At 36.8% G+C, this 60,948-nt stretch overlaps 1 protein-coding gene across 1 annotated transcript; it reads left to right on the top strand.

Annotated features, from left to right (window-relative positions):
* The first annotated feature begins 335 nt into the window (after positions 1-335).
* On the top strand, positions 336-19,820 carry VCAM1 (vascular cell adhesion molecule 1). Its single transcript, XM_003733502.5, has 9 exons — positions 336-513; positions 1,065-1,340; positions 3,059-3,379; positions 4,662-4,928; positions 9,939-10,214; positions 12,033-12,353; positions 13,229-13,495; positions 15,314-15,580; positions 18,905-19,820. Exons 1-9 carry the CDS (start codon positions 450-452, stop codon positions 19,063-19,065), a joined length of 2,220 nt encoding a protein of 739 aa, XP_003733550.1. The 5' UTR covers positions 336-449; the 3' UTR covers positions 19,066-19,820.
* The last annotated feature ends 41,128 nt before the right edge of the window (positions 19,821-60,948 follow it).

Below are 60,948 nucleotides of genomic sequence, written 5' to 3'. Positions count from 1 at the left end.
TTTTCTCTTTCCACTCCCGCTCCCCATGTCACATTGGATTTAGAAAGCTTCATTCTGCAATCAGCATTGTCCTTTACCTTTCCAGTAAACATAGCCTTTTGGAGTCGAAGATTAGGAAAAGCTTATGTTTTGTAGTCTTGGAAGTGTCTTCTTTTTCCGGGACAGAGAGAGGAGCTTCAGCACTGAGAGCAACTGAAGGGGTTAATACTGGAACTTGGCTGGGAGTCCAGTCAACTTTTTTCCCTGGCTCTGCCCTGGGTTTCCCCTTGAAGGGATTTCCCTCTGCCTGTCTCTGCAACAAGACCCTTTATAAAGGGCAGACTTTCTATTTCACTGCACATCGGGCCTCACTGGCTTTAGGAGCTGAACACCCTTCCCCAGGCACTTACAGGTGTGGCAAGAAAAGGGGTTTTGGAACCACTGCTTTCTCATCACGACAACAACTTAAAATGCCTGGGAAGATGATCGTGATCGTTGGAGCCTCAAATATACTTTGGATAATGTTTGCAGTTTGTAAGTTCTTATCCTTGATCTATTTCAAATGTTAGCATTCCATTTTATCTCTGGTTTCGGCTTCAGTCAGTTTTGTGATAGTAGTGAAGTAAAGGCACTAGGATTTTAAACAGTAGGAAAAGTTGATTTATCCTAACTTTTAATATGCAATTGAGTTTTGCTATGTACCATTGTACTGTCATAGTTAGAGCTAACAATTGATGTTTTTTGATGCCTTTTTTTCCAAAGGCAAGTGAGTAATCTGGATCCTGTCACTAGCAAGTCTGTCTCCTTAGTTTTCTGTACTTGATATTGAGGTCAAACTTAGCAAATAACAAAACAGCTTTGACAAATGGGAATTGAGGTTGGAACTGAGAATTCTCTTTAGTAAAGATGATTCCAAAAACCTTATTAGCAGTGACTTCGGTGCTCTTTGGCTATCTTGCAGTTAGTTTGAAGCAGCTTAGGAAAGAGACCCGTCTGATAATATTTTGAACATTATAAAGAGAAGAAGGAATAGAATACTAGAGAAACCAGTGCTAAGTTTGCTTCTCTCTTTTTTGCTTTTTCAGCTCTAGCTTTTAAAATCAAGACCACCCCTGAATCTAGATCTCTTGCTCAGATTGGTGACTCCGTCTCACTGACTTGCAGCACCACAGGCTGTGACTCTCCATCTTTCTCTTGGAGAACCCAGATAGATAGTCCATTGAATGGGAAGGTGAGGAATGAGGGGACCACGTCTACGCTGACCATGAATCCTGTTAGTTTCGGGAATGAACACTCTTACCTGTGCACAGCAATTTGCGGATCTAGCAAACTGGAAAAAGGAATCCAGGTGGAGATCTATTGTGAGTGCTTCAGAAAATCTTTGGTTTCCTCTTAATTTTACTTTAAAATATCTTTTTAAAAATGATATTTAAAAAAAAGTTTTGAAATAGATATTCACATATTCTTGGCTAAAGAAAATATAACATCAGGAAAATTAGGTATAGCTAAGGCTAGCATAGGAGAGAAATCCAAACGTTGGCTTCTATTTCCACCCCTGTCATAAACACAGTGACCATGTATAAGACCCAACCTCTCTGTGCTCTAATTTCTTTAGCTGTAAAATGATAATCTCCAAGGTTCTTTTTGTTTTATCAAAAAATATTTCCATTTGATTATATCCTTAAATGTTTACTTGCTTACGTGTCTGATTGATTTATGAATTCTATCCTTTAGGGATTTTTGTATTCATTTACTGTTATGCAATTTGATGCTTAAAATCAGCTTAGCAGTAAGTAGAAGATCTATAATTAGTAACAGGTATTAGTATAAAAGTTTTCTCCTTAGACATAATTGTTACTATCATCAAACTGTGTGGATTAGAGGAACATTTCTTACAGAATATAAGGGACAGAAATTATTGGTGGAAAAATTAAATATACCATGTTTTTTCACATAGCGAAGAATTTCCAGCTCCTTTGTCTTTTGCCCGTCAGTACCAAATAGTTGAAGATTTAAGAAAGAGAAATGACGCTTCTGGCTTTAATTATGTTGCCTGAGGTTTTTCTCCAGGAGCGTCTGTTTCTCATTACGTGTAAGAGTTCTGTCTTCATTCCAAATTTGATTGTAATAGTGGTTAGAGCTGAGACCTTTGTATTCTTTCTGCTACACAGAGTTTTGAATCCACCAATATGTTACTTCATGACAATATGTAATGAAAAGGGTAACTCTTGCAAAGGAGGCAATGGTCACATAAAATAGTTATTTCCTTGTACCAGAAGCTCCGCTGGAATACTGGTTGAGACACTGAGTTAGGCATTTCAGGAGGAAAATCTGTGTTCCAGAACATAAAGCTTGCACAAATGTATCTTTCTGGTGGATGAATTCCTGTCAGAGGCACCATTTTCAGAAGCTAATTGCTTAAAGTTAGTCTTTTCATTTCTTAGCATATCTTGACAATAACTATTCTTTGCAATGACATTTCAAGCCTTACAGTCATTATCTGCAAAATGGAAATATATCTGCCCTGACTATAAGAGAATGTGATGTAGCATAATGTAAAACTGTAGTAGCAAACCAAATAATAGAAATCCTGAGTTTAAATCCCAACTTTGCCATTTACTAGGTGTGTGACCTTAGGCAAGTTATGTCAATGTATTCACCTTAGACAAGTTATGTCAGTGTACTAAGTTCAAGTCTTCTTTCCTGTGAAATGTGATCTCTATCTTTTAGAATTACTGTGAGGATAAAATAAAATCATTCATTTTAAATCTGTAGCACAGTGACAGCCACAAGTAAGGTTCAATATAAACATTAGTTTTTCTTGCTTCTTTTACTATAATAACATGAAACCCTCAATATTTATAGGATCAGAATAGAGCAATCTTCTAAATAATGTTTGCTTCTAATTCTTGTGCCTTGAACCTACCCCAAATCACAAAAGGGTATTTAAGCAATTCTGCCTTATTAAGACTGTCTTAACAAAAACACTAGACTTGATTTGTATTGTGTTAAAACAGTAAGAGATCTTATATCACATGAAAAGAAAAAGCCCATCCATGCATTTGTTTGGCCTTTGCAGCTTTTCCTAAGGATCCAGAGATTTATTTGAGTGGCCCTCTGGAGGCTGGGAAGCCGATCACAGTCAAGTGTTTGGTCCCTGATGTATACCCATTTGACAGGCTGGAGATGAGCTTACTGAAAGGAGATCACCTCATGAAGAATCAGGAATTTCTGGAGGATCTAGACACGAAGTCCCTGGAAACAAAGAGTTTGGAAGTAACCTTTACTCCTGTCATTGAGGATATTGGAAAAGTTCTTGTGTGCCGAGCTAAATTACACATTGATGAAATGGATTCTGTGCCCACAGAAAGGAAGGCTATAAAAGAATTGCAAATCTACAGTAAGTACCTGTGCAATATGTTCTAGTCTTTGTGGGAATCCAACCTTGGTTGTGTATAGCAATAAACTTAGCAGTAAAGTCAAAAAGAAACTTGTATATAGTTTCTATTCCACTTGTATTCATTGAGAACATAATGTTTGCCAATAGTATAATTCAATGAAAAGAACACTGGATTTGGACTGAGAACCCTTGAGCTTAATTTCTGGCTCTATTAATTGTATGAGTTTGGGTTACGTAATTTCTCTATTCCCAGTGCATAAAAGGGGAATGGTAATGCCACCTGATTGGATCAGGTGGCTTTGCTATTGATAAAACATTTTAATATTGTTTTGTAAACTCTTATAGTATGCCTTGAAATATTCATTGCTCAGGTATAGAAACTTGACAAGGTGAGCACTTATTCTCTGTGTGTTTGTATATGTGTGTGTGCCCATGTGTGTATGCATATAGATATATATACACATGCGCATTGGGCAGGGGAAAAGTGATGGGGTTGATTGCCTCCTATCTCCCTGACACTGCCAGGGGATTTGTGGTAGTCTTGTAGTTACAGAGTTGTGTAGGAGTGGCCTCACTGTGCTCTGTTTAGACTAAAATGCTATGTTCTGCATTGGGCACCACATCCAAAAGGAGTATTGCCACCTATAGCATGTTTAGCTGAAAGAGAATGAGCTGGAAATGGTTTTAACAATATTTTGAGAAGAATAGTCAAGATAGAGGATATTTTTCCTAAGAGAATACAAAACCTGGAAAAGAGAGCTCTACTTAAGCATTTGAAACACAGTTATATGAAAAAGTGATTTACTTTATTCTGTAACAATAGAGGCCTGAAGTATGGCCAATATGTTTAAATTAGTTATAAAGAGGAAGATTTCAGCTCAACAGGGAGAAATGTGCTAATATGTAGAGCTGTCCAAAAATCTAATTGACTCCTGGAAAGTAGTGGGTTGATTCTCTCAGTAAATGTTGGAGCTGACTTGAATGGGCACTTGGCAAGAATGCTTAAATAGGACTCCTACCCTTAGGTGGGAGGTTAAGCCACATGGGTCTTCTTAATTTCTGAATATCTATAACCATCTGAAAAACATGAAACAAAAAAAAGTAACTTGATCAGTTTAGTCAGAAACTATTTTGAATGCTTCAGCAGTTCTTTATACTAATTTGGCAAAGTAATGTCATCGAATTGGTAGAAGTACATAAATACTGTCTCAGAGAAACACACTACCTCTGTTGCACTGGGATGCTGCTTAGCAATTGCTAATATTATTCCTTGCCTTTCCAGTATCACCCAAGAATACAGTCATTTCTGTGAATCCATCCACAAGGCTTCAAGAAGGTGGCTCTGTGACCATGACATGTTCCAGTGAGGGTCTACCACCTCCAGAGATTTTCTGGAGCAAGAAATTAGATAATGGGAATTTACAGCACCTTTCTGGGAATGCAACTCTCACCTTAATTGCTATGAGGAGGGAAGATTCTGGAATTTATGTGTGTGAAGGAGTTAATCTGATTGGGAAAGACAGAAAAGAGGTGGAATTAATTGTTCAAGGTGAGTAGAATGTGAAAAAGGGAATGATAAAAGTGTTGTCACTGGGATTCGGACAATAGTCACACAGTTTCAGTGATGAAATTGCTGCCCTTAGTTTCATTGATGACCTACCTCATTGCCATGTCCTTTAGCACAAACATATGTTTATACTACTTGTAATTCTTGGAAGTCTTTTCTTTCAGGGTTTCCATGACTCTGCTTTTCTTTTTTTATTTTATGTTATTTTTTATTGTACTTTAGGTTCTGGGGTACATGGGCAGATCTTGCAGGATTGTTGCATAGGTACATACGTGGCAAGGTGGTTTGCTGCCTCCATCCCCTCGTCACCTATATCTGGCATTTCTCCCCATGTTATCCCTCCCAACCTCCCACCTTGTGCTGTCCCTCCCCTAGCACCCCCAGCAGACCCCAGGGTGTGATGTTCCCCTCCCTGTGTCCATGTGTTCTCATTGTTCAACACCCACCTATGAGTGAGAACATGCGGTGTTTGATTTTTCTGTTCTTGTGTCAGTTTGCTGAGAATGATGGTTTCCAGGTTCATCCATGTCCCTACAAAGGACACGAACTCATCATTTTTTATGGCAGCATAGTATTCCATGGTGTATATGTGCCACATTTTCCCTGTTCAGTCTATCATTGATGGGCATTTGGATTGGTTCCAGGTCTTTGCTGTTGTAAAAAATGCCACAATGAACATGTGTGTACGTGTCTTTATAATAGAATGATTTATAATCCTTTGGGTATATACTCCATAATGGGATGGCTGGGTCAAATGGAATTTCTATTTCTAGATCCTTGAGGAATCCCCACACTGTCTTCCACAATGGTTGAACTAATTTACACTCGCACCAACAGTGTAAAAGTGTTCCTATTTCTCCACATCCTCTCCAGCATCTGTTGTCAACAGACTTTGCTTTTATGCTTCTTTTCCATTTCATACCACCTTTTCACTGCTTCATTCCCTCACTTTGTCTCTCCCTCCTGCCCCTTGGATATTGGTATTTTCAAGTTAACACCCCTGGGTTCTCTTCTCTTCTCACGCAAGACTCCCAAGAATTGGCCTACAGTATGTTCATTACTCCCGAATTCATGTTCCCATTCTATGCTGTTAAATCCTGTCAGTTCTGCCTCAAAATGCTCCCTGGAATATGACCTCTTCTTCACCCTTCTTGCCATCGCCTTAGTTTATCATCTCTCATTTGGGCTCTTGCAAGATATTCTTACATAACAGTATTCACTGAACACCAGATATGTTTCTGACATTTTACATATGCTATCTGTAATCTTCAAGAAATAACTAAAAAGTAAGTATTTTGTATTCATTTTACAGATGAGAGAGTGGAATCTCCCAGAGATTAATAATGATACCACCTATTGATTGAACACCTAATATTTCCCAGGAATTCTACCTTCTGCTTTATATATTTTATCTCATTAATCTTTACCAAAACACTATTAAAAACCAAGGCTCAGCATAGTTCATACTTTTCCTGGGGCTAAACAGCTCTTTAGTTGCATTTACCATGATTTTAATTCAGATTCGTTTTAATGAAAAACCCCTTCACCTTTACAATTTTATAGCTAATTGTTTTTATTATTTCTTTTTAAAAATATTATTTTTAGTTGCTAAATCATGATTGTGTACATTTATAGATTACAATGTGATGTTGGATTTAGGTGTACAATGTAGAATGATTAAGTCAAGTCAACATATCCATTGCCTCACTTATTTTTTTGTGGTGATACATTTGAAATTCACTTTCTTAGCTATTTTTAAATATATAATACATTATCATTAATTATAGTCATCATGATATGTAGTAGATCCCAACAACTTACGCTCCTGTCCAACTGAACCTCTGTACCCTTCGGCCAACATCTCATTCCCTTCCTCTCCTCCCCCAAGCCTCTGGTAACCACCATTCTACTCTCTGCTTCTATGACTTTAGAAGTAGAGCCCACATATAGGTGAGATCACGAGGTACTGGTCTCTGTGCCTGGCTTGTTAGACTTAGCATGATGTCCTCTGGGTTCATCCCTGGTGTTGCAAATGACAGAATTTCCTCTTTTGTTTTTTAAGGCTAAACAGTATTTCACATATTTTATGGCTAATTGTCTTTAAATAGTCTCCCTGCTAACGTTCTGTCCCCCGTATAATCAATCTTATGCACCATTCCCGGAGTTTATTACCTTAAACAAAAAGGTGCTCATTTTCTATAATTTCAATCACATTTCTTAAAACAGTCACAGAGAACTCTTTATGGTCTGGTCAGAGACTCCCTCTGCAGCTTTGTTGATAACTGAGTGTGTCTGCTTGTGCTGTTCCTTCTGCCTGAAATGGCCTCTCTCCTTCCTTCATCTGGCAAAGTCTTAGCCATTCTCGAAGACAAAGCTCACGTCAGCCTCCCAGTTCCAGACTGTGTCAGACCAAATGACTTACTCTTTCCTTTGTGTACACTCAACGGTCCTTATAATCATGTACGCACTTCTGTTCAGTTCAACGCATATTAAGAGCCCTTATCCAAGAATCCAAGATTTGTACTTGGTACTGGGGGTACATACATAAAAAAGATATGACAACTTCCCTAAGGGAGCATACAAACTAGGAAGGACAGTCATATAAATAGATAATTCCAATATTCTTTAGCAAGAGACAAAATATTATGTCTTTTTAAATGTATCTTTCCACTAAACTGTAAAATCCTGCTGTGGGCACAATGGTTCATGCCTATAATCCCAGCACTCTGGGAGGCTTAGGTGGAAAGATCGCTTGAGGCCAGAAGTTTAAGACCAGCCTGGGCAACATAACGAAACCCCCTGTTTCTATTTAATTAAAAAAAATCTGTAAACTCCTTAAAGTCAGGAATTCTGTGTATGTGTGTGTGTGTGAATGTTTGGATTCTTAGCACATTACCTAATACATAATAAATGTTTAGCAAATGCTTGTTGAATTAATGAGTAGATTATAAACTTGGAAAGCATAGTCTTTTGTTTGTTTTGGGAGATGAGGTCTTGCTATGTCACCCAGGCTGGACTCAAGTGATCCTCCCGCCTTAGCTGGGCTCACTCCTGGGCTCAAGTGATCCTCCCGCCATAGCTGTCTGAGTAGCTAGGATTATAGCCACTATACCCAGCTCAAATTTTTAAAATGTGAAAACACGGTATTTAAACTTGAACAATTAAAATGAAAATCAAACTCACCATAAGTAGATTACCTCAGTTGGATGTTATCTACTGAGCATTCTCCAGTGACCATGAAAGACGTTACGCTAATAAAACCGCATAAAGCCAATCATTCATCCTGGAATAGTGCCACCCCATAATAAACTGTATCCTATTTCAATGTACGAAGGGTATGTATTTTGGATTTGGGGAGAGTTGTTTTGTGCTTTTCATCACACGGGATACTACTGAGCTAAAGTACTGGAGATACTTTTAAAAAGGCTTTCAGCCACCTAAAGGGGTTACTCCTCCAGTGATTCCAAGTTCACATGACAATACACGTGGCCACTGTAAAGAATAATCTGATAAATGTTCACAGGCAGGAAGTGGATCTGTTTTTAAAGTTCCTCATTCTCACACTAGCATATAAGAAATGTGGAAGCTCTGGTTGTTTTTGTGAATGAGCTCTCTTTAAAATCTAATAGGATGTCAGTTTATTGAGGCGATTTGAGGAGAATCTACTTTACAAAATGCTAAGATGTCACAATTAGACAAACCTATTGAGAAAAATAACTTATGGCACAGATGAGAGACACGTAAGATGTAATATGTTTGGATTATTCATATTTTGAGATTCTTTCTTTTATCTCAAGCCTGTAATTTACAAGGAAGATTTCAGTGATTTTTATGTGGGGAGAGGCGGGTCTCATCTGTTGCTTTCAGAGTTGCCCAAACACTCCCAGTTTCTTCAGGGGAGTAGAGCCAGAATGTGGTGTTCCCTTTCTCCCTAAATAGCAGTCGTCCAAAAGAAGCCCCTGTACCCAGCAGGGATAGCACTGATGGCCAAAGAGCATTCCTAGATATTTGGGTCTTAGGAGTTTGCCCTCACATCTTAGCTTTCAGATGCTGAATTAATTGTAAAGTGTTTTCATATTGCATCAGGCAAATTTCGGAGGTGACTTATGTATCTCTTTAATGCTTAGATTTTGACTTTGATTTCGGGGTGAATCTATGTGACTTTCAATGGTATAACAGTATTATTGAAACAGAAGCTCTAAATACTTGCCCACTGTGGGTATTATATCTAATTAGAATACATTCTGTAGCTTTTTCCAGCACCTCTTTTAGATCGTTTTATCGCCATATGAGGATGACTTGATTTAGTTGTAGCAACTGAAAAACTGAGATCTTGAATCGGACCCACCTGGCATCAAGTCCTAATTTTGCTACTTACTTGCAAACTGGGCAAAGTTATTCAGTGCCTAATTCTGAGCCTAAATTTCCTCAAGAAGAAAAAGGAGGGGAAAAAGGAGGAAGAGAAAGAGTAGAAGCACAAAGAGAAAGAGAAGACAAAGAAGAAAATAGTACCAGTGTATGAAATTGTTGTGGGGATTAAATGAGATATATATACACACACACACATAGTATATATACACACTATATAGTATATATATGCTATATATGTATATGATGTATATATATAGTAATTTACATAGTGCTTGACACACAAGAACCACTTAAATTATTTGAACAATTGTTCACTCTTACAGTGATTTGATAAACTACATTTGAACAGAGACTTGATTATTGCTATGAAGAGATACCAACCTCTCTTGACAAAATTGTATCTATTCATTTTGTTAAATGAATGAATCAACAAGCTATTATAGTTTTATTCTTAAAGGATGTGATCTCTTTTGTTATGGTCCGAAGGTAAAAAAGAGCAATTTCTTCTTGGCATAGATGTTAGCTGAAAGGGGATCAGGAAAAATAAAGATCATATGTCAGAATGTGATAAAAGAAGAAAAGAGTACGTTCTTTTCATCTTGTTTTCCACCTCTGTTCCAGAGAAACCATTTACTGTTGAGATCTCCCCTGGACCCCGGATTGCTGCTCGGATTGGAGACTCGGTCGTGTTGACATGTGGTGTCATGGGCTGTGAGTCACCATCTTTCTCCTGGAGAACCCAGATAGATAGTCCTCTGAGTGGGAAGGTGAGGAGTGAGGGGACCAATTCCACACTGACCCTGAGCCCTGTGAGTTTTGAGAACGAGCACTCTTACCTGTGCACAGTGACTTGTGGACGTAAGAAAGTGGAAAAGGGAATCCAGGTGGAGCTCTACTGTAAGTGCTTTTCAGAATCGTTTACTTTTCATTTTCTTTTTAAGTTTCATTGGAAGAAAAAGAATGCAAAATCTGTGATGTGTAATGAGATCCATATGTTTAGAAAAGGAATTTAGCATTGTGAATTGCTCCCAAATCTGAATCAGAATGGTTTGATGCAACAGAATTCACCTAAATCTTAAGTATATATCACATATGTACACAGCACCCACAATCCTTGGTTTGTGCCTTGTCAGTACTCTCTCAGTGTGCCCTTGGACACACTCCATGCTGGAAGCAAGTGCAGTGGGGTCAGTGCCCATTCAGATGACTGTATGGAGGTGACTGCTGTTCAACTACTCCAATTGAGAATGAGTAGTTTTAAAGTGTTTTAAAGGCACATTTGAAGAGCTGTCTGCAGGATGGGGGAAAAAATAAGGGAATAGGAAGCAGAAGAAAGCCAAAATTAAAGATAAGAAGTTAGACTGGAGATGGGGATGGTCAGCGGCAGTGGCTCAGCTGAAAAGCAGAATCAGGAAGCAGTACTAGATCTTGACGTTGATTTATACCACATGCATATACTACACTTTCTCTTAGTCTCCTTGTCGTCTTAATAAACATTCTTTGCAACCTCAGTTCTCAGGACTTGACATTGATGGAGTTCCTCAGTCTATATTGAATGAGGAACAAAATATGCGAAGTGACCATAAAGTTATTTTTTTTGAGAGGGTCACTCTGCCTCATTTTATTCAGTAGAACTTAAGAGAACATAATGTAGAGATTTTCTACCAGAAACCCTGCCCAAACTTGTGTTTCCCTTCAGGATTTTGTTCAGAATGAGTTAGAGTATACCTGTAAAGGGATTGGGGCCTCTCAAAAGAAGGATAAATTTTATTTGCATTATCATATTATCCAGAGTCCATGATCTGCTGAGATAGGCACATTCCCAGCAGAAATGAGAACCAGCCATGGAGTCTTACTGCGACATAGAAATACATGAGCATGTGTTGCTTTAACAACATTTTGCTTAAGGAAAAAAAAGCTAACGCATTATTCTTGTCCTTGATAGCTATTTTAGTCTTATTTTTATTGATTTGTACTATATTATAAAGAATACAGTTAAGGCAGTTCTTTTCTTGATGACAAGTATTGTCTGAGAAATATTGAAAACTTGCTGTCTAAATTTGGTCGTTAAATTTTAAACTAATTTGAGAACTTCCCTGTTTGCCTTATTTGACACTGAGAGACCACACAGCTCTGTAAAACCAAAGCTGGGCTCCGAAGTCGGAGAAATATGGATTCGCAGCCCATCTCAGTGACTTACTAGGTATAATGCGTGATGAAAGTCTCTTAGCCTCTGTGTGTTTCGGTATTCCTTGCTATAAAATAAGTTAAGTACTACCGATTTTGCGTAGCTGCTTTGAAGACTGAGTTAATGAATGTTAAAGGACTAGTTTATACTAAGTATTCAACGTAACGTGGCAAATGTTTAAACATTTAAAATACATACTGACTAAATAAGATGGTAGAAGCTGATGTGTACTTAGAAAAGATCAAGCCATGGCACACAGCAAGATTGCTTATTACGAAGAAAAAAATGAGAAGTGAAAATTTATTACTCAATGACTCGATGTACTAAGTAGTTTTTGCTTCCAACATTAGTCACATACAGTATCATAAATATGTCATGTATAAATACTGTGATGACTTATATATTGACAGTCATTCTATCCCAGGTGAATTAAAGCTGTTGTTTTGAGGACTTTATATTTAATAAAGCTTAGTTCGATTTTTCCTTGAATGTCATGTATAAAAATCATTTTTGCTTGTGATTTGCAGCATTCCCTAGAGATCCAGAAATTGAGATGAGTGGTCTCCTCGTGAGTGGGAGCCCTGTCACTGTAAGCTGCAAGATTCCTGGTGTGTACCCCCTTGACCGGTTGGAGATTGAGTTATTTAAAGGGGAAACTATTCTGAAGAATAAGGAGTTTTTGGAGGATATGGATATGAAATCCTTAGAGACAAAAAGTTTGGAAATGACCTTCGTCCCTACCATTGAAGATAATGGAAAAGTTCTTGTTTGTCAAGCTAAGTTACATGTCGAAGAAATGGAATTTGAACCCAAACAAAGGCAAACTACACAGACACTTTATGTCAATGGTAAGTTTATGTATGTGATATCTACAGTTTAATATCTGTCTCTTTATCGTGTTTTCCGGGAAATAGGTAGCATAAGATTAATCGTTAAAACCTCTGTGAAGAAAAAACATAACTGAAAAGAAATTCCAAAATAATTATGATTGTAACAAATCACCCTCCCTAAACTTAAAATGGTACCTATTTACCAGCTTATGATACTTTGACTTGGCAATTTGGGAGGGGGCCAGCTAGGCAGTTATTCTGCTCAATATGGTATTCGCTGAGCTCACTCATGCATTTTCAGTAAGGTTAGCAGGGCTGACTGGTCTCAGATGACTTCTCCCACATGTCTGGAGTCATATCTGGGTGGAATGACTTGGCCTGTCTTTCTTTATGTGGTGTCACCCTCACAGTAGCCTAGATTTACTCGCCAGAGCTCAGTGTTTCAAGAAGGTATAAATGAAAGCAGCCTCTTCAAGGACTAGGTTTGGAAGTCCTACAGTGTTACTTCTTCTTCCGCATTCTATTAGTCAAAGTGAGTCATGAGGCCAGCCTGGAGATAAAAGGGTGGAAAAAATAGATCACAGTTTCTCACAGTCATGTTGACTCTACCATAAATGGCAGTACACACTATATTGACCATCACCATTCTTTGGTTGCGAGGGAGTGCCTACTGAACTTATTTCCATTAGAAAACACCATGACGTGTCCATGTTCTACTCTGTCATTTGGTGTCAGCTAAAGTAAATGAGAATCAAAACCTACTGTGGCAAATTATCAAGGTTTATAAACTGTATGAGTCTGCTGAACCCATAGCCCAATTCTGCAACATTATTAAAACTCTTTGGAACTCAGGGAATAAGGGGTCAAGCTAACAAGTCTCTCTGCCTTTTCAGTTGCCCCCAGAAACACAACTATCTCTGTCAGGCCTTCCTCCATCCTGGAGGAAGGCAGTTCTGTGAATATGACATGCTCCAGCCACGGGCTCCCTGCTCCGAAAATCCTGTGGAGCAGGCAGCTACATAACGGGGAGCTACAGCCTCTTTCTGAGAATGCAACTCTCATCTTAATTTCTACAAAAACGGAAGATTCTGGGGTTTATGTGTGTGAAGGAATTAACCAGGCTGGGAGAAGCAGAGAAGACGTAGAATTAATTATCCAAGGTGAGCAGAGTGTGAGTAATGAGTTATCCTTGCTAGTAAGTTTGTTTGGTTATGTTACTAATTATGAGTAAAGGCTTCTTTGAAAACAAAATTTTTTACTACAAAAGTGTTGCGGGTTTTGAAGAGTTTATAATGTTTCCAAACTGTGGAGAAATCTCCTGAAATTGTCCTTTCTTGTGAATCATTACAATTTTCTTATCCTGGGATTCTTTTAAACTCAAGTGAAAGGCAAGTCTTCAGGGCCTGTGTCAGAAGTTCCTCTTACACTTAGGAGGCAATGGCTATGCTGTTGAAATAAAAACAGGAAGAGGAATATCTGGATTTGGAATGATGTAGGATTAAAGCCACCATGTGTAGCTCAATTGAACTTTGAGTGGCAATCTCACAAGTAGTATTTGCTGGCACTTAAACCTTTTGCAAATTCTGAGATTATGAGTAGCAGTGACTCTGCCCTCTGGTTCATCAGCCTGACGTCATGGAACCACTAAAGTAGATTAAGTCAACAGACCTAGGCCCCATCTCTCCAGGATGCAGACCCAAGATTGAGAACAAGACAATTTCTAGTTCTCAGGTTTAAGCCATATGCAATTAGGAGCAAAATCATCAAGTGATCAATTTGGATTTCCTGCATCCCTTTCCTTTTGGGCATCAGGATTCTTTTCTTTGCCAGGGCTGTCATTTCCTCTCTTACCCGTTGGTATTATTCCCACTAAAGTATTAGTGACTTTCTCATTATCTCAATTCAATATGATTTGATTTGTATTTTAGAAGAAGAATCTTGGAAAGGCAATGCACAACCTTAAAACAAACAAAGAAACAAACAAAAAACACCTTTTAGATGGGTGTCATGACCTTGGATGAGGAAAGAATTTCAAATCAACTTATAAAATAGAAGACCTTAATAAGCATTAAAAATTGGTGATATGGTACCTCCCTCCACAGGTTGTTGCATTAATAGAGATGTTATATGTCAAGTACTTAGCCCAGTGCCTGGAACTTAATAAATGCCAGTAGTGTTGTTAAGGATAGTATAAAATGCCACATCTGTGCAGCTTAACTTCTTGATTAAAGGATCACACTCAAAACTCAGAAACCTGTAAAGGCCTTTGTACTTCAAGGAAATTTTTGCAAAACAGTATTACAAAAAATTAGTTTTCTGTTTCACATTTGAATTCTATAGCTCTTTATTAAACATTGTATTCATCTATTTTCACACTGCTATTAAGATGTTACTTGAGATTGGGTAATTTATAAATAAAAGAGGTTTAATTGACTCACAGTTCCACATAGCTAGGAAGATCTCACAAAATGTGCAATCAGAGCAGAGGTGAAAAGAAAGCAAGGCATGTCTTAACGTGGTGGCAGGCAAGAGAGAGTGAGGACTTGTCACATTTTAAAACCAAAAGTTCTCCTGAAAACTCATTCACCGTCACAAGAACAGCATGGGGAAAACAGCCCCCCTGATCCAGTCACCTCCCTCCAGGTTCCTCCCTCCACACCTGGGGATTACAATTCAAGTTGAGATCTGGATGGGGACACAGAGCCAAACCATATCAAACACCTATTCTTTGTGCTAGGCTGGGTAAATAATTATATCAAGGAAAATGAAAGAAGCATAAGCCATGTCACCTCTCAGTTAAAACATGATCATTTCCAGCAATTCAGCAATGCCTGACTTCTTTATTTGCCCTTCTTAACATTTAGTGCAAACACTAAGCACAATTAGCTCCGTGGTAGCTGTTGCTGATGCCATGAAATTAATAAGGAATTGGTTTATATTTCACTCAATCTGAGATGCCTTTTAAATTCTCTTTATAGGTTCTCCAAAAGACATACAACTTATAGCTTTTCCTTCTGAGAGTGTCAGAGAAGGAGACACTGTCATCATCTCTTGTACATGTGGAAATGTTCCAGAAACATGGATAATCTTGAAGAAAAAAGCAGAGACAGGAGACAGAGTACTAAAATCTATAGACGGTGCTTATACCATCCGAAAGGCCCAGTTGGAGGATGCAGGGGTGTACGAATGTGAATCTAAAAACAAGGTTGGCTCACAATTAAGAAGTTTAACACTTGATGTTCAAGGTGAGTTTGTTGTTTGTGTTTTTTGTTTTTGTTTTCTTGGTAATAGTTCAGAAGTTCCATGGATTACTAAGAGTTTCCAGTATTTGATGAATGAGTGAGCAAAATGGAGCTGTGGTTTATTTCTTAGTGGTTCTTGAAATAATCAAGCACAGCTGCTTTATCCTATAAAGTTTAGCCAGGAAGTTGACATTAATCACTGGTGAGTGAGGAATTCTTGCTTGCTTTTTTCAGTTTACAATTCATCATCTGTCTCTGAGGTCTTCCAGTTGCTAAATGTTCAACCATATATTCAAAGCTTTTCCCTGGAGGTTATAAGGAAACTGAAGAAGTAGGATTGGCACACTGAAAAAGAAGGGTCCTATCCAGACTGTATTCCTTCCTATCAGAAGGAAACACTATTTGCTGAACATGGTGTAACTGCAATTTTCTGGACTGACTCTTTCCAGGATAATAATTGGGAATAGTAAACTTGATCCTGAACAACATAAAAAAAACTCTAGACTATAGAAAAGCCCCATTAAAACTCCAGGCCCCTTGCCATCCTACCCTATTCTGATGGACAGAGAAAGAGAGGAGCAATATCCTCACTGGAGAAACTTCAGGGGCCCCTTAATCTCCTAAGCCCTCTTGTGAAGGCACAGTAGGTAGGATCTACTGATCTTATTGGTGTAAGCAGAATACGTCAGCCTTGGCTGATCCATCTCACAGCCCTTGCTCACCAATTAGCTGCTATTGTATAATGGAAGCCATATTTGGCGGTGGAGTGCAAACAGGACTGCAAACAAATGCCAAGTCTTAAGACGTCTGGCACTTGGCTATCAGAGTTAGCAACCACTTGTCAATGCAGAGAAAACTTGAATCTAGGTCAGAAACAGGGAAAATTTGTGTTCCTCTGACCAAATTTCTCAAAATGTCAAGCCTTACCATATATATGTCTTCCACATTCCCAGTACCTCCTTGAAACATGACAATATCTCTACATCCATCTAGAAATGTTAAAGAAGGGGAAAACATCTCGATTATATGTAAAACTTTTAGTCATCCACCTACAGTGATTATCCTGAAAAGAGTTGATCTAGCCATGAAGTTACTATGTGTTCAAAGAAGGGAACATTTGTTTTGTATCATGTCATTCAAAATGATACCGAGGTATAGGTAATCAGTGCTTCCAATGAGGTTGGAGATTATTCCAGACAGACTGCAATCTCAGTTATGAGTAGGCTGAAATTTATTCATCCCTATTTTCTTTAATCCTTAATGCCTCTAGGCCACCTTTAGTTAAGCCTAGCCCAGGAAATTGGTCCGCTAACGTTTCTCTAATTCTGTAATTAATTGTTATCTTTTAAAGACACGTCAAACGTGCTTCTCTATTCTTTAACTCTGTCTCACACACATTGCTTTATTGTCTAATTGCTTTATTAGCCACTTACATAGTTGCTACTTTTTACTCATTATTTAACTGAATAATTAACGAATATTAGCCACTTAGCTAGAAACTCATGCCCCTAAACTGAATATAGTTTAAAATAACTAAATTTTGATGAAGACTGAAAAATGGACATTTTTCTGGGTATTTTGAACTACTCTTCTTTTGGATTTGGCTGATTTTTTAATTTGTTTTATTTTGTCTTGGCTTGAATGTAGTCCATTAATAGAAATCACCAGGAGTTTTCAAAGATATTCAGTGTTTATACAATTAATAGAAAATTGTATTTGAAGGTTACCCTGGCAACTGCCTTGGCAGCTAGTTTGTGTTTTTCTGCAGATGTCTGCAGGGAAGACTGAAAGGCTTTAGATAATATATATTACATTGAAAAGAGAGCAATAGAAATAGAAATACTATTTCTCAGCATGTCATCAATATTGATGCCTAACCATAATCATGTCAATGGACATCCTATTAAAATATTACCCTTATACTTTGACTAACTCGGTTCTAGCAAAGGAAAGTCAAAAAGTGAGGCAATTATCATTACACTTAGGGTGAACTGTTTTTCTTCAATAATTTGAAAAAATGACTTCATATCATTTGATGCTAGTGATTCTTTTTTACTTGCTTGACCTCCAGTGATTAGAAAGCTCTGGAAAGAATGTAGTAATCCGCAAAGTCAGATTTCTAGTTTCTGCCAGGATGCAGACAAAGTATATGCCATTTGGTGAAATAATACTTGAGTGGTCACAGGATGCTGTGCAAACAAAGTATAAACAGAAGTCAGTCTTCGGTAAATGACACACTATCTTCTTCGGATGTTTTTATAAAGTTAAGATGCTAAATGTTATAGCAGCTGTCAGATGAGTTTTTTAGCAGATTAGAAAGGATACTAATTTTAAAGTTTTTGTATACTGTTACCAACTGTACTCCATTTACAGCTAAATGGCAAAATGTAGAGAGAAAAAAATGTTATTAGCGTTTAAAAAATATTTTTGGGGGACCAACTAGGCCAAGCAGTCAGTCAGGTGCTGGTTGTTGACTGATGGACCAAAAAGAAAATAGATATCCATGTCTTGACGTAATTTACAACCTAGGGGAGGAAACTAAACTTAATAGGTAATTATATGGATAAATGTTTAATTAAAAGCTGTGATGAGGGGTTTGAAGGGAAAATTAGTGTGTTTCGAGACTATGTTGAGGTTCTTAATTTAGAATGAGGGAGATGGAGATCAGAGAATGCCTTTGAGTAAGAAACATTTAAACTGTAACATAATACTGTCCGAAGAGCTCCAGTTTACCAAAAGCTGATGTAAATGCTGAAGAGGAAAAACATTAATATGCCCTATTTCTGACATACAAAACATAGAAACTTTTATATATCTCTGAAAAGGCCATTGGCAAAATTTTGTTTTTCTCTTACTATCTTATTTGTGGAATTTAGTTATAATAGTCACACTCTGAATGTTAGAAGGGTTTTCTTAGAGAACTGGTTAGTCATTTCAATTTATGGTCATCAGAGTCTCAGTTATTTAGCAGGTATTTTTATTTTTCAAAGGAAGCGCCTCTCTCCAATTCCTGTTCTTGTTAAAAGAGTCCTAAAAACTTTTGTACCCTCCCTTCCATTTTACAACTGAACTGAATCTATTCCAGTCCAAGTCTGTGGAAGCCAACAACTACAATCTTGAGATCCACCATGACCGAGGCAACCACCAGCTGGTTATCTGGACAATTCAGAGAAATATGCATCATGAGTCCTGATGGTCCTTGTCACTGCTTTGATTCCCTTCTCTTTGGAGAAACAGTTATATTGTTATAATCAACATGTAACTGTTACTCTTAAACACTATCTTTTTATACTAGAAATTAATTGCATCTATTTTGTTACTTTCCAGGAAAAGAAAACAACAAAGACTATTTTTCTCCTGAGCTTCTCATGCTCTATTGTGCATCCTCCTTAATAATACCTGTCATCGGAATGATCATTTACTTTGCAAGAAGAGCCAACATGAAAGGATCATATAGTCTTGTAGAAGCACAGAAATCAAAAGTGTAGCTAATGCTTGATATGTTCAACTGGAGACATCACTCATCTTGCACATCCTTGATACTACTCATCATTCCGTGAGAAAAGCAATGAGCTGAGTCAGACTTCCCTAATGTATTGTACTTGGAAAGAAATGCCCACCTATGCCCCTGGCTGTGAGCAAACAGTCAAAGAAAAACTTGCTGCCTGAAAAGTAGTAACTGCCATCGAAATGAGAGAGCTGGAAGAGTTCCTTGATCTGTATATACAATAACATAATTTGTACATATGTGAAATAAAATTATGCCATAGCAAGATTGCTTAAAATAGCAACATTCTATATTTAGATTGTTAAAATAGCTAGTGTTGCTTGGACTATTATAATTTAATGCATTTTTGGAAAATTTCACATTAATATTGACTGACAGCTGACCTTTGTTATCTTTCTTCTATTTTATTTCCTTTAACAAAATGTTATTCCTATAAAGTTCATTGAGAATAATTTCAGGTTTTGTAAAGATGCCAGGGTTTTATATTTTTTATAGACAAATAATAAGCAAAGAGAGCACTGGGTTGACTTTCAGGTACTAAATACCTCAATCTATGGTATAATGGTTGATTGGGTTTCTCTGTATGGTACTGGCATGGTACGGAGATGTTTCACAATGTTCGTTCGTCAGTCTCTTGTGCAACTTTCTCAATGTGCTCTAAATTGCAACTTCTTCTGATTTTCTTTTGTAAATGTTTAGATTTTTTGTATAGTAAAGTGATAATTTCTGGAATTAGAACGGTTGTATGTTCATTTATTATAAACTGCCTCCTTTAGTCACATTGTAGCTCTTTCTTAAATGCTGAGTTACAAGAGTAAAATATTCTAACTATGGAAATAATACAGATACTCAAAATGTGATCCTCAGGCTACTTTTATTAAAATTACTGTAGGAACTTGATAAAAAAGTTACATTTCTTTTTGCCATACTAAGATATTGAATAGAAATACCTGGTTTTAGGTCCTTGAAATCTGTAATTTTTAATTTAAAAAAAATACACAAGGTTTACTGCAGATGAACAAGCACATGCTAATAGGCAAAAAATGAACACCTATGAACAGAACAATAAGAGCAAGAGATATAACTATTTTTCAGGGCCTTTTATATGCCACATACTGATGGCAACGCTCTTCCCTCACTGAGCAGTAACCCATAAATATCCTGAATTATACACTGATCATTTCCATGCTTCCTCTGGATGTTTTATACCCGTCTATGTACCCCTAAGTAGTACATTACTTAGTTTTGCCAGATTTTGAATTTTATATAAATACAATCCAATTATATATTTGCCTGGTAACTTTATTCTTTCACTCAAAGTTATGTTTTCTAATAATACATTCATGTTGTCGCATAGATATAGGTCATTCATTTTTCTCCACTTGGAATGGATTTTTTTAAACTTTTAAGTTAAGGGTTACAAGTGCAGGTTTGTTACATGGGTAAACTCGTATCATGGGATTTGTTGTACAGATTATGTCATCACCCAAGTATTAAGCCTAGTACCCATTAGGTGATTTTCTTGATCCTCTCCCTCCTCCCACCTCCACCCTTGTAAAGGCTCCAGTGTGTATTTTCCCCTCCATGTGTCCATGTGTTCTCATCATTTAGCTTCCACTTATGAGTGACAACATGTGGTATTTGGTTTTCTGTTCCTGTGTTAGCTTGCCAAGGATAATGGCCTCCAGCTCCATCCACGTCTCTGCAAAGAAGATGATCTCATTCTTTTTTATAGTTGTATAGTTGGAATGGATTTTTTTATACAATGCAATGTGGGCATACAATTTCATCTTTTTTAGATGATGAAACAATTGTCCCTATATAATTTATTGAAAAACTCATTATATATATGAAGAATATATATATTTATATTCATAAATTCATATATACTCTTTTTTTACAAATGTGTCTTGACTATTCTAGTTTTTGTACTTCCATACAAATTTTAAAGTCATTTTGTTAAGATATAGAACAAAAAATTAGGATTTTAACTAAAATTATGTTGAATATATAGATCACTTTGAATAGAACTGGTATTTTTAAAGCATTGAGTCTTCTGATCCATATATATAAAGACACATAAAGATAGAAATTATTTATCAAATAGACATTTAGCAAATGTTTTTTTTTTTTCAGTAATTGCAGTGGCTTGCATTTTCATTTCTTTTAACAGTGGCTTTGCCTATCCCAAGGCAACAAAGATGTTCTCATTCATTTTTTTCTAGAAGCATCGTACTTTTAGTCTTAAATTTATGTCTATGACCCAATTCAAATTAATTTTGTTTATGGTATGAAGCCATGGTGAAAGCTCATTTTTGCATATGTATATTCCACCATTACAGCACAATTTGTCGAAAGGACTTTTTCTGTCATTGAATTACCTTGACATTTTTGCAAAGAGTCAACTGGCCATATTTGTGTCAGGCTATTTCTGAACTTTCTTTTGCGTTCCATAGATTTTTATATCTCTTCATACACAATATGACACTCTCATACTTACCATAGCATTATTATAAGCCTTGAAATCCAACAGTGTGAGATCTCCAATTTTAAACTTCTTCAAAAAGTTTTGGCTAGATTAGATCCTTTGCCTTTCCATATGAATTTTAGAATCTGCTTGTCAGTTTCTGTAAAAAACCCTGCAAGTATTTTGATTAGGATTCATTGAATCTATACATTAACTTGGGAAAAAATATCATCTTAAATATTGAGTCTTCCAACACGTGTATGTATAACTTCATCTTCTTAGGCATTCTTTAGTTTTTTTCACCAATGTTTTATTGTTTTCAGTGTGAAAGTCTTATACATTCTTAGCGAAATTTATCTTTGAGTATATCACGGTTTTTTGATGTGATTATAAATCATATTGGTTTTTAAGTTTCCATTTCCAGTTGTTTGTTCCTAACATATGAATATACAATCAATTTTGTATACTGACCGGGTATTCTTCAACCTTGCTAAAGTCCCCACTTCAATTCTAGCAGCTTTTTTTGTAGATTCTTTAAGATTTTCTACATAGCTAATCATATCTTCTGAGAATACAGATAGTTTTACTTCTTTCTTTTCAACTTAGGCTCTTTGTTACCTTTATTTATTGCACTGGATAGAACTTCCAGTAATATGCTGAATAAAAGCAGATAAAACAGATATTCGTGCTTTAGTCCTAATCTTAGGAAGAAAGGCATTAGGTCATTTACATGTATGATGTAAAATGTCTTTTAATTATGATGTTAACTATGAAATATCTTAGATGCTATATCAGGTTGCAAACTCCCTTCTATTCTTTGTTGTTGAGAGATTTTATCATAAATAAATATTGAATTTTGTCAAGTACTTTGTATACATCTATTGAGATGATCATGTGGTTTTTCTTGTTTCTTTTTGTGTCTGTTAATATAGAATATGGCATTAATTGTTAAATATTAAATGAACTTTTCTTCATTACTGAGGTTAGCTCATTTGGCCGTGGTGTATTATTCATTTTATACATTGCTGGATTGAATTTGATAAAATTTTGTTAAGAATTGTTGGGCCTGTGTTAATGAAGAAAGTCGATCTGCAGTTTTCTTGTAATATCTTTTGTCTAGTTTTGGTATCAGTAATGGTAGCCTCATAGAATGTGTTGGAAAATGTTTCCACCTATTTCACTTTTAGGGAGAGTTTCTATAAAATGGGTATTAATTGGTTCCTTAAACATTTAATGGAATTCACCAGTGAAACTATCTGGGACTGGAGTATTCTTCGTGGGAAAGATTTTAGCTATAAATTCCATTTTTTTTCAATTGATCATGGACTATTTCAGCTTCCTATTTTTGTTGAGCAAGCTGTGGTAGTTGGTGTCTTTCAGGAAATGTATCCATTTCATTTCAGCTGGATTTACTGGCATTAAGTTGTTTATGACATAAAACATTATTATGCCTTTAATAACTGATCAAACCATTTTGATCTAAATGAAAAGGGGAACACATCCCATCAAAAATCTGTGATATATAGCTAAAGTGATGCTTACAGGGTAATATATAGCATTAAATGTCTACATCATAAATAAGGTCTCAAATCAGTGATGTATAGCTCTACATAGAAAACTAGAGAAACGAGATAAAATAAAGCTCAAAGTCATCAGGGAAAAGGAAAATTTAAAAACAAGATTAAAAGTAAGAAACAAGCAAACAGTAGTGATTAAATAAAACCCAAAACTGGTTCTTTGAGAAAAATAGCAAAATTCATAAACCTCTAGCCAGACTGATATCGGGAATGAGAGAACACATATCACTTCAGATCCCATAGACATTTGAAGGAAAATAAGAAAATTATAAACAAGTGTATGCCAATAAATTAGACAACAATGGACAGATTCCTTGAAAGAAACAAATTACCAAAGCTCACTGAAATGAAATAGACAATGTGGATAACTCTATATCTATTAAATAAATTAAATGTGTGGTCTAAAAAGAAAACTTCAGTCCCAGATGACTTCATTGGTGAATTCTACCAAACATTTAAAGAAGAAATATTACCAATCTTACATAAATTCTTCCTGAAAGTGGAGGACAAGGGCCTTTTTTTTTAATATCAGGACTTCAACTGATTGAAATGAAGCTCACCTACAAACTAATGCAGAGTGACAAAAAGCAACAGAGCAGAATTAGGTATACTGTGGAGATATTCCCAAACACATTAAACTAGTGTTTTAAAAATTGTACCTTTTTGACAATAAGAGCTGGAAATGTTAACTTTTGTTCTTTATGTCTTTGACTATTCCAATCTGTCCTCTTTTTAGGACAAATATCTATATGACAGTGGGAGATTTCAGATTGGCATTAAAAATACAAATGGAACAGTTAATAAACTTATTTTAGACTTCAAAGGTAGTTTCTTGAACTATGACTACATACAATGAAATCGGTAAATCTCACAAAAAGAATATTAAGAAAAAGAAACCATGAGTAAAAGAGAACATACTATATCATTTCATTTACATATAGCTCAAAAGGAGGCAAAACCAATATGTGGTGTTAAAAGTCAGGTTATTAGTTACCCCTGTGGTGACAGTGACTAGAGGAGCAGAAGGGCTCCTTTTGGGTTCTGTTTTCGTTCCGTTACTTGGTCTGGGTGGTGGAATTTTTAACAAAAATTTACATTTCATAGAGCAAATTCTTGAAAATCAAGGGCCTAGAGGGATGAGGGGAGTAGAGTGTATGCACTGGAAAGGGAGCAAAGGGAGAAGCAAATTACCTTGCCCACCTCCCTCCCCACATTTTATCTTTCCTGGGTAATGAAAAGGAGAATGATGTGAAAAGACTTTTTAGGAAACACTATAACCTGTGTTGAAATGTATAACGTGAGGAGAGAAGGCAACAGAGAGACTGGCAAACAGCAGGAAGCCTTCTGGAAGCTGAGCCAAGGCATTCAGAGAGACCATACTTGCGTTTCACTAGAAACCATCATATATCTTTGTGGGGAAGCGAAGTCAGCTGTCCTCATCACTGCCTAGAGAGGGGTTTCCAGTAAATACCTGCTGTAAACCCTTCTCATTTTCGAGTAAGATGCCTGTACATGACCTGAAGCTTTGCTGAGCCCTAGCCCTTGTCAATAATCAGGGCACTATAAAGTCCCCTTAAGAACAGAGTTAGATTCTTTATTCTTGCCAATATTGGTTAGGAGGGCCTTCGGGCTGGGTGCAGTGGCTCACACCTGTAATCTCAGCATTTTAGGAGGCCAAGGCAGGCAGATCACTTGAGCCCAGGAGTTCAAGACCAGCCTGGGCAACATGATGAAAACCCATCTCTACAAGAAAGTACCAAAAAATAAGCAAGAAGTGGTGGCTCATGCCTGTAGTCCCAGCTACCCAAGAGACTGAGGTGGGAGAATCACATGAGCCCAGGAAGTTGAGGCTACAGTAAGCTGTGATGATGCCACTGCACTCCAGCCTGGGTGACAGAGTGAGTCTCTGTCTCAAAAAAGAAAGAAAAAAGGAAAGAAAGAGAGCCTTTAAAGAGATGTTAACAGAAATGAGATGGGTAAAGGAAGACCTGGATGGTAGCTGACAGCTTTGGGGAAGAAGAGAACTTTCTTCCCTGACTCTCCTGGTCTCTGAAGTGGGTGTAATTTCTGTTGGATGCTACTATCAACTTCTCTGGCTGACTGTCATTAGAGGGTAGCACAGAAGATACCTGCCAGGGCTTTCCGTCTGCAGCAGATATCCTTGATTTTGTCTACTACATCAGTAAACTTTCAGTTCCCTCATAGGTTTCATTGTCTGGTTTTCTTAAAAATGGACTCAAATCTCACTATAAACTTTTGGTAGTATCAGTTCTCAGCTGCAAGAACATTTTCTGATGTATGAGACTGGGAAACTTGCCACCTCTTACTCTGATTTTGTGTAGTCAAACCATGACTAATTAACAGGTTGAAAAAATTCATGGCAGTCTACCTCATGTTACCATCACCATCTCCTTTTCTGCTCTGGATAAATGATGTAGGAAAATTATGAGATAGAAATCAAGACTGATTACAAACAAAGAAAAACCTAGACAGGCTCACAAACACTTCTTGAGGAAATGCATGTTTAAATAATGGTCTAGCAAAGAAAGTTTTTAAAGTCTGATTCCATATAGAACCTCAGAAATGCCTCTTTTGTTCTGCTAATTGCAGATTTGGTGAAAATACTAATACCAATCAAAGTGATCACTAAAATTACTGGGGAAGGTAATAACCAGGGTCAATCATCTTATATATTAAGGAGCTTCAATTTTCTTGTGTGTAAAATTAAGAGTTTGGCCAGTTAAACTTTAAGATCCCTTCCAATGGGTAATTTTTTTCCTCCACTTTATTTTAGAGAATGTCTTCTGATATTTAGTCAAACAGAGACCTAGGGAATCTTTTTTGTATCCTTTGCTTAATTAACTTCAACAGAGTCTTGAGGAGAAAAATAAAATACTCAAACTAATCCCAACACTAACACATAGTTTCTGCTATGATTTCATAAAGACCAGTCTTCCCTGCAGAGAGAAAAAGGACATTTGCAATGCCTTTGGAAAAAGCTTTCGTTTTGGTCACAATGATAGTGAAAATTTGTCTTCTGAAAGAAAGAAACCAGTGCACCAGGGCTTTTTAGACTTGGCTGCTATGGAAGAGCATGTTTTCTCTTAAAAGGGGTCAATCCGTAAGGCTTGCTTAAGGAGAGTGTAACAAATTGAATGGAATGAAATGTCTGGATTTTTAGTGAAGAACAATGCTATTGAGAGGTAGCATTTTATTGTTTTTAATTTCTCCTTTTCATTGTAAGGGACTTGCAGACATTATGGAGCAATAAAATATTGCAAAGGCAGTGTTTCAGTCTTGAAAAGAAGAAGAAGGAGACGACATTGATTTTGAGGGTAAGGTGGCATGGTGAGTCACCACTAAATTGAACTGTATTGTGATGAATTTCAACTTACCTTCTCAAATGAAAGTTTTAGTCTATGTAAAAAGATTTTTAAAGTCAGAATTTGTAATTAAGGCTGTTATGACTACTTTTCTTTAATCCAGCTTGCATGCAATTACAATTCATTCAATTACTGGGACATTGAATATTATTATGCTAAGTCTAACAAGAAGGACTATTAAATACAGAACCCTGAATGCATGATAAAAATGAACATTATTATTTTGGCTTGAGGTCATATTTGGTACTTAGAAATTTAGAAATATTCACATGAATCCCACTTAAAAAAACAGACTCAAGGAGCTACTTTTCACTGGGACTTCTGCTGTTGTCTTGCCAAGTTTTATGGATGCTCTACATTTTCGTGGAAATAACTTCATGCTCCCAGGCAGAAAACTGAAAAAGCCAGTTATTTTGCCTTGTGACAATCTCATAAGGCCTTGCTTCTTATTTGCTTGAGTTCCTCTTATTTAAATGGTCTAGTCATTTTTTAGTTAACCCTTAATGTTACAAACTTGCATATTCTATGGCCCATTTATTAGTATCCTGGCAGTATTTCCCAAAGTCTCCTCAACATGAGAATTTCATGGGGCACTCATTAAAAAGAGAGTCTTGTGCACTATTCCAAACCTACTGTCATTGACTCTCTTAGGTGCGGCCTGGAAATTAAATTTTTAAAAATATCCAGGGCCGGGCGCGGTGGCTCAAGCCTGTAATCCCAGCACTTTGGGAGGCCGAGACGGGTGGATCATGAGGTTAAGAGATCGAGACCATTCTGGTCAACATGGTGAAACCCCGTCTCTACTAAAAATACAAAAAAAAGTAGCTGGGCATGGTGGCACGTGCCTGTAATCCCAGCTACTCGGGAGGCTGAGGCAGGAGAATTGCCTGAACCTAGGAGGCGGAGGTTGCGGTGAGCCGAGATCGCGCCATTGCACTCCAGCCTGGGTAACAAGAGCGAAACTCCATCTCAAAATAAATAAATAAATAAATAAAAATATCCACAGTGATTTTTATTTCTGTATTTGGGGAACACTGTTCTAATAAAAGTAAGTATTTACTCTAGCTAAGGCATTACTTGAACCTTGAGTTTTGAAAAGACGTTTCTTGTCTAAGGCTAAAATTTTTTTTTTTTTTGAGATGGAGTCTCACACTGTTGCCCAGGCTGGAGTGCAGTGGTGCAATCTTGGCTCATTGCAATCTCCACCTTCCTGGTTTAAGTAATTCTCCTGCCTCAGCCTCCTGGGTAGCTGGGACTACAGGTGTCGGCCAGCATGACCCGCTACTTTTTGTACTCTTTGTAGAGACAGGTTTTTATTGTGTTGGCCAGGCTGGTCTCAAACTCCTGACCTCAGGTAATCCACCCATTTCAGCCTCCCAAAGTGCTGGGATTACAGGCTTGAGCAAAAACATCTGGACTCCAAACTTTCTTTCAAATCTACAGCTGCCTCTTTTTTTTTATTATTATACTTTAAGTTCTGGGGTACATGTGCAGATCATGCAGGACTGTTACATAGGTATATACATGCCATGGTGGTTTGCTGCTTCCATCCCTCATCAACTACATTAAGTATTTATCCTAATGTTGTCCTACCCCAATTCCCCAACCCCCTGCTATCCCTCCCCTAGTCCCCTCACCTCTCAACAGGCCCCAGTGTGTGATGTTCCCCTCCCTGTGTCCCTACATTAAGTATTTATCCTAATGTTGTCCTACCCCAATTCCCCAACCCCCTGCTATCCCTCCCTTAGTTCCCCCACCTCTCAACAGGCCCCAGTGTGTGATGTTACCCTCCCTGTGTCCATGTGTTCTCATTGTTCAACTCCCACTTATGAATGAGAACATTCAGTGTTTGGTTGTTTTCTCTGCTTCTGTCAATTTGCTGAGAATGATGGTTTACAGCTTCATCCATGTCCCTGCAAAGGACATGAACTCATCCTTTTTTATGGCTGCATAGTACACCATGGTGTATATGCGCTGCATTTTCCTTGTCCAGTCCATCGTCGGTGGGCATTTGGGTTGGTTCCAAGTCTTTGCTATTGTAAACAGTGCTGCAATGAACATATGTTTGCATGCGTTTTTATAATAGCATGATTTATAGTCCTTTGGGTATATACCCAGTAATGGGATTGCTGGTTCAAATGGAATTTCTCTTTGTAGATCCTTGAGGAATCGCCACACTGTCTTCCACAATGGCTGAACTAATTTACACTCCACCAACAGTGTAAAAGCGTTCCTATTTCTCCACATCCTCTCCAGCATCTGTTGTCTCCAGGGTTTTTAATGATTGCCATTCTAACTGTCATGAGATGGCATCTCAATGTGATTTTGATTTCTCTACTTACCAGTGATGATGAGCTTTTTTTCATATGTTTATTGGCTGCATAAATGTCTTCTTATGAAAAGTGTGTGTTCGTATCTTTCACCCACTTTTTCATGGGGTTGTTTGTTTTTTCTTGCAAATTTGTTTAAGTTCTTTGTAGATTCTTTGGAGACAACTTTGCCAGATGGGTAGGTTGCCAAAACTTTTTCCTATTCTGTTGATTGCCAGTTCACTCTAATGATAGTTTCTTTCGCTGTGCAAAAGCTCTTAAGGTTAGTTAGCTCCCATTTGTCTCTTTTGGCCTTTCTTGTCATTGCTTTCGGTGTATTAGTCATGAAGTCCTTCTTGCTGGGCAGTGCATCTCTGAACAAAGGCAGCAGCCCATCAGGAACTTATAAATAAAGGCCCACCTTCCCAGACAGAGCACTTGGGAAAAGGGGTGACTGTGAGTTCCACTTCAGCAAAATTAAACGTCCCTGCTCAGCAGCTCTGAAGGGAGCAACAGAGGTCGCAGGATAGCACTTGAGCTCTGGTAAGGGACAGACTGCCTCCTCAAGTGGCTCCCTGACCCCCATATATTCTAAGAGACATCTCATACAGGAGAGCTCTGGCTGACATCTGGTGGGTACCCTTCTGGGACAAAGCTACCAGAGGAACAAACAGGCAACAATCCTTGCTGTTCTGCAGCCCCCACGGGTGATTCCCAGGCAAACAGAGTCTGGAGTGGACCTCCAGCAGCCCTGCCGTAGAGGGAAAGGAAAAATAAAAAACAGAAAGAAATAGCTTCAACATCAACAGAAAGGATGTCCACTCAGAGACCCCACCCAAAAGTTGCCAACTTCAAAGACCAAAAGTAGATAAATCCATGAAGACGGGAAAAAGCCAGCGCAAAAAGACTGAAATCACCAAAAACCAGAAGGCCTCTTCTCCTCCAAGGTGTCACAACTCCCCACTGGCAAGGGAACAAAACCGCCTCTTTTTACGTTTTCTGGAAATGGTCTCTCATTCAAACTTTTCCTGTATTCAATCCCCTATCTCTAGCAGCCCTTATAAGACTTTAATCTCTTCCATCTTAAAAAAAAAAATCAAACAGAAAATTTTCTCAGTCCTGTTATGACTCTATTTTACCTTTCTTTTCACATGGTCATAATTTAATACATTCCAAAACTCAGCCTTTCTGCTTCCTGAGATCTATTGGTCACCTCTATAGATATCTCATAAGCATCTCCATTTCCATGTGCCTCAAACTATTCCCCTAGTTGTTCACAGAATGAGCTGGAAAGTCTTCTTTCCTGTTCAATTTTCTGTGATATTTTATGGATAATTAGTAATATTTCTTCTTAAATGATTTGTAGAATTTATCAGTAAACAAGCTTGGTCCAAAGTTTTTTGGTAGAACATTATTAACTAAAAAGTGAACTTTAAAAACATATATAGGGCTATTTAGGGTATCAATTTCTTTTTCAGTGAGCTTTAGTCGTTGTGACTTGGAGGCAATTTTCTATCCCATCTAAGTTTTAAAATTTATTGGCATTAAGTTGTTCCCAGTGTTCCCTTATTACCATTTTAATGTTTGTAATGTCTATAGCGATGCTTCTTCTTTTTTCCTGATCAGATTGGCTAGAGATGTATAAATATTATTAATGTCCAAAGAATTGTCTTTGATTTCATTGATTTCTCTTTTATTTATATGTTGCCAAATTTATTGATTTCTGCTTAATTTTTATTACTTTTCTGTTTCCTTTGGATTTGCTGTTTTAAAAAGTTTCTTTAATTTAAAGTGGAGGCCATTTGTTTGAGACCTTTCTTTTCTTATGTAGGCTGTTAGTACTAAACAGTTCTCCCTGAGCACACTTTAGTTCTATTCCAGACATAATAGGATATTTCATTCAATTCAATGTACTTTCTAATTTCCATTTGAATTACTTTTTTATTCATGGATTATTTGGAAGTGTTACTTAGTAATCATACATTTTGTGTTTTTTATATATCTTTTTATTAATAATATCCAATGTAATTCAATTTTTGTCAGAGAACATATAATATATGAATTTAATCATTTTACATTTATTGAGACTCATTCTATGGCCAGAATATGATATATCTTAATAAATGTTCCATGCACATAAAAAGAATGCATAGTCTTCTACTGTTGGGTGAATTGTTCCATAAATGTGCATTAAATTGGTTGATAATATTGTTCAGGTCTTTATAGTTCTGTCCAACTTTTATATCAATTAATCAGAGAGGGATCTTAAAATCTCCAACTATATTTTTAGACTGATTTATTTCTCCTCTCTGTTCTATCAATTTTGCTTCATGTACTTTTAAGTTTTCTTACTAGGTAAATAGTTGTTCGGGATTTTTATATTCCCTTGATGAAAATGAAAATTGATGCAAATATTTTCTCCAATTCTCCAATTTCATAGGTGCCTTTTCATTTTGTTTGTGTCCTTCACTGTGTGGAAATCTTTTAATGTGAGATAGTCCCACTGTCGATATTTTATATTTCTGCTTGCGTTTTTGGTGTTAGAATTATAAATTCATTGCCAGGACCAATGCCATGAATTTTCCCCAATCTTTTCTTCTAGGAATTTTATACTTTTCAAGTATTACATTTAAGTCTTCATTCTGAATTGATTTTTGTCTATGGTGTAGGATGAATCCCATTTGTTCTTTACTCCATATTTCCTCTTCTTTCTACCTTCTTTTGGATAGATCGTGTGTATTTCTTATAATTCTATTTTATCTTCTTTTTTCCCTAATAGTTACTATTTTATGTTTTGGTAAATTTTAGTAATTGCTTTAGGGACTATCATTCATGCCTTTAACTTATCACAGTTTATTTTCAAATGATATTATGTCACTTCACATAGAAGAATTTTACGACAGAATTTTTTTTTTTGAGACGGAGTTTTGCTGTTGCCACCCAGGCTGGAGTGCAATGGCGCGATCTCGGCTCACCACAACTTCTGCCTCCTGATTTCAGGCAATTCTCCTGCCTCAGCCTCCTGAGTAGCTGGGATTACAGGCACGCACCACCATGCCCAGCTAATTTTTTGTATCTTTAGTAGAGACAGGGTTTCACCATGTTGACCAGGATGGTCTCAATCTCTTGACCTCGTGATCCACCCGCCTCCGCCTATAGGCGTGAGCCACCGCGACCGGCCTACGACAGAACTTTTTTACACTTCTGGTTCCTTTTAGCCTTTGTGCTGTAAGACATTTTTATTCTAGAGATGTATTAAACCCAACAACATATTGTTTTTCTTTTTACTTTAGGCAATCGATTGGTAAAGATATTTGAAAATTATGAAAAAATTGATAGTTAACCACATATTTACCATTTTCAGTACTCATTACTCTTTTCTGTAGATTTAAATTTTCCACTGCTATCTCTTTCTGTTTGAAGACCTTCCATTGTCATTTGTCTTGGTATATATATATATGCTCACTTATCATTAATTCTTTCAGCGTTTTATGTGTGAGCAAGTCTGTGTGTGTGTGTTTCATTTTGAATGCTACTTTTATTGGTATCAAAATATATTCTAGGTTGACAATTTATTTTTCCTTTCAGTCCTGTGAAAATGGTCCAGTTTTCTGAATTACATTGATCACCAAAATACTGTTAGTCAAACTTAGAACTTAATTATAGCATCTGTGTACTATTATATGGCCTATTTTGTTTGTTTACTATTTCTCCCTTGTTTACATTTGTATACAAGTTTGACTTTGCATTTTTTGTCTCAATGCGATTTTTCTTTACATGTATAATTTATTTTTAGTTTTATTTTTTAAAATATATATTTTATTGCTTTTTAGGTTTTGGGGTACATGTGAAGAACATGCAAGAGAGTTGCACAGGTATATACATGGCAATGTGGTTTGCTGCCTTCCTCCCCATCACCTATATCTGGCATTTCTCCCCATGTTATCCCTCCCCAACTCCCCACCCTCCACTGTCCCTCCCCTAGTTCCCCCCACAGACCCCAGTGTGTGATGCTCCCCTCCCTGTGTCCATGTGTTCTCATTGCTCAACACCCGCCTATGAGTAAGAACATGCAGTGTTTGATTTTCTGTTCTTTTGTCAGTTTGCTGAGAATGATGGTTTCCAGGATCATCCATGTCCCTACAAAGGACATGAACTCATCATATTTTTATGGTTGTATAGTATTCCATGATGCATATGTGCCACATTTGGCCTGTCCAGTCTATCATCAGTGGGCATTTGGGTTGGTTCCAGGTCTTTGCTATTGTAAATACTGCTGCAATGAACATTCCTGTGCATGTGTCCTTATAGTAGAATGATTTATAGTCCTTTGGATATATACCCAGTAATGGGATTGCTGGTTCAAATGGAATTTCTATTTCTAGATCCTTGAGGAATTGCCACACTGTCTTCCACAATGGTTGAACTAATTTACACTCCCACCAACAGTGTAAAAGTGTTCCTATTTCTCCACGTCCTCTCCAGCATCTGTTGTCTCCAGATTTTTTAATGATCGTCATTCTAACTGGTGTGAGATGATATCTCAATGTGGTTTTGATTTGCATTTCTCTAATGACAAGTGATGATGAGCACGTTTTCATATGCTTGTTGGCCTCATATATGTCTTCTTTTGAAAAGTGTCTGTTCATATCCTTTGCCCACTTTTGAATGGGGTTGTTTTTTTCTTGTAAATCTGTTTTAGTTCTTTGTAAATTCTGGATATCAGCCCTTTGCCAGATGAGTAGATTGCAAAAAATTTTTCCCATTCTATTGGTTGCCAATTCACTCTAATGACTGTTTCTTTTGCTGTGCAGAAGCTGTGGAGTTTGATTAGGTCCCATTGGTCTATTTTGGCTTTTGTTGTTAATGCTTTTGGTGTTTTAGTCATGAAGTCCTTGCCTATGCCTATGTCCTGAATGCTTTTGCCTAGATTTTCTTCTAACGTTTTTATGGTGTTAGGTCTTATGTTTAAGTATTTAATCCATCTGGAGTTAGTTTTAGTGTAAGGTGTCAGGAAGGGGTCCAGTTTCTGCTTTCTGCACATGGCTAGCCAGTTTCCCCAACACCATTTATTAAACAGGGAATCCTTTCCCCATTGCTTGTTTTTGTCAGGTTTGTCAAAGATCAGATGGTTGTAGATGTGTGGCATTGACTCTGAGGCCTCTGTTCTGTTCCATTGGTCTATATCTCTGTTTTGGTACCAGTACCATGCTGTTTTGATTACTGTAGTCTTGCAGTATAGTTGGAAGTCAGGCAGCGTGATGCCTCCAGCTTTGTTCTTTTGCTTAGGATTGTTTTAGCTATGTGGGCTCTCTATTGGTTCCGTGTGAAGTTTGAAATGGTTTTTTCCAGTTCTGTGAAGAAGGTCAAGGTCAAGAAGCTTGATGGGGATGGATTGAATCTATAAATTACTTTGGGCAGTATGGCCATTTTCATGATGTTGATTCTTCCCAACCATGAGCATGGGATGCTTTTCCATCTGTTCATGTCCTCTCTTATTTCGTTGAGCAGTGGTTCCTAGTTCTCCTTGAAGAGGTCCTTTACATTCTTTGTTAGTTATATTCCTAGAGATTTTAGTCTCTTTCTCGCAATTGTGAATGGGAGCTCACTTTTGATTTGGCTCTCTGTCTGTTATTGGTGTATAGGAATGCTTGTGATTTCTGCACATTGATTTTGTATCCTGAGACTTTGCTGAAGTTGCTTACCAGTTTCAGGGGATTTGGGGCAGAGATGATAGGGTCTTCTAAATATACAATCATGTCATCTGCAAACAGAGACAATTGGCTTCCTCTTTTCCTAATTGAATGTCCTTTATTTCTTTTTCTTGCCTGATTGCTCTTGTTAGGACTTCCAATACTATATTGAATAGGAGTGGTGAGAGAGGGCATCCTTGTCTAGTCCAGATTTCAAAGGGAGTGCTTCCAGTTTTTGACCATTCAATATGATATTGACTGTGGGTTTGTCATAAATAGCTTTTATTATTTGTGATACATACCATCAATACCTAGTTTATTACTGGCAAACAGAAGGCAACAGCAAATCAAAAAGCTTATTCATCATGATGAAGTAGGCTTCATCCCGGGGATGCAAAGCTGGTTCAACATACGCAGGTACTGCAAAAACATTTCTTTGATGAATATCAGAGAGATGAGTCAGGGCAGTTCTATTCAAACAAAGGCAATGTGACAAATGAATAGTATAATTGTGGGTGCTATTTATTCCTTAGTGTGTGCTAATAAAAACTATAGTACTTAAAAGGGTACTGTGACATAAAAATGTCCAAAAACGTTGATTCATAATCTAAGTGGAGTGATAAGATTACCATAATTTGAGAAAAGACTGATGAATAGGTAGAGATTCTGAGGGGGGAAAACACTAGCTCTGGCCAGGAGGGACTGAAGTAATCAAGCTTGGCTCCATGGAGGAGGTGTTATTTGATATGTGTCATGAATCAAGGGATAAGATTTAGACAAGTTAAGAAGAGGAATGGCAGAGACATTCAAAGTAAAGGGGAAAGATTGAGCATAGGTATGAAGGTAGCAAAAGCCTTGGATGTCTATGTAGAGAAAGTATATTGGTCCATTTGGCAGAAACATGAGGGAGTATAAAAGAGTACACTGAGAACCAAAGTTAGAAAACTGAGCTCTAACGAATTGAAGAAGGCCTTGAATGGCAAACTTCACAGGTGGGATTTGTTGAACAATGAAAGCCATTGAATGGTACTAACAACATCTGGATAAGGCTTGAGGAGGCTGGCACCTCACACTGGGTTTGCATTTTCTATCCAGATCTCTACTCCCTATTTCCACAGACTCTCCTTCCAGTTTCCTTCCTCTACTGCTAATTACTTTCTTGTTATTTAATGCCAGGGCTGCCACATTAGTAGGAAACAGGAGAACCACTTTTCTTATACATGTATACAACAGGATATTATATAGCTATTAAATAACATTCTGCAAAAGTATTTATAGACATCAGGAAATGCCTATGTTAATAAATTAATGAAAGCAGAATAAAATTATACATATATATAATTTGAAGGCATCATAAAAATCTGAAGTTGAGAAAATTCATGTACATATATATATAGAGAAGAAATCTAGTGTTGAAATTGATAGTGGCATTGGGCATATTTCAATTTTTTATTTGTATTATTCTCTATTTACCAAATTAGAATATATTACAGTTATAATAAAAAAAATTTTTTTTAGTGCATTAATCACAGCAAATAAGTCTTCAAATAGAAACCAAGTAAAAATAGCATCATACCTGAACTTGGGAATTGGAATCCTCAAAGACCCATAAATATTCAGGGCTTTGAGATCCAGATATGGGGTGAGGCAGCTGCTTTGATGGAGTATTTGAACATTTGCTCCAAAGAGAATGGAAAGGAGAGGAAAGTACTTGAACAACCTTTCACCACCAAGCTGCCTATGAGTTTCTAAATAAAGCCTTGAGTGGAGGGAAGATGACACGAGGTGCCTGCACACTGTCACTCCACACTCTCATAGGGCTTGGAGTTGGGAAGGCCCAGCCATAACTGTTTAGTTAAAATGTTACACTGAAGGGAAATAATGAGGTTGAAACTGGCAGGCACAATAGTGATTCCACCAGCTATCCAGCCTTGAAATGGTGCCTTATGCAAATTTTTATTTTTATCCCTCAAGCATCTTTTGTTCTCCCTTTTCTGGTCTTGCATAGTATATTATTATATTATGGGAATCTGCTTAGACAGAAGCAGATTAAGGAGGATTTATGGAAATCCAGGGAAAGAAGAAAAAGTGTCATATTATTCTAAATCACCATATGTGAATGAGATTTATTAATTCATTGTTTTGCTCAGTAGTTTTCAACCAAATAGCTCTGAAATTTTCTCTTGACCTGAGAAAACTGTCCTCCTATCTGTCTCCCCCAGGTTTACACTTCCTAGCTGAGGTCTGTTTTTCGACCCTTCTTCCTGCCGTGCCAATGGAACATGGGCTCTTCTGCAGCTGATCTGAATAACTGGAGTCCTAGTTTTTCAAATTATCCAAACCAAGTCAAGAAACTTTAGAAGGCTTTTACAGGTATTTTTAGAGCTTTCCCAGAAAGAGAAAGGAAAAATGTGAGTAATAGTAGCAAGGGAATTTTAGAGAACTGGATCTTTCTATTTCCTATTTCCTTTTGAAGAAAGATACCCTCAGCATCTTAGGATAATGAAAACATAAACCAGCTTGTTTCTTTTTAATCAATAGATGAGATCAAGACCAACATAATGAAAGAGGTGGGGAGAATCAGGGACTTGAAAATTTTCTTTCATTCCGTGGTCCCATTGCTCCGGGCTTGTGTCTGTTGTAATAGTTCTTTGGGCTGACCAAAGCTGAGGAAGAAAAATCTTTATTTGATGTATCTGAAACAATTTTAATGGTCCTGATACAAAGAACTGTTAGCTAGTATTTATTAAGAATCTACTACACAGTTATCCTGGATTAAGTGCTTTGCATGAATTATTTTCTTTATCCGACTGATAGGAAAACTAAACCCTAGTTCTTAAGTAATTTTTCCAAGGTTGGGACATAATGGAGCTATGGCTGACCACAGTTTGTCTGATTTCAAAGCCTGCACTATTATTTTCTATGCTCTGTTATCTTTAATTCATAAACATGAAATAGACATCCACAGGCTTAGACATCTTTGAAGGACAGATGGTGAGTAGTCCTAAAAAAGAAATTTATCTTAGGGCCTCAGTTTGTTATGGGAAGGAAGAAGGGCTGATAATATTGTCTAGGTAAATTTTTTTTGCTGCGTGTTTGCCTGAAGAGCATACAAATCCCAGATTACTTATGCTAACTATCCAGGACTGTGCACTGGACACTTATCTTATTTCTGTTGAATTAAAAGAAACATATGAGTTACTATGTTTAAACAGCCATCTGCCATCATAAGCAAATTCTGGAGGAAATTGCTTGGGACCTAAAGTACAACCCGTGTTTGATCTTTATGTATATTTGTACTTTTTCAATTTGGAAACTTTAAAATAAAGAGGTAAAAGCAGAGTGAGAAAGAAAATGGGGGAGAAATTGTCTTAAAAGGCAAAACAAGTGTTTTGTGGTATTCTGTACTCGTGAGAGAAAGAGAAAAAATAAAGCTGCCGAAATAGACAAAAGCTGACAACAAATCAGTGGTATTAACACTGAACAAAGAGAGAAAGCCATAGGATAGTAAAGAAAACTAAGCTGGAACTGATCACTTTGGAAAAGAGAAGTATCATTCAAGTTTTATGGATGGTAGGCTGAATAATGGCCCCTCAAAGAATTATCCCTGGAATCTGGGGCTATGTTAATTTATGTGGTAAAACTAACTTTGCAGATGTGATCTAGTTAAGAATTTTGAGATTAGGAGATTATATTGCATTCCTACAGTGAGTCCAAGGTAATCAAAAGGTTCTTATTAGAGGAAGTTGGGAGGGACAGTCAGAAAAGGAGATGACAGCAGAAGCAAAGTGATACACTTTAAGGACAGAGGCAAGAGGTGAGTCAAGGAATGCGAACGGCCTCTAGAAGCTGAAAACAGCAGGGAAATGAAACCTCTTTTGGAACCCCCAGAAGCAATGCAGTCCTGTGGACACGCTGACTTTAGCCTCATTAAACTCATTTTGTACTTCTTACCTTCAGAACTGAAAGATAATCAATAGGTATTTTTAAACCACTTAGTTTGTGATAATTTGCTGAAGCAATAATAGGAAGCTAATGTAATACATATGATTCAGAGGATTCTAAGGATTCACGATGCAAAAATAAAAACCTCCTCTAGTCATTTTATTCCTCACCATAATACCTAGTCTATCTCCCAGAACCACCTACTCTTCCTGCCTTCCTAAGCTTCTTTCCTTCCCACCCTGTCTCTGTTGGTCCTCATCCTTCACTCTTGAGTGACTTCCAAAAGCTATCTCCTGGTTATTGTCCCCAATCCCTCCATGCTAACTGGAGTGTGTCCCATACCCATTGCCTGGCTTCACATTAATAAGTATTTCTACCAAAATCTTTGTTGGATACATGTTACTTAAATTTAAAAAGTCCCAACTCTTCACAATAACATACCAAACCCTCTACGCTTCCATTTTCTTACCATCTTCAACCATGACACAACTATAACCCTTCGATTCACTTCATTCAGTCCTGCCTCTAGGCATGTGCTACTTCTACAACCTCTGCTAAATTAGAAATGCAAAATGAGCCCTATAAAAATATAATTACAGTGGAAAACGTTAATATACCATTCTCAGAATTGGTCATCAGCAACATGACAGAGGAATTGAAGAATTTTGTTGAAAAAGAGAGAAATAAACTTAGAACACCTCAAATAGAGAGGACATATATAATAGAATATTAACTAAATTTACCGTGTATTTTGCCACAAAGAAAATCGTAATTCCAAAGTTATAGGACACAATCTCTGAACATAACCCAACACAATTAGAAATAAATATGAAAATGTGAACAAAAGTTTGGAATTACTTGCAAATTAAGGATGCAGCTCCTTGCCAATTCTTGGATCAAAGAGAAATTGAAAATGAAAAGAATACCTACCTAGAGAGACATTCTACCAAAACCCACAGAGCATAGCAAACTGTTGTCAGAGGACAATGTCTTAAACGCCTTAATTATTAAAGAAACCAAAGGGCAAATAAAGAACTTAATATACATCTTAAGAATTTATGGGAAAAAAGGAAAATGAAATTATTTTTGAAAAGCTTAAATTTATGGCAGAGCAAACAAAAAATGTAGAAAGCTATTTATTTATAAAGAGCAGTTAAAATAGAGAAGCCCCCTGTGAGCCTGGTTAAGGAGAAAAGAGAAATTGCCAAAAGTATAAAAGATTAAGAATGATGATTTCAGCATAATAATATAAAAAGTTAAAGTCATTTAAAGAGAATATTACAGGCGACAAATCTTAAAACCTGAAGGAAATACTACTGATTTTATATCAAAATACGAATTATAAATTCAACTTAGGAAGACAAGATTGGAAATGTGATTCAAGGTCTAAAACTGAAAGTCACTAGCATCAGATGGGTTCTTGGCTGAGTTGGAAGGACTTGTAAAAAACAATGAATTCTGATGTTATTTAAATCAGTTGCTCTCAAGTCGGCTGCTAGTGAGAATCACCTGTGAAATTTTTAACTGACTCAATGCCCAAGCTCTAACCTGGACTACTTAAACTATAATAGAAACTCAGAAATGTGCATATGTTGTTAAATCTCTCCTGTCTTTCTTAACATAAAGCCAAGTTCATGAACCATAATTTCAATTGTTCCTGGTTATAGAAAAGCATATAGAAGGCAACCTCAAGTCATTTTATAAAGCTATTAAAGGTGGTTTTATAGCAAAACTTAATTAATACAAAAAAGAAAATCATAAACTAATCTCATTTATTAATAAAAATATAAAATGTCTAAGTAAAATGACATGCAGAATTCAGCAATATATCGAAAGAATACTTCATAACAAAATATCCCAAGAATCTGAGAATTGAAGGGTGGCTCAAAATCAGAAAATCTACCAATATAATCTATTACACAAACATTTTGAAAGAAATGTTTTTTAAAAATATGATAAAAAAGCTGTGGCAAAGGCACTTTATAACGTCCTTAAGTAAAATTAAGTGACTAGGCAAGTGTATGCATTGCCATCATTATTAATAAACATTGTCTTAGACGTTCTAAAGAATGCAAAACAGCAACGACATAGAACATGAAAAAGCTTTTGAAAAAAGATGAATCAAGTTATCTCCTTTTGCTTTCATGGTGTGACTGAAAACCTGTAAAACCAACAAGTTTGAGTAACAACAAAAAAAGCAGTAATAGTGAAATAGTTCAATACAAGTTAAACTGTGAAACATTAATAGCTTTTCTTTATGGTAGTAATAAGGGCCAGGAAATAGAAATGAGAAAAATATCTTTTCCCCAATACTGAGAAACACTACAAAATAATTATGAATAAGTTTGCCAATAAGATTTAAAAAGAAAATTATAAAATATCATCGAAAAGCAAAAAATTTTATATGTATGTAAACGTAATTTAAATTGTAATGTAAATTTCATTTCATATGTAAAATTGAAAAGTATGTGACAAGCAAAGTCAATGGACAAATTATATATGGTAAGAGTATTTGCAATGCTAATGTCAGAGAATAAACATAAATAATATACAAAAAGCTTATAAACTGATAGGAAAAGATAAGCAGTTGAACAGAAAAATGAGCAAGTTGTGTGAAAATCCAAGGAGAAAATTCATAGAAGTGAAAATAAAAAAGATTTAAAAATATATGAAGGTAAGGATAACGAACTATGAAATAGTGTGGTATTGCCTTAAATATATAGAACATCAAAGATTACAATGAGACACAAAATACCTACTGCTAGAGAAGATGTGAGATAAGCAGTATTCTCATATATGACAGGGAGAAAAGTGTTTTATAGCCTTTGGGAAAGGCATCTAACAAAATCTATTATTTAAAATACAATTAATTTCATTCTGGGGCTCTCTACCACAGAAATGAAGGCACCAGATTATAGGGGATATATACTAAGATATTTGTTTGGTTGTATTAATGACAGAAGAAACTAAAAAAATTTAAAGTGTTCTCATTCATTCATTAAGAAAGTATGTCTTGGCCAGGGGCAGTGGCTCATGTCTGTAATCCCAGCACTTTGGGAGGCCAAGGTAGGTGGATCACTTGAGTCCAAGGGTTTAAGACCAGCCTGGCCAACATGGTAAAACCCTATCTCTACTAAAAGTTAAAAAAAAATTAGCGGGGCATGGGGTGTGTGCCTATAATCCCAGCTACTGAGGAGGCTGAGGCAGAAGAATCGCTTGAACCCAGGAGGCGGAGTTTGCAGTGAGCCAAGATCCCACCTCTGCACTCCAGCCTGGGCAACAGAGTAAGACTCTATCTCAAAAAAAGAAAGTATGTCTTTCCTGAACCTCCACAAGGAACATTGTTCTGCAATAAATACTATGAAGTATAATAACAGACTCTCCCACCTTAGAGAACAGAGAACCCTGGCTATGGCTGAGAAGTCAAGGCATACACACAGAACAGTACCGAGCAGGATATTTCAGACAGAGGACCTGTAAGCAAAGGCAAAGGGAACAGAAAAAACCCGGTGTGTTCTAGGGATGGTGAGTGATCCCACCACAGAAGAGAATCACATCCCACGTACTTTAAAAAAACAACTGCTAATTCTTAAGCAGTCCTAGTGAGTGGAGACAGATTGCCAAACAGCATAGAATAGGGAGCTTGGTATGGACCTTTGTTAAGACCCTAACACTTTTAAAATAAAAATGGATCCATACGAACTGGGATTTGAAGGGGAAAAGAAAGTTATAGCAAACTAAATTTTATTTCTCAGAAAGTCTCTAAATAAGGAGAATGTGGTAGACAGGAGGAAATCAGAATCTTTGGGGCAGATGTGCAACAGTTACAATGACTGAATAAATGGCTGCACTATGTGCACTGGGTGAAGGGGTCAGTTGCTTAAGTTTCATATGTGGGGGAGTCTCAGCTAAAGTAGACAGGCACATCTATGTGTGTCAATCAGTTGTCTGTGATAAGGAATCTGTTACTAACGCGGAAAAGTAAATTAACATATATTAAAGGTTTTCCCTCTAATACATGTCTCACTCATTGACATTCAGATAGTTTAGGTGAATAAGATACAAGGTATGAGAGTTATAATCAGCAGGATGAAATGTAGATAACCCTCAAACACCCTTAACGCATCTGGGCATACTCACAGCAATGTGTTGTGTACCTGTGCATTGCTACAGAGAAACCTGCTGGCTTCATGGTTAGAAGTATGGTTTTCTGTGATCCCAGCGTCATGATCTGGATCTGAGATGAGGCAGAAGCTGAAAGCAGCTGAACAAGGATTTTTAAAGATCCCAACCAGCATCATGAAAAGGAATAGGAAAAAGTTAATTACAAATAATATAAAATCCTATTCTAGTCCAAACTGGTCAGAACATACTCAGAACATTGTTTTAAAATTCTGCTCATCAACCAATGTAAAAGCGGTCGTAATTATATGAAGCTAATACAGAGGAAATCAATCAGGCTGGAGACGGTGATTAAAGAACTCAGATGTTTAGATTAGAAAAAGAAGGCTTAGGATGTGAAACCTGCCTTCAAATATATGAACTACTATTATCAGAAATGGCAAAATAATAGAAAGAATATAGAACTTTTTACTGTGATAGGGGTTGTGCTGTTAAGGACTTTAGGATTCCTTTTAAACTTGAGATTCTGGGAAACCTAGAGTATGATTTATAATAAATCAGGAAGGCTATGTTCAGAATGCCCAGGGCCTCTGGTATCACAGACAAAGAACAGAGTAGAGCCCAAGTTGCTGGGTCCTTTGCCAGGAGGACTTCCTGCAGTAGTAATTCTAAGGAGGGCATCCAGGGGACAAGACAAAGGGTTCGTTAACAAACAGGAAGGTTGGAGGAATGCCATGATGAGGAGAAGACGGAACTCCAAAAAATAATGTGGCACAGGCAAGTGGGGATGCCAAAAAAATCAGGCTGTCACAACCAGAGGGACTGGAGCAGAAGGGAAGGAAAATAACAAAGCTGGTTGTTGGGATGGGATGACAGAGTGACAGAGCAAGAGTCAGGTTAGGACAAGGCTTGTTTTAGGTCATATCTGGTGGCTACCACTTTAAGGATGATTTGTGCTTGGCACAGAGTTATCACTCAATAAACAAAAGATATTATTATTTGTAGCTTTTGCCCTGATTAGCTGAGTAAAACAGGGTATTTAAAATGACTAGGGCATCCTAAGTCAGGACCAGATGTTGAAGGGCCTTGAATGTCATCCTAAGGAGTATGGATGCTATTCTGCAGGCAAAAAGAAGCATACGAAGTTATTTGAATTTGGATATGCTTTAAGAGCATAACTCATTCAGCATTGTGAAGTGCAGGTGGGTTATAAGAGAGGAAAAAAACTATTAGTTAAGGCTTCTTGAAAAAATTTTAAAAAGTAAGTGATGGTGGCATTAATGGGAATGGTAGGTTAGGAGTAGCGGATCTGAGTAACAACCCAGAGTGGGAATCTAAGGACATATTAACTAATTGAATCATGGAGCCGGCTGTGTATAGAGCCAAAATGGGAAATAAAAGATGGAGCATCATGTATTTATCCTTATTCAGGATATGACAGAACAGGCTGAGAACAACCAACCCCATTAAACTCATTCAGCTGATCTGAAACCAAGAGAAAATCTTTAATCACTATGAAATTTCAAGCACTTGAAACTTAAGGCTTTGGTTCTTTTCATGGTTTCTTTCTTCATTCAAGTGCATGATAGAAGAAAGTTAAATTTAAAATTCTACTTGAATCCGAGCTGATCAGGTTAGTTAACAAACAAGAAGGCCTTGAAGCAGGGGTAAGAAAAACGTTTTCTCATAGAAGCTAAAGGAAGAGGGAGTGTCAAGGATGCAGCGTTCTAAAGTTTCAGATGCTACAGAGTAGTAACGTAAGAATTGAAAAGTGGCCAAGTATTTAGATAAGGCATATGACCCACAGGGTCATATATTAATAGTAAGATCATAGGGAATAATGTAAACCTTTTAATACATGCTGGTAAATAAAGTCTTGTAATCATTACTGAGATTTGGACAGAATTCAAAATTAGAACATAATAAAGGAAGGATATTTTTAAACATTGTATGAAACTACTTAATAGGGAAGCAAAACTTCATTAATAGAGGAGAATAAGGGAATCTTGCCAGGAAGATATATGGCTGAGTAGATATCTATGGACCTAAAGACAGAAGCGATTATAGAGAATATTTGGATGAGTACAAAGTAATTAATTTAATGAATGCAATGTTAGCTCCTGACGCATTCTTAATGATATGAGGAGCTGGTATGAGACCAATTCATTCATAACGTCTTGATACATTCAACAAATTGTGTCTGATGTTAAGGATTTTAGACAAAGTGTCCCAGAGGTGGTGACACCTGGGTTGAATACCGAACGATGATTGTTACTGCAATGAAAGGAGCTAGAAAGAGCCCTCTCATCAGGAGTTCTAACTTAAAAAAAAAGTGGATGGATGCCAAGAACACTCACTGGGAAAAGGACAAGCTCTTCAATAAGTGATGCTAGGAAAACTGGATATCCATTTACAGAAGAATGAAACTAGACTGCCACCTCATCCTCTATATAAAAGTCAACTCAAAATGATCAAAGACCTAAATGCAAGACCCAAAAACATAAAACTGCTGGAAGAAAACATAGGGGAAATACTTCAGGAACATTAGTCTGGGAAATGATTTTATCATTTCCTCAAGCTTAGGCAACAAACGCAAAAATAAACAAATGAGATTATGTCAAACTGAAAAGCTTCTGCATGGTAAAGGAAACAGCCAACACAGTGAAAAGACAACCTAAAAGACTGGGGAAAATATTTGTTTGCTATTCACGCAGCAGGATATTAATATCTAGAATATATGAGGAACTGAACCATCTCAACAGTAAAAAAAAAAAATTCTATAAAAAATGGACAAATGAACTGACGTTCCTCAAAAGAAGATATAAAAATGACCAATACATATATGAGACTATGCTCAGCATCACTAATCATCAGGGAAATGCAAATTAAAACCACAATGAGGTATCATCTCAGTTCAGTTAAGATGGCTATTATCAAAAAGACAGAAAAATAAATACTGCTGAGGATGCAGAGAAAAACAGGAACTCTTATACACTGTTGGTGGGAATGTAAATTAGTACAGCCACTATACAGAACTGTATGGAGTTTCCTCAAAAAAATCTATATATATAAATAACTACCATACGATCCAGCCATTCCACTATTGGACATTTATCCAAAGGAAAGGAAATCATTATATCAAAGACACATCTGCACATCCATGTTTATTGCAGCAGTATTCACTAGCCAAGATAAGGAATTAACCTAGGTTCCCAACAGCAGATGAGTGGATAAAGAAAATGTAGTTTATATAAACAATGGAATACTATTCAGTCATAAAACAATGAAATACTGCCATTTGCAGCAACATGGATGAGCTGGAAGACATGATATTAAATGAAATAAGCCAGGAACAGAAAATTGAACATCACATGTCCTCACTCACATGTCCTCACTCACATGTGGAAGCTACAAAAAGTTGATCTCATTAAAGTAAAAAGTAGAACAAAGGATGCTAGAGGCTGGGAAGGGTAAAGGGGAGAGGATAGGGACAGGTTAGTTCAAGGATATGAAATTACAGCTAGATAGGAGAAGTAAGTTCTGGTGTTCAGTAGCACCAAAGGATGACTATGGTTAACAGTAATATATAGTTTCAGGTAACTAGAAGGAGGTTATTGAATGTCCTCTAGACAAAGAAATGATCAATGTTGAGATGATGGATCTACTAATTATCCTGATCTGATCATGATACATTACATGTATTGAAACATCACTATATACCCCATAATTATGTACGATTATTATATGTCAAAAATAATAAAGAAATGAATGGTTAAAGCATGGCTATTATAGTTAGGCCTTTTAATGTTACAGATGAAAAATCAATTCAGTCTGGTGAAAGAGGAATTCTGTAAACCTACTTAGTTAAACCTTGAGAATAAATCGTTGGAAGCACAAACTCAGAACTTAATTTTTCCTTTTTTCATCTCTTCTCCTGTCTATGGGCCAAATTCTTATTCTCAGATAAGACCATCCATAAGGTGGAAGAACAGGGATGGCCGAAAGTTTTACTTACCTGAGAGGAAAGATACTCTCTTCCTTTATCTTCAGTTTGAAAATTTCTATGGAAGGAATCTGATTGTAATATTATAATTAATTAATTAGCAATATAATTATAATTAATTATTATATTTATATTATATGAACCATATAATTATAATTAATTATAATTACATTTATATTATATGAACAATGTAATTATAATTATTGATTAATTATATTTGGATTAATTAACAATATGATTATACTTGATCAGATTCCTTCCATAATTAATCAGATTCCAATTAATAAAGGCAGGATTAAGTAGCCTACTACACACTCCTGGGCTAGATGCTATTGCCTGCCCCTCCTGGGCTACAAAGCTGTACAGCATGTTACTGTGCTGAACATTGTAAGCAGTTATAACACAGTGGTCAGTATTTGTATATCTGAACATATCTAAGCAGAAAAGGTACAGTAAAAATACGGTATTACAATCTTTTGGGATAACTGTTATATATGAAGTCCATTGTTTAGTGAAACGTCATCATGTGGCAGATGGCTGTATAATATAAGGAAAAAACCCTAAAATCTTAATAACACCAATATTTAATGAGAAAAGTTAGTAGAGTAAATGAATCCAACAAAAAACGATAAAAGGAAGTAGTCAGGAAACCAAAGCGGTAAGAATATACTCAGTAAACCATGGAAGGAAAATTTCAAGCAGGGAACGTGGTCAATGATGCCACCTGCTGTGGTGAAATTGAGTAAAACAATGACGGCGGTGAAACTGAATAAAACTATGATTGCAGAGTGAACACTGCATTTGGCATTTACTGAGGCTGCCAGTAAGTGTTGCCAACGCAATTTCAGGGGGGGTCACAAGAATGATATGTGATAACAGTGATTTGAGGAGCAAATGAGAGGTAAAGAAATGGCGACAGGAATTACAGATTAACCCTTTAGAAAGTATGTTAATGAAAATGTCATTGAAAGAAGTCAGAACCAATGCCAACAAGTATGTTTTCATTTCTCTTGGATAAAAAAACTAGGAGTGAAATTGCTGGGTAATGGGGTTGTGTATGTTTACCTTTACAAGAAACTATAAACTTTACCAAGTAGTCATGCCATTGCACACTGCCACCACCAAAGTATGAGAGCCCCTCTTGGGCCACATTCTTGCCAACACTTGGTATTATTGGTTTTATAAACTTCAACCACTCTAGTCTACAGGGAAGTGGCATGTCACGGTGATTTTAATTTACATTTCCCTGAAGACTAGTGATGTTGAGAGTATTTTTGGTGTTTATTGGCTATTAATATATTGTTTTTAATTGTCTCAAAATTTTCTGCCCAAGTTTTAAAAACTGGGTTGTTGATTTTTAAAATTATTATGACTTAGTATCATAAATCTCTATATAACTTAGAAACAAGTCCTTACATGTAGCAAATGTTTCCACAGTCTTTAGCTCACATCATTGGTTTATTATCAGTGTTTCATTGAGAGAAGTCTTTAATATTTATAAATTACACTGTATCTTTTTTATGCTTAATGCTTTTAAGGTTCTAAGAAACCTCTGCATATCAGAAAGTCTTAAAATTTTTTTCCTGTTACTTTTCCTAGAAGCTTTATAGTTTAAGCTTTTTTTTAGTCCAGTCATGCATTTCACGTTAATATTTATGTATTACATAACATAGCAGCTAAGATTCATATTTTTTTCTTGCAAAAATCCTGTTGCTACAGGGACATTTGTTAAAAGACTTTCCCTTCTCCATCGAATTGTCTCAGTACCTTGTCAAAAGTCAACTGACTTTTTAAAAGTTTATGTTTATTTTTGGTCTGTTTATCCAGTTTTATTATTCATATTTTATCAATACCTTACTATTTTGATTATATAGCTTTTTAATAAGTTAATAAGTTTTGGAGTCAGTATAACCACTACAATTTTATTCTTATTTTTTAAGACTATATTTCAAGTCCTTTGCATTTTCATATAAAGTTTATGTTTTGCTATCCGTTTCTACCACATTAAAAAATTTTTTAAAGGCCAGGTGCGGTGGCTCTTGCCTATAACCTCATCACTTTGGGAGGCTGAAATGGGAAGATCACCTGAGGTCCAGCCCAGCCAAAATAGTGAAACTCATCGCTACTAAAAATATAAAAATCAGCTGGGCTTGGTGGCGCACACCTATAATCCCAGCTACTCTGGGGGGCTGAGGAAAGAGAATCACTGGAACCCAAGAGGAGGAGGTTGCAGTGAGCCAAGATTGCACTCCAGCCTGGGCAACAGAGCAAGACTCTTGTATGTCTCTCTCTCTCTCTCTCTCTCTCTCTCTCTCTCTCTCTCTCTCTCTCTCTCTCTCTCTCTCACACACACACACACACACACAATAACCTGCTTAGAATTTATATGATATTGCCTCAGGTCTATACATCAATTTAGGGAAGAATGATGTCTTAACAATATTTAGTTTTTCCAATCCGTATGTTCATAGACACAAACATTCTTAGCAAATAGAATCTAGTAATATACAAAAATAAATCTATTTATTTCTCCTTTTAGTTCTGCCAATATTTGCTTAATGTATTCTGAAACTGTATTATTAGGAGCATACATATTTAGTGTCATTAAACCTTCTTGAGAAATTGATCCTTTTATCATTATGAAATAATTTTATTTCTGATGATATTCCTTGTCTTGAAGATTATTTCTTTGATACTAATAGCAAACTGGTGTAACCATATCAGTCAATGTCTTTATTGCATATTTTTTCATGCTTTGCTTTCAACCTGTCCGTGTCTTCATATTTCAAGTGCATCCCTTTTAAACTGTGTATAGTTACATCTTGCTTTTTGTTGTTTTTTAATCCAGTCTGCAATATCTGGCTTTTAACTATAGTTCATTTGCATTGGTTTAATTGTTGATATGATGGTGTTCTAAACTATCATCTTGCTTTTGTTTTCTATTTGTTTTGTTTTGTGGGTATCTTTTTCTTCTATCTTCCCTGGATTGAGTATGTTTTAGAATTTCATTCTTTTTTTTTTTGAGACAGTTTTGCTTTGTCAGACACCAGGCTGGAGTGCAGTGGCGCCATCTCGGCTCACTGCAACCTCCGCCTCCCGGATTCAAGCAATTCTGCTTCAGCCTCCTGAATAGTTGGGACTACAGGCGCGCACCACCAGTCCCAGCTAACTTTTGTATTTTTAGTAGATACGGGGTTTCACCATGTTGGCCAGGATGGTCTCGATGTCTTGACCTCGTGATCCGCCCACCTCCACCTCCCAAAGTGCTGGGATTACAGGTGTGAGCCACTGCACCCGGCCTCATTCTGTTGTCTCTGTCTGTTTTCTGAACTACCTCCTTGTATTATTACATTTTGTGGTTTCTCTAGAGATTACATATAATATGCATTCTTAGTTTGTCACAGAATTAATATTACATTATTTTACATATAAAAACCTTACAGCAGTGAGGTATGTAATTTTCACCTATATCCCCTCTGTCATTGGCACTACTCTTGTCATACATTTTACTTCAATATCTGTTTTCAACCCCAAGTACATTTTTTACTATTTTTGCTTTAGTCGATTAACTTTTAAAGAAATTAAGAAAGAAAATCAAACCTTTATATTTACCCACATATTTACAATTTCTTCTTCTTTCCTTCCTTTCAATTCAGAGTTACATTTTTTAGCATTTCCCTTCAGGCTAAAAAACTTTCTTTGGCATTTCTTGTAGTGCAGAGATACTCACAGCATATTCATTTTGTTTCTGTCTACAAATGTCTTTTGTTTGCTTTAATATTTTACACTTCTCTTTGAAACTTTTTATTGCAATAATATGTATGTCATAACATTTGGCATTTTAACCATTTTTAAGTGTACTTTCAGTGGTATTAGCCACAATTAGAATGTTGTACAACCACCGCCATTATTTCGAAAATCAACCCCCACTGAAAACTCTACAATCAACTATTAAGCAATAAGTTCCCATTCCCTTCTTCCCTCAGCCCCTGGTAACCTCTAATCTGCTTCTGTCTCTATTCTAAACAATTTCCATAAGTGAAACAATGCAATATTTGCCATTTTCGCCTGGCTTATTTTACTTAGCACAATGTTTTCATGGTTCATCCTCTTTGTAGCATGTTTTAGAATTTCATTCCTTTTTATAGCTAAATAATATTTTATTATATGTATATAGATGCCACATTTTGCTTATCCACTTATCTATTGGTAAACACTTGGTTTGTTTCCACTTTTTGGCTGTTATGAATAATGCTAAAATTGATATTGCTATACAAATATCTATTAGAGTCCCCATTTTTAGTTTTGGGGGATATATGCCTAAGAATAGAATTGCTAGGTCATATGATAATTCTATATTTATTTCTTCAAGGAAAGGCCAAGCTCTTTTCCACTGTAGTTGAACCATTTTACGTTCCCACCAGCAATGTACAAGGGTTGTGATTTCTCCACAACCTTGCCAATACTAGCTATTTTCCTTTGTTTACATTTTTAAATTATAGCAATCCTAGGTGGATGTGAAGTGATACACCCCTCTGGTTTTGATGTATTTCCCTAATGACTAATGATGTTGCACATCTTTTCATGTGCTTACTGGCCATTTGTATATATTTTGGAAAATGTCTTTTAAGGTCTTTGCCCGTTTTTTTTTTTTTTTTTTGAGATGGAGTCTCACTGTTTGTCCAGGCTGGAGTGCAGTGGTGCGATCTCTACTCACTGCAACCTCCACCCTCCTGGGTTCATGCGATTCTCCTTCGTTAATCTCCTGAGTAGCTTGGATTACAGGCGTGTGCGACCATGCCCAGCTAATTTTTGTATTTTTCATAGAGACAGGGCTTCACTGTGCTGGCCAGACTGGTCTCGAACTCCTGACCTCAAAAGATCCACCTGCTTTGGCCTCTCGGAGTGCTGGGATTACAGGTTGAACCACCATGCCTGGCCTCTTTGCCCATTTTAAAGTTGGGTTTTTTGTCTTCTTGTTGTTGCATTGTAGCAGTTTTTTAAAAAAAATTTTGGCTAGTACACCCTATCAGATATTTGATTCAAAACTATTTACTCCAATTCTATACGTTGTCTTCTTACTTTCTTGATAATATTCTTTAATGCACAAAAGTTTTCAATTTTGGTGAAGTGAAATGTATTTATTTTTTATCTTATTGCTTGTGTCTTTTGGTGCCATAGCTAAGAACCCAAATCCAGCTTATGAAAATTTACTTCTACATTTTCTTTTAAGAGTTTTATAGTTTTAGCTCTTATGTTTGGGTTACTGATGCATTTTCAGGTAATTTTTAGGTATGGTATGAGACAGGGGTCCAGCTTCATTATTTTGCCCTTCCCATTGTCCCAGCACCATTTGTTGAAAATGTTACCATTTCTCTATGGAACCAAGTTGCTACCCTTGTCAAAAATCAATTGCCCATACCAACGAGTGTACAAAAAATGCTTAGTATCAACAGTCATCAGGGAAATGCAAACCAAAACCACAATGAGATATCATCTTACCTCAGAGTGACTGTTATGAAGAAGACAGAAAATAAACGCTGGCAAGGATGCAGAGAAAAGGGGATTTATACATATACTGTTTGTGAGACTGTAGATTACTTACAGCCATTATGGGAAACAGTATAGAGGTTTCACAAAATATTAAAAGTAGGACTACCATATGATCCAGCAATTCCATTACTGCTTATATATAACCAATTGAAAGGAAAGCATGTCAGATATCTGTACTCACATGTTTATTGCAGCATCAGTCACAATAGCCGAGACATGAAATCAACCTGTGTCCATCAATGGATAAATGGATAAAGAAAATGTGATATGTATATACAAGGAAATACTATTTATCCATAAAAATGTATGAAATTCTGTCATTTGTGTCAACATGAATCAGTCTAGAGGACATTATGTTAAGTGAAATAAGCCAGCACAAGAAAATAAATCACTATATGTTCTCAATTATATGTAGAAGCTAAATAAGTCAAGATTATAGAAGTAGAGAGAATGGTGGTAACTAGAGCCTCAGAAGGGTAAAAAGAGGGGAGAATAGGAAGATCCTGGCTAGAAGATACAAAACTGCAGCTAGGAAAAAAGATTAAGTTCTAGTGTTCTGTAGCACCACAACGTGACTATAGTTAACAATAATTTATTGTATATTTTACAATAGTTAGAAGGGAGAATTTTGAATGCTCCCAACATAAAGAAATGATCAATGTTTGAGATTATGGATACAAGTAATGAAATATCACACTGCACTGCATAAATATTGTGATGGTTAATATTAGTTGTCAACTTTATTGTACTGATGGATGCCTAGATAGCTGATAAATATTGTTTCTGTGAGGGTGTTGCCAGAAAAGTTAACATTAGGGTTAGTGGACTGGGAGAGGAAGACCCACTTCCAGTGTGGCAGGTACCATCCAATTAGCTGCCAGGGTGGCTAGAAAAACAAGGCAAGAAAAGCAGGCAGGGATAAAGCTGGCTTGCTGAGTCTTCTGGCTTTCATATTTCTCCCATGCTGGATGCTTCTGTCTATTCTTCCTGCCCTTGGACATCAGATCCCAGTTTCTCTGACCTTTGGACTCACCAGTGGTTTGCCAGGAGTTTTAGCCACAGACTGAAGGCTACACTGTAGTCTTCCCTACTTTTGAAGCTTTTGGAGTTGGACTGAGCCACTACTGGCTTCTTTCTTCCTGAGCTTGCTGACAGCCTACTGTGGGGGGACTTCACCTTGTGATTGTGTGAGTCAGTTCTCCTTAATAAACTCCCTTTCGTGTATACATATATCCTATTAGTTCTGTCCCTCTGGAGAACCATGACTAATACAAATATACATAATTATTATTTGTCAATTAAATTAAAAAAAATCAATTGGCCATAGATATATTTGTGTATTTCTGGACTCTCAATTATATTCCATTCACCTAAATCTACCTTTATGCCAGTACCACTCTGTTGGAAACAGATGCACTGAGATAAAGGATCTCTCAGCAAGCAGTTTTTACTTCTTGCAGGAAGGGTACCCTCGCAAGCCATCTTGCCACAAGAGTACAATGAACAAAGGAAAAGCAGACGTATTTATCCCTTATGCATTTGGGGTTGTCCTTGTTGCTGTGTCTGATCTCTGTTGGTTGGAGCCAGACCTCACAATCTAAACTAAAACCCGATCAGCTAACAACTTAAAACTTTTCTAAACAGGTAAGGGGCATAGGCTGCAAGCTGGGACATGCCTGTGAGCACATCCAGCACCAATATCTTGGTTAAAGTGCAAGGACACAGAATATACGACATGCCTATAAGCCACATAGGATAGGGCTTAACAAAGAGTTATTAGCAGCTTATGATTAATTCTTTAACAAGAAAGTATACTTTGAAGAGGAACTTTTACTTCCCACAATCTGCCTTTATGGCAGTACCACTCTGTGTTTGATTGCTGTAGATTTGTACTAAGTTTTAAAATTAAAAAGTGAGTCATATTGCTTTGTACTTTGTTTTCCAGATTGTTTTACCTATTCAAAAACCCTTGATATTCTGTATGAATTTGAAAACCAGCTCTTTCATTTCTGCCAAAAAAGAAACAAACAAAAAAAAAACCCAAAAAATGCTGTTGGAATTTTAACAATGACTGTGTTGAATCTGTTGTTTGTTTGATTTTCAATATTCAGGAGAATTTTCTGATTATAGAATTCTAAGTTGACAATTCCTTTTTATCCTTTAGTATTTCAAAGATATAATTCCATTTTCTTGTAGCCTCCAATGTTTCAAACAATTTTCTAATTGTTGATCTTTTATATTAAAAGTACATTTTGTTCTTTTCACTACTTTTAAGCTTGTTTTTGTTTGTAAATCTCTAGTTTTCAGCAGTTTGTCTATGACATGTTTAGGTGAAGTTTTCTTCGTTTTATTTCTGCTTGGGGTTTGCAGAGATTCTTGGGTGTGTGGGTTCCTCTGAGAAAATCTGGAAAATTCTAGCTAATATTCTTTCTGTGTTTTGTCAGCAGTATACCCTTTTTTCAGTCCTCTGGGTCTCCCATTACACAACATTTCACTGCTTGTTACTTCCTAGAATCGTTTTGTACTTGTTCCTTTTTATTTTAATATTTTTCTCTGCTGTGTGCTTCAGCTTATGTAATTTCTTTTGTTTTGTCTTCAAATTCATAGATTCTTTCTTCCATTGAATCCTATACGTTGTTGAGAGAATCCAAAATTTGTGATTTTAAATGTTGTTTTTTGTTCTTAAAATTTCTATTGTGCTCTTGTTAGAGATTCTAAATCTCTTCTGAAATTCTTCACTCCTTCATGCACCATATCCACCTTTTCTTATAAAGTAATAGATATATTTTAGTCATTGTAAACGACTTCTCTACTAATCCAACATCTGATCATTTCTATTGATTATTTCTTTTTTTTCTGATTTTTTTGTATCCCTATTCATTTTGATTGTTTATTGGACATTGTGAACATATAATGTAAAAGTTAAAATTATTTTATCTTCCTCTGAAGAGTGGTTGGTTTTGTTTTAGTGGATAGTTAATTACTTCAACTAGTGAAAGATTTGTTTTGGTTTTGCCTTTGATTTTAGAGGTTCTTTGTCCTGGCAGGTAGTCTTATTCCTAACGGATGGCTTTTCTGGAGTTTCAGTTGAGAGATCAAAATTATTACCAGGGTTTCCTAATTTGTGGGACTTGAACTTCAAATGCTGTTTGGAGGGACAACAATTAAAACCTCTTTTCAGCTATTTCAGCCTTCATGCCATTATTGATGAGTATTGCCTATGCATGTGCCGTCAGAATTTAACCAATGACTTGAGTTGATTTTATAAGCAAATTGTGAGGCTGTCCTCTCTGTGAGTCCCTTCTTTGGAGTTTTTCCCCTCAAATCTATCTTCTCTGGGGGTTGCAAACTCCTGCTGTGACTCCTCAGGCTAATAAGACTACATATCTCTGCTTGCATTCTGGCTACTCTACATTTAAGGACTGGGGGATGAGCCAAAGAAGAAAGCTGTAGAAATGTCCATATCACCCAGCATGGTTGCTTTCTTTTAAGGATCAAATCAACTTTTGCCTGCTTTTGCTTGCTTTGCAATACCTTCACTTAGTTTTTTGTTTTTCGTTTTCAAATTTTGTCCAGAGTGTAGAAGTGTTGTCTGTACAAAGGTTGATCTTATACAAGCTACTCTGACATTACTGGAAACAGAACTTCATCAGAAGAGTTTGTGCTTTTATTACTGTTTTTGATATGAATGAAGGGCCTTCTTCTCAGAGGTGGAGGACACTGATGAGTATATTAGACCAAGATGTTTGTTTTTAAAGCATCTACCTCCTTTGTTAGTAAAAATCGAGATTTTAGAATAAAACAAGTCTAGCTTGCAATCTTGACTTTTTTTCTACTCTTCTAACTTTGGACAAATTATTTAACATGTTCCAGCTTTGTTGTCTTATTGTAATGAAAATGATAACATTACCTTTTCCAGAAATAGTTAATACAGTTTTTGTAAATCATTTAACCAATGTATCATAAATTCTTCTCATCAGTAATTCAATTGCTCAAATAGTTTCTCAAATTTCCAGACTTCTGCCCCATAAAACATGGAGCAAATAACTTTTGTCTGAATAAATATTAAGTATATTTACAGATTTTTAATCGTTAAAATCTTTAACTTTAGTATTACTTGTTTTTACATATAATCTTTACTCTCTAATGGTATCATTCCTACCACCAGCATGTACACATTCTCTAGTATCTTTCATTATTAAATATATATAATATATTAATATTATAAAAATATATTTCAAATATATATTATATATTATAAAATATGATATACTATATTATAAAATTAATATATATAATAATTATTATTATATAATATATATTATATAACATATATTATATTTTATAATATCATATATATTATAAAAGTATAATATATATTATATATATATTTAATATTGTGGCACTTCCCCAAACAATTAAAACTCCATTTCTCTGCTTTCCTTCACAGTGAGCTGTAACAGAAGTAATTGTTTATTTTGTCTACTTTTGCTATCTTCACTTCCTCAACTCCCATCATCTTTTAACCTACTCTAGTCATACTTTTTCCCTCACTTTCTGCTTACTGCTGTTCTTGGGGACAACAGTGACATCAAGGTTTCCAAATGCAATGGTCAGTTCTCCTTTTACTTCACGATTCATCACTCCTTTCTCCTGGAAATACTCTCTTCACTTAGATTTCCAGATACTACTCTACCTGCTTTCCTCTTGCTTCACTGGAGACACCCTCTCCTGACAGCTCCTTATCATCTATCTAGTTTCTAATTATTGAAGTGGTCCAGCACTCAGTCCTCAGCCAGCTTCTCTAGATACACTTATATCCTAAGGAATCTCAATCAGTTCCACGGGTTTACATCTCATCTATACTCTGATGACCCCCAGATTTTCTGACCACTTCTTTTCCTTTTGCCCCCAAGCCTGCTCCTCTCTTAGTAATCCATACCTAGGTAAATGGCACAATCAATGTTGGAAATCATTATTAACTTTTCTTCATATCGCATATGATAAATTCATTTCACTAGCACATCCTGTTGGCTCTATTCTCAATTTATATCCCAAGTCTTCATCACCACCTCCATCTCTATCACTCTTGTCCAAGCCACCATTACTTCACTTCTAAACTATTGAAATAATCACTTCTTAATGTCTCTGTTTCCATTCTTGTTCCCATAAAAAACTTTTCTCTTCATAGCATCCATAAATAAGTGTAAATGAATGTATTAGTCTGTTTTCACACTGCTGATAAAGACATACACAAGACTGGGAAATTTACAAAATAAAGAGGTTTAATAGACTTACATTTCCACATCCTGGGGAGGCCTCACAATCATGGTGGAAAGTGAAAAGCATGTCTCACATGGCGGCAGACAAGAGAATAGAGCTTGTGCAGGGAGACTCCTGTTTTTAAAACCATCAGGTCTCATGATATTTATTCACTATCACAAGAACAGCATGGGATGCCTGCCTCCATGATTCAATAACCTCCCACCAGGTCCCTCCTATAATATGTGGGAATTCAAGATGATATTTGGGTGGTGACAAGCCAAACCATATCATTTCATCCTTTGCCCCTCTCAAATCTCATGTCCTCACATTTCAAAAGCAGTCATGCCTTTCCAACAGTCCCCAAAGTCTTAACTGATTTCAGCATTAACTCAAAAGCTCATAGTCCAAGGTCTCATCTGAGACAAGGCAAATCTCTTCTGATTATGAGCCTGTAAAATCAAAAGCAAGTTAGTTACGTTCTAGATACAATGGGGGTACAGGCATTGGGTAAATACAGATGTTCCAAATGGGAGAAATTCATCAAAACAATGGGGCTACAGGCCCCATGGGAGTCTGAAATCCAGTAGGGCAGTCAAACCTTAAAGCTCCAAAATTACCTCCTTTGACTTCATGTCTCATGTCCAGGTCACAGTGATTCAAGAGGAGGGCTCCCATGGCCTCGGGCAGCTCTGCCCATGTGGCTTTCCAGGGTCCTGGCTGCTTTCACAGATGGGCATTGAGTGTCTGTGGCTTTTCCAGGCACATGGTGCAAGCTGTTGGTGGATATACCATTCTAGGGCCTGGAGGATGGTGGTTCTCCTCTCACAGCTCCAGTATGTGGTGCCCCAGTAGGGACTCTGTATGGGGGCTCCAACCCTACATTTCGCTTCTGCACTGCCCTAGCAGAGGTTCTCCCATGAGGGCCCCACCCCAGCAGCATACTTCTTTCTGGGCATCTAGGCATTTCCTTACATCCTCTGAAATCTAGGCAGGGGTTCTCAAACCTCAATTCTTGATGTCTGTATACCTGCAGGCTCAACACCACATGGAAGCTGCCAAGGCTTGGGGCTTGATCCCTCTTGGCTCCTTTCAGCCAAGGCTGGAGTGGCTGGGATGCAGAGCACCAAGTCCCTAGGCTAAACACAGAACAGGACCCTGGGCTTGGCCTACAAAATCATATTTTCCTCCTAGGCCTCCTAGCCTGTGATGGGAGGGGCTGCCATGAAGACCTCTGACATGCCCTGGAGACATTTTCCCCATTGTCTTGGGGAGGCTTCTCCTTACTTATGCAGACTTCTGCAGCCAGCTTGAATTTCTCCTCAGAAAATGAGATTTTCCTTTCTATCAAATTGTCAGGCCACAGATTTTCTGAACTTTTATGCTGTTTCCCTTTCAAAACTGAATGCCTTTGACAGCACCCAAGTCGTCTCTTGGATGCTTTGGTGCTTAGAAATATCTTCTACCAGATACCCTAAATCACCTCTCTCAATTTCAAAGTTTCACTAATTTCTAGGGCAGGGGCAAAATGCTGCCAATCTCTTTGCTAAAACGTAACAAGAGTCACCCTTGTTCCAGTTCCCAAGAAGGTCCTGATCTCCATCTGAGACCACCTCAACCTGGATTTCATTGTCTGTATCATTATCAGCATTTTAGGCAAAGCCATTCAACAAGTCTCTAGGAAGTTCCAAACTTTCTCACATTTTCCTGTCTTCTTCTGAGCCCTCCAAGCTGTTCTAACCCCTGCCTCTTACCCAATTCCAGTCACTTCCACATTTTTGGGTATCTACAGCAACACCCAGCTCTACTGGTACCAATTAACTGTGTTAGTCCATTTTCATTCTGCTGATAAAGACATACCTGAGACTGAGCAATTTACAAAAGAAAGATGTTTAATAGACTTACATTTCCATGTAGCTGGGGAAGCCTCACAATCATGGCGGAAAGTGAAAATCATGTCTCACATGGTGGCAAACAAGAGAAGAGAGCTTGTGCAGGGAAACTCCCATTTTTAAAACCATCACATCTTATGAGACCCATTCACTATCATGAGAACAGCACAAGAAAACCTGCCCCTATGATTCAGTTACCTCCCACCGGGCCCCTCCCACAACATGTGGGAATTCAAGATGAGTTTCGAGTTGAGTCACAGCCAAACTGTATCAGTAAGATCACATCATTACCCCTCTCAAAGCCTTCCAATTGTTTCCCAATGCATTTTGAGTAAAATCCAAATTGCACATTTAAGGTCCCAAATGATCTAGCTCCTGCCTGACTCTTCCACCTCTCTTTCATTCTTCCCTGATCACTCTACTTCAGCCATTATTGCTCTCTTTCAAATATGTCAAGCTCGTTTCCACATTGAATCTTTGCAATTAGTATTCTCTCTTCTTGGAAGATTCTTCCTTTGGCTCATATCATGCTTTGTTTCCTCCCTGCCTTCTACTCTCTGCTTAAATTGAACCTCCTGTGTGAGCCTTTTCTGATTCACTCCATCCTAAGCAGGTCCTCACACAACCATATATTATTACCCGCGTCCTTTATCCTGCCTTGTTTTCATTCATAGCACATATTACTTCCTGAATTAATACTATGTATTTCTTCTTTACTTATTATGTGCTTCCCTACTAGAACATCAGTGCCTTGAGAACAGGAGTGTTGTCTTATGTTATTGCTGCATCTCCAGGTCCTAGGATAGACATTTGATAAGATTTGTTCATTGTGAGACTATTTTTAGATATAGTTTTCTCATTGTTTGGTCTAATTACTTACTAAGTAATTAAAATGAGAAAAATATCTCTATTTTGCCAAATAGAATTGTTAAAAGACAAAATTTCAAAAAACTGAGTTTAAAGATCTAACTGGCTTTTATTAGTGATTTCATGAATTTGTCAGCATTCCATCTATAAAAATAGACAGATGCTCTGCTCGGCATTGCAGAATGGTCAGATTTTATAAGGTAGCTTGAGCAGGAACAAGGAAAGAGCATAATACAAAAAAAAGTGAATTGGTTGACATCAAGTTAGTTAGGTTTCCTTCCTAATTAGGGTTAGAGAAGAGGGGACTTGCTTATCATGCTGGCTCATGTTGACTGGGCCCTTTTTAACCAGCTACTGGAAATCTCCTGCTTTAGGGAAAACAGGTCGGTTTAGGGATTGTCCTGCTTCCCTTTGATTATGTGTCACTTAGCCTGAGAGACTGCATTCTGGTTTGGTCTATTGGGGTCTAGCGGAGGAACTGAGTCCAAAACAATGACCTCTTATTAATTTTATTTAGCCAAGTTTTTTTTTGTGTGTGTATTTTTTTTTAAGAAAGAAAAAAAAAAGGAGTGAAGGAGAGGAAGAAAGAGGAAGAAAAAGAAGGAGAGAGAATGGAAATGTAGCTTTATTCTAAAAATGGGTATTAATAATGGCCGATCAATATTTTGTATATTTAAAGTGGAGAATGTATATTTTGTGTATTTAAAGTGGAGAGATCTATAAATGTTTGAGTTTACTTGTTCCAGATCTGAGTTCAAGTCCTGGATATCCTTATTAATTTTCTGTCTTG

This window comes from Callithrix jacchus, chromosome 7 (assembly GCF_049354715.1).
Source record: "Callithrix jacchus isolate 240 chromosome 7, calJac240_pri, whole genome shotgun sequence".
NCBI lineage: Eukaryota > Metazoa > Chordata > Mammalia > Primates > Cebidae > Callithrix > Callithrix jacchus.
The sequence above is the reverse complement of the archived record's forward strand: the minus strand, read 5'-3'. Positions and strand labels throughout refer to the sequence as shown.

Bases quoted from the DNA above. Each gene is read 5' to 3' on its own strand.
- VCAM1 (XM_003733502.5), top strand. From the start codon at position 450: ATGCCTGGGAAGATGATCGTGATCGTTGGAGCCTCAAATATACTTTGG. The intron at 10,215-12,032 runs GTAAGTGCTTTT...TGTGATTTGCAG, and splicing joins AATCCAGGTGGAGCTCTACT to CATTCCCTAGAGATCCAGAA. The intron at 12,354-13,228 runs GTAAGTTTATGT...CTGCCTTTTCAG, and splicing joins ACAGACACTTTATGTCAATG to TTGCCCCCAGAAACACAACT.